Here is a 72,089-nt window from a genome sequence, read left to right on the forward strand (position 1 = left end):
GGTAGTAAATGGCAGTATTTGTTAAATGGATGAGTGAATAAATGGATGATAGGCAAAATAAACAGTCTTGGCTATCTTGCTGAACTATCCTCTCTTCAGTTGATATACATCACAATTAAAACTTTTACTCCTTTAATCAGAGAATGTTTGCTCAATGTAAAAGCACTACTTATATTTTTATCTACCTATAAGTAACTCTTTTTTATCAACTGGGAGCCCATTGATCCAGCAGGTAAAAGAATTAGAACTTGACTGGACCAAGTCAAGTCATCTTTGTCATTGGTTCCTTCAGCTCAGTAGGATTGGGAGTTTTTATCAGATAAAACTAACCATACAATCTATATAGAACACAAATTGTTTGGACAAAAATATGTAAAGGTGCCTAAAGAGGGAAGAATGGGAGCACAGAGAGAGACTCCAATGAGCTCACATGGATAGAGGATTCATTAGGGTTGGAGAGAAAAGCGTAAATCAATTTCAGAAGATCATGAAGATGTGTAAAAATGACATCCATAAGAGAAAAACATGAACAGACATTTTAAAATTCATGAAAAAAAATATTTTGGTAACTTTTATAACTAAATTATTCCACTTTCCTTATGAAATTAATATACAACAAAATAACTAACATTTCTAACAAAGACCCAAGGATTTTTAAAGGTTGGATAATTGGAGGGAAGATTTGGTCCACATGAAACATCCCTTGTATCTTTCATTTTTGCATTTTAAGTTGTAGTTAAGCATCACTTCTGATAATATCATAATCAATTCTTTCCATGTACAATTAAGGAGATGGAATCACTATCAGATGAAGGGAGGATTGCTCTGTGCTTCATTATCATTATTTTCAAATAATATAATTAATTAAGCCACCTCCTGTGCTAATGGGTGGAACTTAGTGCTCCATAGTAGAAATGGAACAGATGTGGTCCTTGACCCTATGGATCACAGGAATGAAACATATGGCATTGTTTCTTATATATCCACAATAAGAAGCAATTAAAGATGTAAGACAATACTTGCAAATCTATAATTATTCAGCAGAAAATGTCTATTCATAACCAGTTGTTTACTCTACAAAAGATGTAATAATATATTTCCCTATACTTATTACTGACAGGTTCCTGTAAGATAGAAATTCCCAGCTTTCCCTCCAAAAGTGTAATGTTATTTCAAATTCTCACCAGCAAAATAAAATATGAAAGCACAGATTCTGGGAGACCTCAAGCACTGGATAGATATTATTGATTCATTTTAAGTTTTGCAGTTTAGGAGTGGTGGCAAATGCTATAGTGCATCAGTATTTTTCAATATTAGGTAGCCATTTAAAATAATGAGTTATAGCTCTTTGTGTTGATATGGGAAATATGTCCATGTTATGTAAAACAAAAAATTGTAACTTTTATGGATCTTGAACGCACATGATCCATCATCTAGAATAGTCCAAGAATCGTGGTCAAACAACCAAAGCAAAAAATAAATTAAAAACCTGAAGTTTCACTGTTTCTCCTCCAAATATTAAAGGGAATTGAATTCATAGCCCACAGCAACAGTCCTCAATAAGCCTGGAGTTTGTCATTTGTCTCAATCCCCTAAGAATTGTCACCTCTCCTGCACTGCTTCTCCTCTCTCATCATTCCAGCTCTTGTTTACATGGAAGGACTAATATTTTCTGGGAGTCCTTCCTCTCCACCTACTCGCACTGTTCCAGTCAAACTCTTCCCAGCCTCCTATCAGCATCACAGACTTTCCCCCAATAGTAGTTAATAAAGTAGAAACTGATCAAAGACAACTTTCTATATTGAAAATATTAACATGTTAATAATTTTTGAGACCATTATAAAATACCATTCTTGATTAAGTAAATAAAAATTATATATATATATATGCTATTATAATTCTATATATAAATACAGAAATTTTGAAGAAGTGAACACTGAGGGGCCAGTTTTGGTTTACTGAATGGTCTTGCATGTCTCCAGCTGCAACTGGGTATATACCTGGGGGTGAAATTGAAGGGCCTTCTAAAATATGCTCAGATTTAACTTTATGAAATAATGCAAACTTGTTTTCCAAAGCAGTAATTTCAACTTATGCTCTTACCTGCACTGAAACAGCAAAAAATTCCGCCTTCTGTGGGGTGTGGGCGTATTGGACACGGTATGATCACATAGGTTGATTTGATGGTATGGTTAATGTTCTAGTCATGAGGTGAGTAGCATGTTTATGGATGCTCTTTTTATTATTATGCTTTATAACTAACATATAAGTTACATACATTATTTTATATGCATCAACATTACGTACTAGCTATTTAAAAAGAACAATAAAAATCATTTTGTCTGTGATCTATGAAGAACTTCAGGACCATGAATGTTTATTTGAGGTTCCAGAATTTTTTTAAGGAAAAAGTTCTAGTTCCATTTGGAGGTGTGGTAACTATTCATTAAGATTAGAACCTTGATTAGTCTCCTCAAGGTTTACAATTAGATGCCTATCCAAACATCTCTTTGGTTTGCCTTAATTAGCAACAGGCGTTGTCATGCCCTTTTATTGCTAGACTTCAGGAATCTTGAAGAAAAATTTTAGGAGCCTGCAGATCCACAGTGAAATATTACACTTAGCATTGCCTTTATATTTGACGTTTTATCTGGTCTGGATTATTTTTATAATTTCCCCCCCACAAGATTACTATATTTTTATGTGGCTTGAAATATTCTATGGAAAAGATGATATTAGATGGTTCATAAATGGTTTTCATGTTAAGTCTTAAGACAGAAGATTACAGCACTGAAACATAACCATTGCCCTGCCAGGAGGAAAAAAGATACACTTTGTAGGATCACTCATTCTGCCATTGTTCCTGTGTCCATACATTTTTGTGTATGTCAGAAAGTAATTAGGATCTTTTTTTTTTTAATCTGTGGAGTTATTCCAAAATATCTTCATCAGACTCTGCTCTGCCTGAGGTAAATATAATGATGCTCTCATTGTCCTGTTCACTATGGGTGGGCTATCTAGGCCAGGATAAGTAAGTGCTGCTAAACAATGCCTCCATGAGGGTGAATTTCTCATCAGTGTTCAGATTCATACAGCTGTGTTTGTAGAGCAAAACATCTAGTCTGATGATCCTCAAGCTGGTAGTGGGGTAGAAAATAAATCAAACATCTGGAAAATCATGAAAGAAACATATGAACTTTAAGTCAAAAAGAGCCACTTGGCTCTTTTGCCTTAGAACTACCTAAAGAGGCAAATTATAAACACCACAGAAATGAGTTATTATCTCCTGCTCAGGCACCATTGTAGAATGGATTAGTGGATTGCTTCCTGAACTATGATACAGAAGTCTCTTAAACACCTTGCAGTCAGCTTTTTGCCTCCAGTATCTTGCTCAAACTGCTCTTTCCTGGAAAACCTTCCTGGAAAATCAAAACCAGTTCTCCACTATCAACTCACTAAACCTATACCAGCATTTATTAGTTTATTATTTCTTCCTCTTCAAATGTTTTTCTTCTCTTGACTTCCAAGTCTTCATACTTTCTTGTCTTCCTCCTATTTCCCTGGCCAACCTTCCTGCATCCTTTCTCATACCTCCACTTTCCCCCAACATCTTAATACTAGGATGCCCTTGTCTCAATCCTCGGATCTCTTGGCTTCTCCATCTCTCTCTGTCATTTGGTTCCATAACTTTTACAACTATCTTTAAAGTCTAGATGATTTACAGTTTATATTCCCAGCTTATATCTTTTTCCTGAGTCATGTAGCCAATTGCTTCCTTGAAATTTCCACATTATTTCTAATCTATGCCTCATATTTGTTCTTTCTAAGATTGAACTGCTATTCTCCTTCTCCCAAATCTATCTCACCATATGCCTTCTCCATTTCAGTTAATGGCAACTCCATCCTCTCAGTTGTGATGGGTCAAAACGTAGGAGTCATCTGGAATCCTCTCTTTCATCCTTCATATCTAAATCATCAAGAAATAATCTTAGTCCCAACTTCAGAAAATATCTAGAATTCTCACCTCAGTGGCCCTAGCCACAATCATAGTTCACCTACATTACTAAATTTTCATCAGAGGGCCCTCTGTGTTTCCTCTTGCCCTTTGCAGTCTATTTTATATTTTAATTTTAATTTTAATTTTATTGGAGTATAGTTGATTTATAATGTTGTTTCAGGTGTACAGCAAAGCAATTCAGTTATATGTATACATATATTCATTCTTTTAATATTCTTTTCTCATTTAGGTTATCACAGAATATTGAGTAGAGTTCCCTGTGCTATACAGTAGGTCCTGGTTGGTTATCTATCTTATGTATAGTAGTGTGTGTATGTTCATTCCCAAACTCCTGACTTATCCCTCTCCCCAACATTTCCTTTTTGGTAACCACAAGTTTATTTTCAATATCTGTAAGTGTGTTTCTGTTTTGTAAGTAAGTTCATTTCTATCTTTTTTTAAATTAGATTCCACATACAAGTGATATCATATGATATCTGTCTTTCTCTGTCTGACTTACTTCACTTGGCATGATAATCTCTAGGTCTATCCATGTGGCTGCAAATGGCATTATTTCATTCATTTTTTATGGCCAAGTAATATTCCACTGTATATATGTACCACATCATCTTTATCCATTCCTCTGTCAGTGGGCATTTAGGTTGCTTCCATGTCTTGGCTATTGTAAATAGTGCTGCAATGAAGACATGCAGATAGCCAAAAAGCACATGAAAAGATGCTCAACATCACTAATTATCAGAGGAATGCAAATCAAAACCACAGTGGGTTATCACCTCACACTGGTCAGAATGGCCATCATCAAAAAAGTCTACAGACAATAAATGCTGGAGAGGGTGTGGAGAAAAGGGAACACTCTTACACTCTTGGTGGGAATATAAATTGGTACAACCACTATGGAGAACAGTGTGGAGGTTCCTTAAAAATCTAAAACTAGAACTACCAGCAATCCTACTCCTAGTCATATATCCAGAGAAAACCATACTTTGAAAAGATACATGCACTGCAATATTCATTGCAGCACTATTTACAATAACCAAGACATAGAATCCATTTTTAATATAGCAGCCAAAGTGAACTTTTAAAATATAGGTCTGTACATGTGTCTGGTCAAAACTCTGTAAGTCTCCCTATCTTACTCAAAGTAAAAGCAGAAGTCCTTACAATGGCAGGTAAGGCCTTATGGGTATTGGTCCTTCTTTACTTTCTTTACTTTCTTTACCAGGGAGCTCTCTCCCTACTCTCCCGATCACTTTCTCCTCTCTGGCCACTGTGGCTTTCTGGATGTTTCTTTCAAGAATACCACAGACAGGCTCCTCCTTTAAGACTTGGCTCACAGTTTATAAGATTTTTCTATGTAGATCTACATGGTTTACTCCCTTAGCACTTTTCTTTGCTCAGTGAAACTTATCCAAAAACTTTAAACAACAACTTCTCCCTCCATCGTCCAGCTCTTGGAAGCACTGGTCCCCTTACCATATTCTACTTTTTCTTTTCTTCGTATAACTTATCACCATCTGTAAATTTCTTTATATTTGTAAAGAAATACAAATATTTCTGTAAATTGTCTCTGTAAATTGTCTCTGCTGCTGTGGCAGGCTGAATAATGGTAGTGTAGTAGGCTAAATAATGGCCCCCAAAGATATCAGGTCTGAATGCCTGGAACCTGTAAATGTTACCAGTTTCTGAGAAAAGGTCTTTGTAGATGTGATTAAAGTAAGAAACTTGAGAAGGGAGATTATCCTGGATTTTCTCTTTGAGCTCTAAGTGCAACATGTGTTCTTCTAAGAGAAAAGCAGATGGAGATTTGACAGACAAAAGAGGAGAAGGCAATATGACCACAGAAACACAGATTGGAATGATGAAGGCACAAGCCAAGGAATGACTATAGGCACCAGAAGCTGGAGAAAACAAGGAAAGATTCCCCCCTAGAGCTTCTGGAGGGAATGAGCCTCGTAGACTTCTTGATTTCAGTCCAGTGATACTGACTTAAGTCTCCTGGCCTTTAGAAGTGTGAGAAAATAAATTTCTGTTCTTTTAAGTCTCCAAGATGGTGGTAATTTGTTACAGAAGCCATAGGAAACTAGTACAATGAAATATTATAGTATATACTCCATGAAAGCATGGATCTTTGTATGTTTGATTCGCTAACATATCTAAAATGCCTAGAACAATGCTTGGAGCATAGTAGGTATCCAGCAAATATTTGTTAAAGAAAGGAGTAATATCCATTTTCCTCTTTATACATTTATCTTGCTTAATTTTTAGGAATATTTTAAAACTCTGTGAATCTGTGTTCTTACTATTCATATAATGTTCTTTGATATTTTCTATTTGCCAGCAAAATTTAACAAATACTCTTCTATTTATGTTCAAGAATATCTCTGATAATTGTCAAACTTGTGATATTTTCCACTACTATATATTTGGTCTTTAAGATTAAAAATCCATGATTTTTTCATTTCTAATATTAGAATACAGTGTTTATCAGAAGGATGTTACTTTCTTGATTTTGTTCTTATAGAGAGAACAGCCAGGAAACTCATGGAGAGATTCAATAAATACTAAATATTAGCTATATTTTTAAAAGATGACATCCAATTTGAGCAAATAAATTTTAAAAGACTATATAAAGCCAAAGACTTTTATACTAATTTTCAACCATTATTTAATTATTGCTTTGCATAGAATTGCATTATTTTTTTCTAGAACTGAATATACTTTTCTTAGTATCAGAGCCAGCATTTGTCTTAGCTTGGAAACCTCTATGAACTTTGTGCATAGAGTCTTCTCAAGAAGCTTCAAAATCACCTTTTATATTTTCTTTAATAAGACACTTCTGTGTACTTATTACAAAGAAAAATTTCCAATTGTTCTTTCAAGTTTTCTGCTTATGCCTCTACTTCCTCCTGTAGACATGTATTTCTGGTGCCTAAGCAGAAGCAAAAAAAATGTTTCAAGCGATGTGGTCTGGAAAAATGCAAGATTACCATTTCTAAATGGTAGTTTTCCTTCTGGACTCAATACTCCTACATTTGAGCCCACTTTTAAGTAAATTTTCCATTTGCACTGAATACACTTTTCCCTAAAGTCTCTTACTATGTGATATAAACACTAAACTAATTGTGTTATAGACTGATGTATAGACTTTATTTTGAGGAGCTTGGTGTTATCAAACCAAGCTTTAAGATTTGTTACATTTTAAGTGAAAGGGAAAAATTATGCTTTCAATAAAACAATCCACTACACTCCCCACATTATCACAGTACTTTAATTTTTGTATATTCTCTATTGACAATTATGTGGATAAAATAAATATGCATATGTCATTTATATAATTATAATGAAATATATGTATAATTAAAAAACTAATCAGCTGCAACACCCTTGATTCTGTTACCCTTTTGAATAGTCCTACTTATATCATTTTAGTTTACACCCTCATAATATTTATTCTGTATTATTTCCCCAGGAATGTCCCTTCCTGTCCCCAGGACATCTTGCCTCTTGACTGGTTCTCTTTCAGTTCCTACATGGTGCCAGAATGATATTTTTGAAGAATAAAAGATTATATCTATCCACTCTAAACTCTTTCAAATCAATAGAAATATGCTCAAATCTTTAACTTAACCACAAAAAGTCCTCAATCCCTTGGGTTTTGCCAGCATTTCTCCTCTTAAACCATCTACCATGCCTACTCACATATGCTTCACATCAACCAGACATACATACCTGTGGATTTTCTGGACTGCTTCATAGTTACTGAAGCCTTCATGTGTTCCTCAGGTTGTCCCTTCATGGCTTGGAATGGACATCATCTACTTTCTCATCTAGTTAACTGACCCTGTAGCTTTCCAGTTTTCCCAGCACCAGTTATTGAAGACACTGTCTTTTCTTCATTGTATATTCTTGCCTCCTTTATCATAGATGAATTGACCAAAAGTTTGTGGGTATATTTCCAGGTTCTGTATTCTCTTCCATTGATCTATGTGTCTATTTTCATGCCAGTACCATACTATTTTGATTACTGTAGCTTTGCAGTATAGTCTAAAGTCAGGGAGCATGGTTCCTCCAGCTCTGTTCTTCTTTCTCAAGATTTGTCTTGGCTATTTGGGGTCTTTTGTGTTTCCATGCAGATTTTAAATCATTTGTTTAACTTCTGTGAAAAAATGTCCTTGGTATTTTGATAGAGATTGCATTGAATCTGTAGATTGCCTTGGGTAATATGATCACTTTAACAATATTTATTCTTCCAGTTCATGAACATGCTATATCTTTTCATCTGTTTATGTTGTCTTCAATTTCTTTCATCAGTGTCATAGTTTTCTGAGTACAGGTCTTTTATTTCCTTAGGTAGGTTTATTTCTAGTTAACTGACTCTTAAGAAAGTCTCAGTTTAAGCCTTACCTCCTCAAGTTACTCCAATATCTGACATCCCACTTGACTTTCAGAGTATGCTAAACATTCATATGCAACATAACATTCAGTCAGATTCACTTGTCTGACTTTTAGTATATGTATGATTTGTATATTTATATATAACTTTACTGTTATCTTCTTATAGGCATAGAACTATGTTTTGGTATATCAACACAGTATACATAGTAGGTGCTCAATAACTGCTGGATAACTAGTTACATGATTAGACGATTAATGTTTGTGTATACATACTAAATATTTTCATGCATTACTTTTCTCTGTATAAACATACACACATATATATTTCTATTTATAAACATATTATTGTATTGTCTCTCTCTCTTTCCCCCCTGTTACACACACACACACACACACACACACATATACACTTCACACACTTTTCTCTGGACAGCCCAATTTTAAAAAGTTGAGAAATTAATGACATATTTCATTTAAAAATAAGGATGTTAGTGTTCTTTTTATCTTGCTTCTTTTTGCTTCCTTACTAATCTGTGGGCTATTCATTGCTTTTCTTTTCATGGTTATTTATGCATTTTTTTCTTTCCATTCTAAAATTTTAAAGATACATTAACAAGAGAATGTTGGGATTACAGATAGATAATGAAATTTATTTACTTTTAGAAACTCCTTTTAGGCATCACATATGTAAGGCCATAGTAATTCTGTTGTTGAAAAATTTAAAAAAACAAAACAAAAAGATCCCTTACTTATTCACTAAGGTTTCTAGATTGTTTTTGAATGGACCCAGACCAAAGCAACCTCAGGCAAGAGAGATCTGGACCAGAGAATTGCACTCACCTGTTAGAAAGAGTGACTTTCAAAAAGTCTCTTGTCATTTTTTGTTTGTTTGTTTGATTATTTTTCTTTTGTAGTCTGGAAAAGTGCTATATTATCCCAAGCAGTAGGGGTTACCATACATCAAGATTTGGCTGTTTGAAAATCTTTTGGGAGAGATAACTATGTAAACATTTAGGGGTAAGAGCCAGGTTTGTGGGCCCAGGTGGTTAAACAATTTAGGGGCCACTTTAGAAAAAATAAAATTTAAAAAAAGGTCTCATTGTATTAGTGTGTTACACTAGCTATGCAACAAATTACACCAAAACTTAGTGGCTTAAATAACAATAAGTAGTTATTATTTCACACACTTTTCTTGTGGGTCAAGGTTTGGGAAGTGGATTAGTTGAGTGGTTCCTGGCCACCTGGACTTCTCCACAGGTTTACTTGAGTGTACTCATGACATGACCATTGGCATCCAAGATAGAGCAAGGTGGAAGACACAATGTGTTTTATGACCTAGCCTCAAAAGTCACATTTCATCATTTTCTCAATATCTTTTTGGCCATACAGGTCATCTCTATTTATGTGGAAGGGGACTCTACAGAAACATGAATGCCAGAAGGTGAGCACCATTGAGGACCATATGAGAGATTAGCTGTCACTTTCATAATTTAAAATTGAAAAAAAATTAAAAACAAAGTTACTTTCTGGTCTTTTGGAAAAACTCATTCAGATGAAGAGCGCTGGAGCTTAGCTGTTATTTTCTTCATGGTATTTTTGCCTTTGCAAACATCACATTCCTTCAACAGACTTTCTTATTCTTTGATGAAAAACATGATGATGATAAGCTCACCATCACACAGTCTTTGTGTCATCTTGTTCTGTAACTCTTCACCAAGACTCCAGTTGTGATCTACGCTCAGGATTCAGCATATGGTGTGGTAGTTTAGTAGAAAATTTATTCATGTTTAGATATCAAGTAGCTAATGACATGAGGTTCTTATATTAGTCTTTGTTTAAATGAAAGGGAAAGGACTCCGTAAGTCTAAGTACAGAACATCATATGTCTTAGACATTGGAGCTGTGTGGCTGTGACCCCATTATTTCTGAATAGGTGGAATGGATTCTTTTGTTTAATTGACTATGCAGATATACCACCTGTCTGTCATAATAATGCTGTGTGATGGGTAACCACAAATATTCAGTGGCAAAGAACAATACGTGCTTATACTTCATTGTCTGGGGTCATCTGAGTGTTGGACAGGGGGCTCTGTTGATCTGGACTGGGTTTGATCACATGTCTAGGGGTTGGAAGTCTATTGGTTTATCTAGATTGGTCTTAACTGGAAATGATTGGATGACTCAGCTCTGCTCTGCATGTCTCTCATCTTTCAAAGACTAGCATAGGAATGATCTCTCTATAATGACAGAAGCACCAGAAAGCAAAAATAAAGACACATGAGCTCTTGAGCTTTGGTTCAGAACTTGTGCATTATCCCTCTACCTCATTTTATTAGCTAAAACAAATAACACAGTTGAGTCCTTAGACTTGGAGGTTGCTAAAAATTATATATATATGGAAAAAGGCATGAATACAGGGATGAGAGACAAATTGGAATCGGTCTACAGTCTACTACAGTCATTTTTTCCCTTCCTCAAGACTCCAAGAGTATCACTCTTGAAGCTATGTCTTCTCTCAAATAGAAAACTTCCCAGATAAAGACAGGCATTTCTTAAGTCAAAGTTATTGAGTATTATGTGGGTAGCTACAAATTATGTCAGAGCATGTTGACTTTAAATTTTTCAAAATTTTAGCTCAATTTTTCTACTCATAGATTAGAAAGTGAGTATATGTAAAAATCTATATGTGCAATCAGGATGCTGAGAAGAAAAACTCAAGGCAATTTGAAACATGCAACTTCATTTTTGTCTCTTGTTGTCTGTTAAGATTTATTTAGTATGGATAAATTTCCTCTGCCCCTAGATGAAAACTGCCAGATAAATTGTCCCACCCAGAAAAAGGTGATAGAGTATTTGCAAAGTGTTTTAAATTATTGATTAAATATTAAATCTGAGGTATTAACCAAAAATGGGTCTAACATATTAAAAATATGTTAAAATGCAAATAAAATGATAAGAGCATAGGAAAGAGTATGCCTGAATTCTGCCATCTTCAAACCTCTTCCTAGTCTATGGGCTTGACTTTTTCTAACAATAAATTCATGGGCTCTTTGGAGATGGCCATTGCTGGGGAATGTTCTCTTGAAATTCCCTGACCCAGGCAAAACCATTAATGTCATGGTGATGACTGTTAAACCTTCCTCAGCCTTCAGAAATTTAAAATTCATCTACAACTTCTTCTTGTGTCTTCCCATGACCCAATTAGACAGATGACACAAGAAAAGATTTTCCCCATGTGTCCATGATCTGGTTTATGTAGAACACAATTCCTTTTCTTAACAAATTCTAAGGGTGCAGGCAGATCCCAAAACATCCATCTCCAACCTGCTGCCCCATGATGCTTTTGCTTTCTCAAAGGTGTATAAGGACAAGCTCTCTCTATCTTCCACCTACAGAAAAAGGTACTCAACCTTTCCCAGTTATCCCCTCACCACTGTGAAGTAAAGGAGAGATAAATCCCTCTCTCTTTGTGATTTAGGGGTGAAAATTCACAGCACATCAACAGAAATTTCTAGAAAATTTCTCTCTAAATGTCTCTTTTTCTCTCCCTTCTGAACCCATTTATATTCTCAAAGTGGGTGATGGACTCCATTAATCCTGGACTTGGGTTTCAGTGTTAATCTAAATTTTGGCTTAGCATCTTAAGGTCTATTTTTAGTTCTATCATCTTTTAGGTCTATTTCATTTTTGTGATTTAGTAGAAAACTGAATTTTTGCATCCTTTATATGTACAAGTCCCCCCCTTAGACCTAGCCTGTTTTGGGGCAAGGTTGTTTGAAAAATGGTTCATCCTTATCCTCTCATTTCAAGTAGAGAGAAATTTGGGGGTAAGAAATGTACTACTGTGGGTTGTCCCAGTGGTAAACTCCCAAGTGATCATGAGTAGATATCTCAAAAAAGTAGGAGGAGGAAATCAGCAGTTGGTGGCTTATTGCACTTCCTAGTCTTTTCCCCAGCATCTTCTTGTTTTCTTATAAACCTTAATTTACCTTCATATTCCTAGTTCTAGGAATATAGTACACTACTTAATCCTACGTATAAAATAAGGTTCATTGAAAGGATTGAGGACATGGGCAAATAGAGGCTCTTAAATTCCTTTCAATCCCCAAGAAGTAAAAGCATACGCCTGGTAATAATATGATGACCTACCATCAAAGTGCTTTATAAAGATCAAAAGTAGGTAATCAAAGTTTCATCAGTGGTAAACAGAGAATATCAGAGAATTTCAAATTTTTGATCTCACATTGTTTTGAACGTAGAACATTAGGCCTTTCAAATGAGAAACCTGGCATTGAAGATCAAAGGGGGCAGAATCATACATATACCTTAAAGGCCCTGTTATGTCATACTTGAGAGATGAGTACAGAACACTGGCCTCTGGGCAGTTCCTTTACATTTTAATTGGTTAAACTGTCCAAAACTTAGGTTGGATCTCTTATATGCCAAAGTGGCCTGGGGATGCTGAAGCCATTCTGCAGGAAATCTGTTTGCCTCCCATAAAATAATCTGGCTTCCTCTGAGCTACATACTTTGTAGTTGAAACCTTTAGTGTTCTGTGGTTCTTGAACAAATATTCCAGGATGCCAGAATGATGGCTCGATTTTATGGATCTTGTAATTTTGGAAGAAAATGGCAGAACACTGTTATAATCTCAAGTGGCAGAAAAACTGCCAACCAAACAAATATATCGTGCTTTTAAAAGAGGAATCTATGGCAAATGTGTTTATTTTTCATCATTGTATTTATTGTCAGTTGATACTTATCTGACAACCCTCGTTTTCTTCTACAGTTGTATTTGTTAGCCTAAGAAATCCATTTGCATCAGACACATTTATTCATGTCAAATGTATCTTTTCTGTTCATTATTACATTCTTTACATCCTTCCTATATGAGTCTCTCAAGTGAATATGAGCACCCAAGACACTGAGCATCTTTTGGAATTTTCATCATCACAGAGTCTCAGGAAAATTGAGAATAAGAGGGACACCTGAATTCAATATTCCATTAGTTTTATCTATGGCTCTGTGATTTATCATAACTTAACTACAACAAAAACTCCCAACTGATCTCAATCTCATGTTTCCCTGCTGACAGCGGTAAGAATGAGCTGCTTCACCGCCCCCATTGCTGTTCCTAGTTTAAGCAGTGTTGCATCTCCCACGTCCCTGTCAGAGCCCCTGGCCACTTATTTCTGCCCCTCATGCGCTCAGCCTTGTAGAGACTCTACTGATTCAGGGCAAGTAAATGTTCCCAAAAGATAACACTGGCTTGGCCTTTATCTTGAGGCCAGGGTTTCTGTAAAACGAGTATGGAATTCTCCCACATACGAGGATCATCATGTGATTCACCTAATAATTTTTTTTTTTTTTTTTTTTTTTGCGGTATGCAGGCCTTTCACTATTGTGGCCTCTCCTGTTGCAGAGCACAGGCTCCAGACATGCAGGCTCAGTGGCCATGGCTCACGGACCCAGCTGCTCCGCGGCATGTGAGATCTTCCCGGACCGGGGCATGAACCCGTGTCCCCTGCATCGGCAGGCAGACTCTCAACCACTACGCCACCATGGAAGCCCCCTAATAATTTTGTAGCAGGTTCCAATACCACTTTAACTTTTCATTCTTGCCATCATACACAGTCATGCTTTTCTATTCCTCTAGTTCTGCATGACAACCAAACTGATCTGTTCACAATCTGAATATTTTTGCCCCTATCTTCTTTTGTTTCTTCCTATCTTCCCATCACCCCAAATTATCTTTTTTCTTTTGCCAGACAAGAAGTCCTGTTTAGACTCTACCTCCTTTGTAAAGTCTTTCATCACTCTTTACATTTATTTGCATGTTTTTTTAAATTTATACAATGAAATATAATCTATTAAATAAAACCTATTGAGAACCACAGTTTTGTGGTTCAAAACTTTGAATACATGTAAGAAAACACAAACCCATGTAGTTATTTTTATAAGACCTAAAACGAGACCCAAAACACATGCAAAGACACTCTTATTAGGGAATATTTTATGACTCTAGGTTATCTTTATATAAATCAATATCAGTGTCCCTTGCTTCCCTCTAGACTGGTTCCTAATTCAGGACATGTTTCCATCTATCAAAACTAGATCATCTCAGATATATCCTCTGTGATTTGGAGAGAAACTGTTACACTCAAGGAAAATCAGCTGTATATATAATGAACCTGATAGAACTAAAAGAAGTAGTTAATTATGAATAGCCTTAACTAAATAATCAGTTCTAGTTTATCACAGTTTGGCTTAATTGTTGATGAACTTTTTCTTGGCTGTCTGCAGCCCAAAGGTGGGGGTTCTCAAGATGGCATTAGTTAGCTATTAAACTGGGTCCTTGCTTCTGCCTACAGTTTCTTGAAATATGATTTGTTGCTACCTTCGTCACTTGGTATTCGCTCATCATTTTAAATTTATACAATAATGTCACTCATAATTTGACTGCTATCTATTTTATATGCTTCTCAGATGCTATGCATAGATTGCAAGATCAACCATGGGAGTGGTTGCAGGAAGGAAATCATGCAAGTTGCTGATCACACTCTGTGGCAGAAGGCCCAGCTCCTTGCAAATGCCATCTGTGAAAGGAGGGTGTGAGGATAGAATTCTTTGAAGATGCTTATCTAGGTTGAGCATTCAGTGAATCATCACCTCATTCTAATGACTGAAAAATATGCTGGAGAGGATAATGTGCTGAGGGAAGACCAACTATTTTACTATTCTTATTTGGTTCAAGGTATTTTAGATAGAGCTGACATACAAAGAGAGTTACAGTATCAGTTTTACTGTGATGATCAAATGAAATAATGCATGCAAAGCACTTAGTCAAGTGCTTGAAAAAAATTGTTGTTATTATTATCATCCTTATCATTTAAGTCATCCTTTAAGGAATATTCTCACAAACCTCATTGAGACTGATCTTTTTGTGGAAGGATAAAGGAAGAAAGAAATACCTCTGAGGGTATAATTTTTAACAGCCTATCTCTGAAATCCAGTCACATATAATATAATCCCTAGATTGAGAGTCACTTTTTGAGAGAAATCTCTTTCTTCCCAAACTCAACCAGGTCTCCAACCAGACATGCCAATGAATTTGATACTCTGCCTTTAGTGCACTCTCAAGGTTGCAATCATACCCTTGCAGATATTTATTTTGTTATTTTCATTTTATTTTTTATTACCTACCTCCTCCACAAAATTTTAATCTTCAAAAAAAATCACTGTGTGAATCTGGGTTGTGGTATCCCCATTTCTCGCAACAGAGAAATGCTCAGTAAATGAATATCAAATGCGTGAATAAATACAGAGAAGCTTGGAGCCACCTGATTGTTGAACAATCACTTACCCAGAATCAGAAGCTCTGAATTTTAGTCCCAGCTTTAACATTAACTATCCATGTCACCTGAAATAAGCCTCTATAAGTCAATATTTTAATGAGAGGGTTTGTGCTAAATCAGTGGTTTTTAAGCCTCTTTGTATATCGTAATCCCCAAGAGAGCTTTTAAAAAGCATTTAATTTTAGACCCCATCCCAACTGACTTATACTCTACGTGTGCACTGGCACTGGTATGCCCATATTTTAAGCTTCCCAGGTATTTCTAATGAACATCCAGGTTTGAAAAATCACTGTACTAGATTAATGAAATTTCTTCCAAGTCTAAGTTATTTTTTTGGTTACATTTTTTTTTAAAAGAAGAGCTGTTCCATTAATTTATTTGAGCATTTAGAATGATTCTTTGTACATAGCAGGACCTCAATAAGTGTTTTTTGTTGCTGAACTAGCGGAGAGTTCTACTAAGGTCATGAATACTAAATGTGAGAGATTAATCATTAATACTGAACACGACTGGGATGATGTGCTCCTCTCTCATTTTATAGTACCTTCAGGAAAAAAAGCCTTCACAAATTAGCTGAAAATAAATTGGGAAACTCTCTAGCAATGACAAGGAACTTGTGGTGCCTGTACTGAAGATAGATATTTCTACATAAAACTAGCAAACACTTTCTGAACTTTTGATACATAAAAGACAGAGTTTTAAGCATGTTTCATGTACTGAGTAATTGAATCCTAATAAATCTTATAATACATGCTGTTATTATACACATAATTGTTTTTTCAGGCCACGCCTTTCAGCATGCAGGATCTTATTTCCCCAACCAGGGACTGAACCTGCACTCCCTGCAGTGGAAGCACAAAGTCTTAACCACTGGATCTCCAGGGAAGTCCAGGAGGGACCTCTTAAAATGGCTAAAGCTGGGGTAGGCCATAATAAAGAAATGAAAGTAATAATATGAAAGCCATAGCTTTGTTGTTGGGAATGCAGAACCTGAAGGAAATGAGGGACAAAAAGGTTAAGAAGCTAGGAAGTAGCGTGTTAGGTTTGAGCTTTTCTCCAGTCTTTCTCCAGAAATGGGGCTTATCCACCATTAATCTAGGGTATTGCAATTTTACAAAGTACTTAATCCTAGCCAGAGCAAAGTGACTGTTCATGCATGAAAATCACTTTTGAAGATAAATATATGACCTTTTGAAAATATGGCATTTTAACTCAAACAGCTTATTCTTTGTTGTCCAACTGAAATTTCTACTTTTGACATCATGCATTGTAACTATGAAAAATTATTAGTTATCTATTGCTGTGTAACAAATTACCCCAAAATGTAACAACCCAAAATGACATAGATTATCTCATTGTGTCTGGGGGGGTCAGGAATACTGGCATGGTTTAGCTAGGTTCTCTGTTTCAGGGCTTATCAGGCTTTAACTAGGGTTTGGCTGAGACTAGAGTCTCGAATGAAGGCTCAACTGGGGAAGAATCCTCTTCCAAGCTCACTCACACGGTTCTGGGAAAAGTTCCTCAAAGGATGTTGACCTGGGTGCATAAGTTCCTATCTGACTTGTAGCCTTGGTTCCTTGCCATGTGTACATCAAGGCAAGTGTGAAAAGAGTCAAGGAGAATGCCAGCAAGGTGAAAGTTCTGGATTTTTATAATTAAATCTTGTAATTGACATCCCGTTACATTGCTGTATTCTATCTATTAGAAGACCTTCTAAACTGGACCACAAGTAATGAAGCCAGGACCACAAACGTAATGTCACTGTCATACTTTGAAACCAAATTGTCTCAAAGACCTATTCTCAAATAAGTGAAGTTGGTTTTTATAACCCCCCCAGTTGTGTGAGATAGAGCATTTGTCTTCTGTTCCATTCATGGGAAAGTAAAACTAAATAAATTTCCTAATAAACTTATCTGATTAACAAGCCTGACACTCTTTTCATTAACACACATTAAGAACTTCAGTCTTTTATATTATATTGGACCCTGAAATTCCCACAGGAATCTATTGTTCTCCCAAATAAAGGAACAATGGCACTGGATGATGAAGTTTTATTGTTCCAGATTATTCACATTTTATTTTTGTAAATATGTGCTTTCAGAATTAGGGTAAGCCCTGAGTCAGGTGTGTACTTTCCTTTCAACCCACAGCTCACAATAGAATCATTGTCATCATTCAGGTTGTTTCCAGATGCAATACTGGATAATGACATAGACCAACTTCACAGCAGAGATGCATCAGTGTTCAGGACACCCTTTTTGGAAGTAATTTCATTTGGTTGAAGTAGTCCAAAAGAGCCATCTATATGCAATATTTTGTAAGAACCTTCAGGTTCTAATAATTTTGTTTCTCATTCATAGATTTGGGAATATATCCAGGAGAGGGGAGTGCTGGTGTGCAGTGAAAATGCACGATAAAAAAGCCACTTTGCAAAGGTTACTTCATCTAAATTTCACAGAAAGCTTATGAGGTAAGAGTAACAAGAGCAAACAAACAATGATGAACGGCATAATGAATGAAATTAAAAATTCTCTAGAAGGAATCAATAGCAGAATAACTGAGGCAAAAGAATGGATAAGTGACCTGGAAGATAAAAGAGTGGAAATAACTACCACAGAGAAGAATAAAGAAAAAGAAGGAAAAGACTTGAGGATAGTCTCAGAGACCACTAGGGCAACATTAAACACACCAATATTGCAATTATAGGGGTCCCAGAAGAAGGGAAAAAGAAACGGTCTGAGAAAATATTTGAAGAGATTATAGGTGAAAACTTCCCTAATATGGGAAAGGAAATTGTCAACTAAGCCCAGGAAACGCAGAGTCCCATACAGGATAAATCCAAGGAGAAACATACCAACAATCATATTAATCAAACGATCAAAAAAAAATACAAAGAAAAAGTATTAAAAGCAGCAAGGGAAAAGGAACAAATAACATATAAGGGAATCCTCACAAGGTTAAGAGCTGATCTTTCAGCAAAAACTCTGAGAGACAGAGGGAGTGGCAGGACATATTTAAAGTGATGAAAGGGAAAAACCTACAAGCAAGATTACTCAACACAGCAAAGATCTCATTCAGATTTGACAGAGAAATCAAAACCTTTACAGACAAGCAAAAGTTAAGTGAATTCAGCACCACTAAACTAGCTTTACAACAAATACTAAAGGAACTTCTCTAGGCAGGAAACACAAGAGAAGGAAAAGACCAACAGTAACAAACACTAAACAATTAAGAAAATGGTAATAGGAACATACATATCGATAATTACCTTAAATGTGAATGGATTAAATGCTCCAAACAAAAGGTATACACTGGTTGAATGGATAAAAAAACAAGACCCGTATATATGCTGTCCACAAGAGACCCACATACATACTGAAAGTGAGGGGGTGGAAAAAGATATTCCATGTGAATGGAAATCAAAAGAAAGCTGGAGTAGCAATTCTCATATCAGACAAAACAGACATTAAAACAAAGACTATTACAAGAGACAAAGAAGGACATGACATAATGATCAAGGGATCAATCCAAGAAGAAGATATAACAATTGTAAATATTTATGCACCCAACATAGGAGCACTTCAATACATAAGGCAAATGTTAGCAGTCATAAAAGGGGAAATTGACAGTAACACAATAATACAAGGGTACTTTAACACCACATTTTCATCAATGGACAGATCAACCAAAATGAAAATAAATAAGGAAACATAAGCTTTAAATGACATTTTAAACAAGATGGGCTTAATTGATATTTATAGGACATTCCATCCAAAAACAACAGAATACATTTTCTTCTCAAGTGCTCATGGAACATTCTACAGGATAGATCATATCTTGGGTCACAAATCAAGCCTTGGCAAATTTAAGAAAATTGAAATTGTATCAGGTATCTTTCCCAAACACAATGCTATGAGACAAGATATCAATTACAGGAAAAAAACTTTAAAAATACAAACAGCTGGAGGCTAAACAATACACTACTAAATAACCAAGAGATCACTGAAGAAATCAAAGAGGAAATCAAAAAATACCTAGAAACAAATGACAATGAAAACACGATGACCCAAAACCTATGGGATGCAGCAAAATTAGTTTTAAGAGGGAAGTTTATAGCAATAAAATCCTACGTCAAGAAACAAGAAACATCTTAAATAAACAACCTAAACTTAAACCTAAAGCAATTAGAGAAAGATGAACAAAAAGCCCCCAAACTTAGTAGAAGGAGAGAAATCATAAATATCAGGTCAAAAATAAATGAAAAAGAAATGAAGGAAACAATAGCAAAGATCAGTAAATCTAAAAGCTGGTTCAGGGACTTCCCTGGTGGTGCAGTGGTTGGGAGCCCGCCTGCCAATGCAGGGGACATGGGTTTGAGCCCTGGTCCGGGAAGATCCCACATGCGTCAGAGCAGCTAAGCCCATGTGCCACAACTACTGAAGGCCATGCACCTGGAGCCCATGCTCTGCAAAAAGAGAAGCCCCAGCAATGGGAGGACTGCACACAGCAGGGAAGAGTAGCCCTCCTCGCCACAACTGGGGAAAGCCAGCACACAGCAGCAAAGACCCAGCACAGCCTAAATAAATAAATAAATAAATTTAAAAAATAAAAAATATAAAAATAAAAGCTGGTTCATTGTGAAGATACACAAAATGGATAAACCATTAGCCAGACTCATCAAGAAAAAAGGGAAAAGACTTAAATCAACAGAATTAGAAATGAAAAACTAATAACAATGGACACTGCAGAAATACAAAGGATCATGAGCGATTACTACAAGCAACTATATGCCAATATAATGGACAACCTGGAAGAAACGGACAAATTGTTAGAAAAGCACAACCTTCCAAGACTGAACCAGGAAGAAATAGAAAATAAAAACAGACCAATCAGAAGCACTGAAATTGAAACTGTGATTAAAATTCTTCCAACAAACAAAGGCCCAGGATGAGATGGCTTCACAGGCAAATTCTATCAAACATTTAGAGAAGAGCTAACACCTATCTTTCTTAAATTGTTCCAAAATATGTAAGAGGCAGGAACATTCTCAAACGTATTCTATGATGCCACCATCATCCTGATACCAAAACCAGACAAAATGTCACAGAAAAAGAAAATTACAGATCAATATCTCTGATGAACATAGATGTAAAAATCCTCAACAAAATACTAACAAACAGAATCCAAAAGCACATTAAATGTATTATACACCATGATCAAGAGGGGCCTATCTCAGGAATATAAGGATTCTTCAATATATGCAAATCAATCAATGTGAAAAATCATAATAACAAAATGAAGGATAAATACCGTATGATAATCTCAATAGATGCAGAAAAAGCTTTCAACAAAATTCAACACTGATTTAGGATAAAAACTCTCCATAAAGTAGGCATAGAGGGAACCTACCTCAACATAATAAAGGCCATGTATGACAAACCCACAGCCAACATCATTCTCAATGGTGAAAAACTGAAAACATTTCCTGTAAGATCAGGAAAAAGACAAGGTTGCCCACTCTCACTGCTATTATTCTACATAGTTTTGGAAGTGGTAGCCACTGCAAACAGAGAAGAAAAAGAAATAAAAGGAATCCAAATCAGAAAAGAAGAAGTAAAATGGTCACTGTTTGCAGATAACATGATATTATACATAGACAATCCTAAAAATGTTACCCGAAAACTATTAGAGCTAATCAATGAATTTGGTAAAGTAGCAGGATACAAAATTAATGCACAGAAATCTCTTGCAGTTCTATACATTAATGATGAAAACTTGAAAGAGAAATTAAGAAAACACTCCCATTTTCCATTACAACAAAAAGAATAAAATATCTAGGAATAAACCTACATAAGGAGACAAAAGACCTGTATGCAGAAAACTAAAAGAGATTGATGAAAGAAATTAAAGACAATACAAACAGATGAAGGGATATACCATGTTCTTGGATTGGAAGAATCAACATTGTGAAAATGACTATACTACCCAAAGCAATCTGCAGATTCAATGCAATCCCTATCAAACAACTACTGGCATTTTTCACAGAACTAGTACAAAAAATTTCACAATCTGAATGGAAACAAAAAAGACCCCTTAGAGCCAAAGCAATCTTGAGAAAGAAAAATGGAACTGGAGGAATCAGGCTCCCTGACTTCAGACTATGCTACAAAGCTACAGTAATCAAGACAGTATGGTACTGGCACAAAAACAGAAATATAGATAAATGGAACAGGACAGAAAGCCCAGAGATAAACCCACACACACATGGTCACCTTATGTTTGATAAAGGGGGCAAAAATATACAGTGGAGAAAGACAGCCTCTTCAATAAGTAGTGCTGGGAAAACTGGATAGCTACATGTAAAAGAATACAATTAGAACTTCCTAACACCATACACAAAAATAAACTCAAAATGGATTAAAGACCTAAATGTATGGCCAGACACTATAAAACTCTTAGAGGAAAACATAAGCAGAACACTCTATGACATAAATCACAACAAGATCCTTTTTGACCCACCTCCTAGAGAAATGGAAATAAAAACAAAAATAAACAAATGAGACCTAATGAAACTTAAAAGCTTTTGCATAGCAAAGGAAACCATAAAGAAGACAAAAAGTCAACCCTCAGAATGGGAGAAAATATTTGCAAATGAAGCAACTGACAAAAGATTAATCTCCAATATATACAATCAGCTCATGCAACTCAATATCAAAAAAACAAATAACCCAATCCAAAAATGGGTAGAAAAGCTAAATATACCTTTCTCCAAAGAAGATATATAGATTGCCAACAAACACATGAAAGGATGCTCAACATCACTAATCATCAGAGAAATGGAAATCAAAATTACAATGAGGTATCATCTCACACTGGTCAGAATGGCCATCATCAAAAAATCTACAAACAATAAACGCTGTAGAGGGTGTGGAGAAAAGGGAACCCTCTTGCACTGTTGGTGGGAATGTAAATTGATACAGCCACTATGGAGAACAGTATGAGGTTCCTTAAAAAACTAAAGATAGAACTACCATACGACCCATCAATCCCACTACTGGACATATACCCTGAGAAAACCATAATTCAAAAAGAGTCATGTACCACAATGTTCATTGCAGCTCTATTTACAATAGCCAGGACATGGAAGCAACCTAAGTGTCCATCAACAGATGAATGGATAAAGAAGATGTGGCACATATATACAATGGAATATTACTCAGCCATAAAAAGAAACCAAATTGATTTATTTGTAGTGAGTTGTATGGACCTAGAGACTGTCATAGAGAGTGAAGTAAGTCAGAAAGAGAAAAACAAATACCATATAGTAACACATATATGTGGAATCTAAAAAAAAAATTGGTTCTGATGAACCTAGTGGCAGGACAGGAATAAAGACGCAGATGTAGAGAATGGACTGTAGAACACGGGGAGTGGGAAAGGTAAGCTGGGATGAAGTGAGAGAGTAGCATTGGCATATATACACTACCAAATGTAAAATAGATAGCTAGTCGGAATCAGCCGCATAACACAAGGAGATCAGCTTCGTGCTTTGTTACCACCTAGAGGGGTGGGATAGGGAGAGTGGGAGGAAGACACAAGAGGGAGGGGATATGGGGATATATGTATACATATAGCTGATTCACTTTGTTATACAGCAGAAACTAACACAATATTGTAAAACAATTATACTCCAATAAAGATGTTAAAAAATAATAAAATGGAAAAAATAAAAATGCTATTTTAGGAAAAAAAAAAATATGAGGGAGTAACCCAGTTCTGTCTGATTTTAGGTCCATGGTGACTTTATCACCACTTGTCACTGTGTGGCTTAAATTCTGACTAGCTCCTGATTATTTGTCCCATCTTTTTGCTGGACTCTGTTTCAATCCCAGCTAACTACAGTGAGATTATGGTCAAAATATGACAGTCTCTTATCTTGTGTTCTATAAATGGTTATTGAGATTTTATATTTCTATTTATATTTGTTCAATCTGGGGATTTTAAACTACTCAAATAACATTAACCAATACCAGCATATTTCCTATTGAAGGATGGTTATGGAAATGCTCTAGTATCACAAAGCCAAATGCCTTAATGATTGTGTTTACAAAAATTTCAGTATGAAGAAGGGTGGATGATGCTTCCTACGGCCACTGCATAAAGGCTTTTCTCATAACTCTTTTCCTGTTTTCAAAAAACTAAGAATTGCATCACATATATGTTTGTGTATCATGATTTTAAGTTACTACCTTAGAAAATCACAATATTGCTTGGGTTACTGACATCCAACATGACAGGAATCTTCAGTATGGCACATTAATTTTGTACCTCTCTGGAAAGTATGATGTACAAGGTGTGATAACTTGGAACAGCTTCACACAGAACCCACACCAGGGAAAGGCTTGTTGCCCTGGCTACTGGGAGTCCTATCAGCAGACAGTCTTAGCTCTCAGCCCCTTCAGGCAATGCCTCATCTGCATGAGGTTTCAGGTCACACCTTTCCAGAGGTGCCCATATTCCATGACTAATCAAAGTAGGTGGTATAAAGGTCATCCATTCAGTCCAGATGAGGATAAATCTGATGGGCTGTTTCAGTGCCAGAGCTCCCCATGGGATGAGCTGAGGCTGTACATCCTACATTGTAGTTTGATTTCTCCTTCTGTCCAATCTTATTTTCTCCTCCCTCCATTCTAGGTGTTGTTCACAAGACCATGCCCTAATAAACATCCTGAAAACCAAACTGTGTCTCAGAGTCTGCTTTCCAGAAAACCCAAATCATAATATCTGTTTCAAACCTTTATCATACACTTGAGGCATCCTCCTTCCTATATGCAACATACCACACAGTTCATTCTTACAGTATAGACTTTTAAATATTTATTTGTTGCTTATCCATACTTTTTAAATTTTCTGCATGAAATACTTTTGTAATAAGAAAAGCACAATAAAAACATTATAAATTTTAAAAAAATAGATAAACATCTAAGTCCTACTATATAGCACAGGGAACTATATTCAATATCTTATAATACCTTATAATGGAAAAGAATCTGAAAAAGAATATTTATATGCAACTGAATCACTTTGCTGTACACCTGAAACTAACACAACATTGTAAATCAACTATAGTTCAACAATTTAAAAATATAAGATTCAGAGTGATCAAACATACTTGATACCACAGTGCCCTATATATTTGTTTGTTTTATTTAAATTCCAAGTTTTTAGAAATAAATCAAATAGTGGTTTTAGGATAAGTTTAAAATCCAATATCAAAAAAGATAACAAGAAAGGAAGAAGGAACCCTGTGCATAACACTTCCCTATAAATAAATGGACTAAACTATGCTTTACAGCCCTTTAACCACTCTTATCAAAACCTTAGTCTACTTCATCTAGGACAGAACTCTTTGGGCAACAGCGATGTTGCCAGAACCAAATTTTAGCATCATAGAATTTGAGCCCTGCAATGGGAAAATAAATAGAGTTAAGCAGCTTACTCTGCAAGTTAAGCGAGAAAACCAAAACAAAGACCCTAAATTAGAGGTTTCTCGGGTGTCAGAACTCTCTCCTGTTGTCTCCAACAGACATTGGGAAACCATGGCCTCTGCTATGTCTGTATCTCCAATCATCCAACCACTGCTGTGTTCAGCCAACCTAGCACTACAAAACCAGTCTGCTCGAGAGAAAATGGGGCTCCATTCCTGTCTAGGGCTCCACCTAATTACAGGGGTGAACAGCCTAGGAAACAAAGAAATCTCAAGTATCCTCTACTTTTAAGGCTCTGAAAATCCAGAAACATCTTGGGATAAACTTTTCCTCTTCAGCATCCTTTTTCCTGCTCTCCCTTCCAGGTATTCCCCACCCATATTCTCCCAATGCGCCTACCCCTACCTCTGGAGATGAAGAGAGTTTATGAATAGGAAGTTCATCCAATCCTATGTTACCTTCCAGAGGTTAGATGACTAAATACAGAGTAAATATGGGTCTGCCTTCTGTATGCCACTCATCATGCCTTCAATCAGCAAAGACTTTGAGTAAAAAGAAATGAAGCAGGGGATGGTGACAACCCCAGATCAGGAAGAGGTCAAACCTCCACAAAGTGGCAGGAGAAGAAACGTGCTCACACACACATGTCTTGTAGCATTTTCTCTTTCCCCATCTCACTACTTTCCACTAGCTCAGGACTTGATACCAGCTCTATAAAGCCAAGCCTATGAGTCTTGTCTGAGCATGACTTCTGAGGGGAAAAATTTCCAAATCTATTAATAGGTATATTCAACTTTCACTCAGCTACCTGATCAAAGAAAGAAAAAAAAAGTAGCTAATATTTGCATAACCTTCTTACATGCTTTATTTCATTTAAGATATTTGCTATCTAAATTCCCTTTTCAGTCAATCAACATATATTTATGGAGTGTCTACTATATGCCATGGACCGTTTCAGTTCCACTCGTATATTCAACATGCCATTCATCTGATTTTTAACTAAAAAGCCCTGTTTATTCCACCTCCCAATTGTAGCTATCATAGTCTGTCAAAATTGCTCTTCTCTCCTGTATTTATAGTCAGTCATTATTAGTCATCATGAGGCCATCTGCACTGTGTCACTGGGTAGTGACACGCAGCCTTTGTTCAATCCCTAAGATGCCGCATCTTGCAGGATGGATATTAATGTTACTAAATCCATCTTCAACATTTCCAAGCAACAGTGTTCATAATAGTTATTATATTTCAGCAGTAACAAGAAGAAGGGATACTGCATATTATTATCAGAAACCTCCCATTACAATAGAATTATGATGTTATAAACAGAAAATAGATTTCTCTGTCTCTCTTTTTAATGGTCTGCTTTATATTCTTGGAAAGACAATTCCTATACAAAAGTGGTTACCCTTGTTAGGCATGTAGTATGATTTCACACAGCTATAAGCATCTCCTATGGGCTACCAGCTAGATGTTAAACCTTTAGTTTAACAATAGTTAAATTCTGATTTAACAATCAGAATCACATGTGGAGTGGCCTGGGAGGGAGTTCAATCATCTCGGTTATTTTTAATTGTTTATGTATTTTTCAGGATGGTTTGTTGCATATTCAGCAGTAAGACACCACTGATTTAAGTCTTTGCCCAGTATATAAAAACCAACTCAAATTCTGCTGGCATCTGAAGAATTTAAGTCAGAGGATCATCAACCTAAGTGAGGTGGTCCAATTGGCTTGTGATTTGTTCCATAACTGATGTTTTATATTCCAGCCTATCAACACAGATACATGGCATTTTCCTATTAAACATGGAAGAATATCCTTCAAGTGCACAAGGGAGTTGGATTTCACAAATTGTCTTAACACCCAAAGCTTCTAATTCATCTCTCATTCTCCTATTTATGATAGAGGCATTAACTAACACAAAAAAATAGTAGTGTCAGGTCAATGACTAATGGTAACTGAAATTAGCGGAGTAGTTAGAGTTGTTGAGAATTAGAGGGAAGCACACCCATACGAATGGGGCAGCTTGTATGCAGTTCCAGGTAATGACAAGGAAGGGAGCCTGGTGTCCCCTTTTGGGGACAGAAATTTTGGAAGTCATAAATCCACATTTTATGTTGATTCTTTTGATTTTTAAATATAGGCAACAATTTGGAGTTTAATAAAAAGCCTATGGAGACCCGCACTTGTACAATAAACAAACCTATATAGGTTGGATTTGATAGAGGACCTGAGAGTTTGTGATGTATTATTTCAACTGGTATCATTGATTACCACATTGATGTAAGGACGGTTAGAGATGTACTGAGGAGAGAAGGGCATCATTGCGGCCAGAATGTTGTGTTACTACAGACAAATTTTGCTGAATTTATTATTTTACTTAACACTGGTCCTGTCTTGAGCCAGTAAAAAAATCATTCTTACTTGTGATAAGGCAACTGTTTTCAATAAAGGAAATAGAGATTTGAGAAAGGCATGGTCTTCACAGCATTGCATGGGCTAGGATTTTTACCCCACTGGCTAGGAATTCATACAAAAAAATTAGAAAATTAAAAGATCATAAGATAAGCTTTTAAAAAGTAGCTGTTTGATGTGGGTGCAGCTACTTCATCATTCTTTGACTTATAAAAAATGCTGGATAAGGGCTTCCCTGGTGGCACAGTTGTTGAGAATCTGCCTCCCGATGCAGGGGACATGGGTTCGTTCCCCGGTCCGGGAAGATCCCACGTGCTGCAGAGTGACTAGGCCTGTGAGCCATGGCCTTTGAGCCTGCGCATCCGGAGCCTGTGTTCCGCAATGGGAGAGGCCACAACAGTGAGAGGCCCGCGTACCGCAAAAAAAAGAATAAAATGCTGGATAGTGCTTTATTTTTTTAAGTGGCAATTAAACATATTTTTACACTGAGGAAGAGTTGATAATTTAAGCATATATAGTATAATTTTATTGTATTTTTATTGTATTTATTTATTTATTTATTTTTGCGGTACATGGGCCTCTCACTGTTGTGGCCTCTCCTGCTCTGGAGCAAGGCTCCGGACGCGCAGGCTTAGCAGCCATGGCTCACAGGCCCAGCCGCTCCACGGCATGTGGGATCTTCCCGGATTGGGGCACGAACCCATGTTCCTGCATCGGCAGGCGGACTCTCAACCACTGCACCACCAGGGAAGCCGTACTGTATTTTTATTTAATAAACCTGCAATTCAGTGCCATAAGCCACAACATTAACTTCTTGAGTTCCTGATAACACATATTTGAACACTGGTGTGTGTTATATCAGTGCATTTCTCTTGAAATTGTCAGATATATAGTAATATACTCAAAGAATATGATAAATCTGTCAGACATGTTCCTATGTATTTTAACTTGGAGTTAAAGAAGATCAGAGACAAATAACAAAAACAACAATAAATTATAACAATGAAATGATCAAAGCTTAGGTTGGAGCACTGGAGAGAGACGTTGCCATGGAAGGTATCTTGGAGGGAGATCTGGGCACTCCACGTAGGTTCCTGATATCTCAAAGAGAACATCAATAGTGCATATTCAGACATCTTGGGCAGGGCATCTAAGGCAAAGACAGAGACAGATTTAACCTAATGAAGCTTAAGTGTGAGGGTCCTCCTGAGGATTCTTTCACCTAACTTTTTCCAAAGCTCTCTTGGCACTCCTCCAAGGAGGCTTGGAGAAAGCTGCTGCTCCAGCTGGGCTGCCATGGACTGGGTGTCACGTCTGTGTCCTTGTGGTAGTGCTGGAGCTGTGGGTGAATCCAGAGAGATGCCTCTACTACCTCTAGTCAACCTGATGGACCTCAGGCCCTCAAGGAGCTTTGACCTCAAGAAGAAGGATTTGAACCAATATACTGCTCTGCTACCTGCTTGGAGGACACTAAAACCTAGGGTCCACAGCCTTTTGAAGCTAATCCTCACAGAAGCCCCCAAACCCCAGGGCCAGAAGACTTGGAGGGGAGGTGAACCAGGACACCTGGCAGAGGTAAGCATAACCCCAGGCTTGAAGCTCTGACCAAGAAGAAGTAACGGAGGATGTTAAAGGTGCAACATTAGTAATAACAAATGGCAATGTTGAAAGAAAATTTTCCATGTCATCAAAAATAATTTAAGTGTTTTGTGATATACAATTCTAGAGAAAAGCTGAATTATATTTCTATTCTTTCCAAATAAAATCATGTTGATAAAACCATCATCCTATGTACAGGTGATCAAGGACTGTGTAGCCAAGAAATGTTGGGGAAAGTTTATAGATGATATATTAATGTCTTGATTTTGTAATATTTGTGTTTTTAGTCAACCTGTAGGTTTTTGTTGGTTAATATTATCTTTATTCTAAAGTAGTATTCATATTTATTTCTACCATTATATTCACAGTGTTGTATTCTTTATGCTAAAAAAGGACCCTGAAGTTATAAACTTCAAGCTTTTCAAAACCTGGGCCCACCTTTAGTAAGAAAGCTGGGACAGAATCATGTACTTAAGTAGGGATCTACCAAGGTCTTGGAAATGCTCAGAAGGCATTCAAACTTTTGTGATGGGGTTCAGAAATATCGTGGGAGGAGAAACACTAGGACGTTTTACAAATATAAATATATCTACAAAAATCATGAATTGAGCTCATTTTGAAACAATTTTGATTTAGTTGAATTAAAAGTAGAATATTCATAGGTTGTCCACTGGGTTAGAAGAAAATCCTGGCAGATTTGTCCCTCTTTCTACCACTGTCACTAGTTTCCTCACTTCATCTCCATAGTGTCTCCCACTTTGTTTTTCTTCACATATGTCCATAGTTGTCTGTTCTTGCTTTAGAATTGATTAACTTTTTAAACAATTTAAATAAATTTATTCAAGATTATCCCCATTCCTAGTGAGCTCTCTCAACCCCTTTGGCATATTTTATATGACTCTTCTAGGTTGGACATAGTAAGCACTGCTAATAGTTAAGCAAATTGGAAATAGTAAGTAAGTAAGATGGAAAATTATGCTTGAGAGTGAGAATCAATGGTTTGCTATAAATGCAATCTTTGTAAGGTTTCTCATCAAGACCTGATTTCTGCCTCTTGACAATTGGTACAAAAGGGAGATGACAGCATTGCAGTCCCCAATCTAGGAAGAAAACCTTCCCCAGCACAACCAGGAGTAGATATACAAGTAGTTATTGCCCAAGAAAATAAGAGGGGCTTCCTTGGCCATGATGAAGTAGACATTAATTCCATACTGTCAGACCATTCATAACACAGATGTAATTCATTGACATAGAGCTATAAAAACAAGTTCACTTATAAACATAAGATGAAGGGAGTTAGTTAACTGCTATTACAAAAAGAATTACTGAGTTACATGTAAGCAAATGAGTGGGCTCAAATATGGAAAAGAAGTTACTGTAAGGTGCCACACCCATTACTGTGAATATATAAATACCACAGTCCAGGAGTAATATTCAAACTCAGAATCTTCTCACTGTAATTCAGCTGAACTCACATCTCCTGTCAATATGTCCTACAACCGCTGCTCTGGAAACTTCTCCTCTCTCTCCTTTGGGGACCACCTGTGCTATTCAGGCTGCTCCTGGGGCTCTTCTTACCCCAGTAACCTGGTATACTGTGACTGGTACTGACCTCTGCTCTCCCACTACCTGCCAGCTGGGCTCCTCTCTCTACAGTGGCTGTCAGGAAACCTGATGTAAACCCACTAGGTATCAGATATTCTATGTGGTGTCTAGACCTATCCAGATATCCTGCTACCACTCAAGAATCTCCACACTCTGCAGGCCCTCTCAGACAACTTATTCTGGGTCTCTAGGCTTTGGGTCCAGCAACAGCTGCTCCCTGGGCTATGGATCTGGAAGCTCCTACTTACCAGGCTGTGGTTCCAGTAGCTTCAGACCCATGGCTTGCAGAGTCCATGGTTTCCCTTCTCCAAACTATGGATCTAGATTCTGCTACCCATCCTACTTCACTTCTGGGAACTTCCAGCCTTGTTAGAGACCAACCTGTGGATCTGGCTCCTACTGATCATCATACATAATTTTTAATCTTGTCCAATGTCTTCAATGACTCTATTCATAACCTTTATTGTTTTCATCATCTACAGAAAGAATTACTCTCTTATTTCTAATTATCAAATTGTCACCTTGTCTCTGGTCTTAAATATTGGCTGACAAACTTTATCTAAAAATTTTTATTATTAAAGTACTAACTCAAAATAAAGTCTAAAGTCTGCATTGCAGATAGAATTGACATTGTGTTTTCTTCCAAAATTGTGTGAAAAGTCATTATAATCTAAAAAATTAATTGATTCTGATATCCAGCTATGTTTATTGTTGTTACTTGTTTATTATTATTGTTTATGTGATTGTAATAGATAAAAGTGTTTATTGACTAGGGTTTGTGATAGATAAAAGAGATAATATGAAAAGATCAATATGCACATGGGAATAGGTTCTGAAATCCTACAAAGTTGGGGATTTGAACAAATTTTAGAGGACCTCAGATATTTTTCTTACTCAGACTATAACTGGTGGAAGAGTACTGTTTGAAAAGAATATATCAGAATCAGGAATTAGATTGATTCCCTTGTAGGATGTGGATCCGCACATAGACACTGTTATAGATATAGTTTTATATAGCTATAATTACCAATGAATATATAGCTATAAATGAATATGTAAATATAGATGAATATATAGATGATACAGATATAGTCATAGTTTGATATCCAAGGAAAATTTATCAGACTTCAAGAAGTTAAGAAATTATTAAAAGCAAAATATGTGTTATGTGGTATAAACAGACTTACAAGGGATTCAGTAAATGGAAAGGTAAATCATAGATTTTATAACTATAATCCATATGCTTAGGAAATAAAGAGATAGAAAATTTTCAGAACATTGAAACATATTAAAAGAATCAAGTAGAAATTCTAAAATTAAAAAATGCAATAAATTAAATGTAGAATTGGTTACAATTGGATTACAAATAAATTAGACATAACTGAAGAAACAATTAGAGATTGTTCAGAAGAGTACGTTCAAACTAAAATGTTAAGAAAACATAAAAATATTGAAGAGCACTCAAGAGCATATGGAACATGGAGAATAAGGAAAGGTCGAAAAATTTCAAATGGAGTCCTAAACCAAGTTGTGTGTGTGTATAAATACATATATATGTATATTTATACACAGACACACACATATATATACATATATATATATAAATATATATATACACGTTGATATTCTATGAAAAACTAACAGCCATTGAGAAGTCAAGACATCACCAAATCTAAGAGAAGAAGTATGGAATAGAAACAGATCCCGATAGAATTTACCAAATAGAGGAAAATCAACTCACAAAGTCAAGAAATGTTACAAAACAGATGTATGACAAACATGAAGAAAGGCCCACACCTAGGCACAAGGGAGTCAAACTAACAAGAAAAATAACAAAAAGATGTAAAACAACCCATGGGTAAAACATCAAGTTACCTTCGGAAAAAGAAACAATAAAATTGACAACTGAACTATAAATATATAGAAAGGGGAACGTAGGAAAACAAATAGCCTCAAATTTGTGAAGAAAGAACAATTTAAAACTAGAATACATGACTAGAGAGTATCTGATTCAAAAAGGAAATAGAAATACAGATACTTTCAGGCAATTGAAAATTCGAGAACTTGTCACTACCCTTCCAGCACAAAAATATATAGTTAAAAGTTATACAGAGTCAAAAGCAAAATGACTCTTGCCTATAGCAAAAAGGTGTAGGAAGGAATAAAGAGTAAATAAAAAATATATATTGAGAACATTTAAACAAATATTGCCTGTAAAAATATGGGGACAAATATTTATCAGTATGCATAAGCATACATAAAATGAAAACACTAACATAATAACACATGAATTGGGTAAGGAAAAATGGCCTTAAGATTTCTAACATTCTTGCATTGTACAGAAAACAGTAAAAATATGAATTTATATTAAGAAATCAACAATCGGCTGTGATCTTTAAGGCAGCACTGCCCAATAGAACTTTCTTTGATGGTGAAAATATGTTTTATCTGCAATTTCCAATATTTGGTACCCATTAGCATTGCTTATCTGTTGTACACTTGAAACGGGATGAATATGACTGAGGAATTGAATTTTAATATAATTTAATTTAAAGTATTCAAATTGAAATTGATATATGTGGCTAGTGCCTACTCTATTGGATGGTGTGGCCTTAGTGTAACATTTAAATAACTAATGAGATAATGTGTATCCTCCTGGTAGTCTGACAGATTGATTGTTAAGAAATATCTTGCTTAATATACAATAAACATCTTAACATATAGAAAATTTGAGATTAACAAAGTAGAACTAGAATTTCTGTTTCTTTTGCCTGATATATCTTTTATGTTTCCTTTTCTGTTTCCTCATATTTAAGAGAATCTCTTTTATGTAGAAAACAGTTTTGATTTTCATTCCAGTCTGATATTCTAAGTCTTTTATATGGACTATTTGTCATATTATATTTAACTTAATTATTGATACAGTCAGATTTCTACCTACATATTTACTATTTTATTGTTATTTATTCCATCTTTTATGTTTCTTTTTGTCTCTTTTCATGCATTTGAGGAGTAATAAAATGGTTTAATGATATAATTTTACTCTTTCTTATTTTTTCCAGGCTTTTAATTTTTAAGCAAAATCTTAGATTTTAATGATCATTCTTAGTTTATTACTGTTCATTTCTTCTAATATATTAAGAACCAAATTATTAGTGCTGTGTACAATGTGCATTTAGACATATTTCATTAATATCTCAGTCTTCTTTTCCCCTCCTGCAATTCCAAATTTCCCTCTGAGATTATTGTATTTTACTTTGAGAAAATCCTTCAATATTCATTTTGTTTAGGTTTACCTGTTATGGAAAGCTCTATAAAAAGAAGATATTTGGATATTGTACAGTGGAAAAATAATCTTAAAGGAATAGAGTAGACAAAAAGTATGCCTTACAGTGAAAAAGAAAATCATATGAAAGAATCTGAAGGTAGAAATGTTCAGAGGTATTCCTTGATGGGAGTTGTTCTACATAAGAAAGACCTCTAGGAAATTTTAAATATAGATGTCAAAACGGACAATATGTATATGAAAAGCCATAAACTATGCTCATATTGAACATTTTAATTTAAACTACAGAGATAGAAAACCCCATAAAGTCACTACTTATCTCCTCTTGCCTCTAAAATATTTGACTCTGAGTCTTTTCACATGTGCACATATTGGCATCCCCTGGGTCTCTGCTTCAAAGTAGACTTCTTTAGTCATTTTTGCCTCTAAACATTTGTTCTGGTTTATCTCTGTGATCCACCATATTTCTTATTCAATTTACCTGACCTATTTTCTCTTTCTAAAGAATTTGAGAAGTAATTTTATAATAAAATATATAAAAATAATTTTAGGCAATGAAATAAAGTTAGGGAAAGAAAATCATTGGTGGCAAATAGGGTGCCTTTATTCCACTGGAAAAAAAAACTTAATTCATCTTAATCCCTTCCCTTAGAGCTAAGCATCCCCTAGCCAACATACAGTCAAATGAACAAAGAATCTTGGCCAGTGAGAAGAGAAGGGGATTTTCTGGTCACGATGAGATGGCATCAAAGGCATGTCGTCATAGAATTGCTGACTTTGGAATAGGTCATTAGCTTAGTGTTTTAACAACACGGTGAGTTAACACATGAATATGAGATAAAATGAATTTTTCATCTGCAATTACAGAAAATATTATTGGATTACACATACAGAGATGAGAGATTGCAAGCGTGACAAAGGTGACTGTGTAGAATGTCACGGCCATGGCTAAGAGTATAAAAACACCCCAGTCCAGGGGGTGACATTAAACCTCAGAATCTTCTCATTGTCACTCATTGGAACTCACAACTCCTCTCAACATGTCCTACTATCCATGCTCAGGAAACTTCTCCTCCTGCTCCCTTGGGGACCACCTGCGCTACTCAAGCTCCTCCTGTGGCTCTTCTTACCTCGGCGACCTGGTCTACAGCACTGACCGCTGCTCTCCCCGCTCCTGCCTTCTGGGCTCCTCTCTCCGGAGTGGCTTCTACGAGCCCAGCAGGTGCTTCACATCCTGTGGGCTATCCAGTCCCTGCCAGACCTCCTGCTACCGTCCAAGGACCTCCATGATCTACAGTCCTTGCTGCACAACTTATGCTGGGTCTCTGGGCTCTCGGTCCAGCAGAGGCTGCTCCTTGGGCTATGGATCCAGAAGCTGCTACACACTGGGCTTTGGATCCCATGGCTTCAGACCCCTGGGTTATGAAGTCTATGCCTTCCCTTGGCTGAGCCATAGATCCGGCTTCTGCCGTCCATCCTGCTTTGCCGCTAGGAGTTGCCAATCACTGTGTTACAGACCAATCTGTGGATCTGCCTTCTATTGATCAGCTTGTGGAACATTCAGATGTGAGCAATGTGTCCAACCTCTATACAGAGCTTCTATCATCTTCATGATCTTCGGAAGGATCACCTGTTCTTCACCTTTTTGCCATTCGTAAAATACTGACCAAAAAACTGTCTGCCACTTATACTGAACTTATGATTAAGTTTATGGAATAAATTAACGGAATTAGAAAACTGAATGAAATATATTACTAAATCAATTAATGAAATTCATGTTAACAAACAATGAATTAATGTTAATGAAGTAATGTGATCCTTGTTCATGCATTTTATTCACAAAATGGATAAAAACCTAAATGAATATAATCTAATAAACTCATTCCATCTGGCTTGCATATGTGCTACTAAGTTTATTGTTAGTTTTAACTACTTAAGCCTGTTTTTTTCTTTTTTCTTTTTGGCTTTTGCTATTTTCGGTGGCTGCTTTTGAGTTAACATTTACTATAATTCTTAAAGCAAACTTTGAAAAACTAATATTGATAGGTTTGAACTAAGTTATTTGAGGGTTTCAACATTTTCTTCTTCAAAACTTCTGTTTTCTGAAATCCTTACATTGCATGCATAAACTTCACGTGAATAATAATCTCAGGAGTGGCATTGAGCACATTTTCTTCAAAGAATATGGGGCCTTGATGCTTGCTGACTGAAGGAGAAAAGCAAGCCATTTGGAAAATACAACTGAATGGGGAAAAATTATAGGTTATATGAGAAGTTTTGTACATTAGTTTAGAGAGCGTTCTTTGATTCAGTCAACGTTGGGTGGCAGAAAACCTTATCCCTTCATCTCACTGAGTACCTTTGTATGGAATTGATTTCTTCACAGGTGTAAAGAGGAAGCCAGTTATAATTGGTGAGAATTAATTAGGTTCATGAGATGTAGAGTTTCACCTTATTGGATCCAAGATCCAAATTATACATGGCTGGAGAAAACAAGGCTTTCAAACCATCCAAAGTCACTATTTCATTCATATTGCAACACACATTTACACACTCCTCGTTTTTATGTTTTATGTAGCCAATCTGACATTTTATAGGTCACATATTTCATGAAACAGCCTAGTACTAAGTTAGGCAACAAGTTGATAAGTCTAAAACAAATAACAAAAAGACAGTATCTTTATACTGAGATAAAGAACAAGTTTCAAAGTATTTTCCTATTCATCATTTTTCAGATCGCTATAAGAACCATGAGAAACACACATTTTATGAACTAGTTATTTTACACAGAAGGAAATGAAGACTCAAAGCCCATTAAGGGCTTGCTCTAGGTCCCAGTCTTACAATAAAACCAAATAAAACCATCTATCTATATGATAGATGAGGACTAATATAAGAAGTGAAGATGCAAGCAACATGGGAGAGAATAAGGAGAATTCTGAGAAGGTGAAATAAAATGATCAAAGCAGAGAGGTACAAAGGTACTTGTGTTCAGGAAATTATTGAAAATCAAGTTACAATTTGTATGGATTAGTAATGAAAAATCAGCTAGAGAGGTATAATAGGTCTCTTTCACATCATTGTTTTGGATATCTTGAGTTTTGGATCACATTAATCTTAGGATTCATCTTCTCTTATTCACACTGTTCAAATAGTTTTCTGCCTGCTCATTTTCATTCTATTTTCTACTTATTTAAGCATTTAAAAATACTTTATAAAATAAAACTTTTGTCAACTATTATGTAAAATAGTATGTCATTATATTTCCTTTTTATATAAATATATTCATATTAAATATATAGCATAATATAAAAAATATAAAATATGTAACAAACAGTTAAATCTCTTAAATCCCCTACTACAAATAAAGTAGCAGAGCATCTGGTAGGCTTTACGGGGTTCTGGAACGAACATACTCCCTAAGTAGAAGTACCTCTCTGGCCTATATACAAAACTTCCTTTAGACCAGGAGCAGGAAAGGTTTCTGTAAGTCTAGTCTAAGATGCAAGCAACCCTACTGGTTGGGTCAAACAATCTGGCAGACCATAGGGTGTTGGTGGCATTGGTGGTATTGAAGAAAATAAAAATAAAATAAAATAAAACTCTAATGTGGAGTTTATGGCACACCTCGGTGGGAAAATCACAATGCAGGCAAATAAAGTTGTAGAACAAGGTCTTATAATCTGTAGTTGAAAATTAACATATCTTTCATTACTCAGACCCTTGGAAACTACTTGGACCTGCTAGAGATACAAAATTTGACACTGGGATAAATGATCATTCATCTGTAGCTCTCCATCGTGAGATGCGTTCTGTTGAAACTTCCAAGTCATGAAGCCAGGTGGATTCAGTAGCAATCCACTGAAAGACAGAAATAGCTCATACAGGAATGGACACTGGCAGAACAAGAAAGCAGGCTCCATGAGCAGAAACCCAGACCCCCATGTCACCGACCAGCATTGCACCACCACCTCTTTCTCAGATCACATGTGTGGTCACATTTGGTGCCTCAAATGACCAGCTGAAGGAGGAAGGGAAAAGCCCAAGCAAGGCTTGCAGATGGATTGGCTCATTGCATGGATGCCTTTAAACACCATGATGAGAAAAAATAGTTTCTCTATGTGTAGAATCATATGTGTAGCCCCTGGTTATCCACTTTGTAGAAAAGAGAAAAGTGGTCCCCGCTGATGATCCATCTAGATTCCTGGACAGTTGCAATTGACCAGACCAGCTAGTTAAAAACCTGGAAGGGAGAATATATAATATTCAGACAATAAAATCTGGTATAGAGACATATGGATGGATATATGTATGTAGGTCCAAAGTGTCAAGATCTCTGTATTTCTTCTTAATGCCCACCAGAATGCATCTATCATGGAAGAGCAGCTAAAAACTCAAGTTGACAAAATGACTGTCAGTCGAGCTAGCTTGCCTTTGCCAGAAGTCCTCACAATGCTGGCAAGATGAGCATGTGAATAAGTGACCAGAGAGGCTATGAATGGGTCCAACAGCATAAGCTCCCACTTACAAATCTCATATAATGAATGCCACTACAAATGTCCAATCTCTCAGCAACGGAGGCTAATACTAAACTCCCAGTATGGCACTATTCTTCAAGGAGACCAACCGGTCAGTTGGTTGCAAGTTAACATGGCCCCCTTGTGCCATGAACAGCTCAGTGGTTCATCCTCAAACACATAGCTACCTATTCAGAGTAAGCCTCTGCTTTTTGTGCTTATCTCAGCAGCAATATTATTCAGGAGCTAATGAAAAACTTGATCCACCAGCATGGAATTCCTCACAAGGCAGCATCTAATCAGGAAATCCACTTCATAGTAGAGACACCGAGAAGTGGGATCCACAAGTTATGTCAAAAACCACAGGACCCTGAAGCTCTCTGCCTGATAGAGCATTAAATAGCCCCACTGACAGCAAAGCTGAAGTTTGCTTGGAGCATGGAAACAATGTCCTCAAAGATTGGGTCCCAAATATCCACTTACTCTCATCCCCAGTGACCCATTTAAGAACTTTATGCTTCCTATTTCTGCAACTGGAATTTCCAAGGATAGAACACCTGTTCCCAAAGGCAGACTTTCTAATGGACATATCAAAGGTATCATTGAACTGCAATTATGACTGCTGGCTGAGCACTTTGAGTTCCTTGTTTGGGGTACCAGCAAGCCAAAAATAAATAAATAAATAAAAAGAGTTACCATCTAATCCAAGGGTAGATGATCCTGTTTAGTAGAAAATAGTAGGGTTACTGTTACACAGTGAGGGTAAGAAGGTGTATGTGTGGAGCTCAGTCGATCTACTTAGATGGCCCTTGAAAATCCCTGCCCAGTTGAGGATGTGATTTGTCATATGCAGTAACTATAGCAAGAAAAGGGTATGGTTATCAGTGTTCATACCTCTTAGGAAAGGGCATAGGTAATACCACCAAGAAATCCACTGAGACAAATAGAAGTGGTAGCTGAGGGTGAAGCAAATTTCCAATAGATTGTGAAGGAGGGAAATAATGAGTACCCACCCCAGCTCCAAGTTCAAATGCAGTGACAGAGTCTACATTTCATCCCACCCAGTCACTCTTGAACATTTCCCCTCAGGAAGAGAGGACAACCAGAGCTACAGAGAATCTCTCTCCTGATAAGTTGACCCTCAAGGTGAAAATGGTGGACTGTGACAGGTACAGATCTGCACTGGAACTCACATCACATCCCTTCAAAAAAGGAATAACTGGGCTTCCCTGGTGGTGCAGTGGTTAAGAGTCCGCCTGCTGATGCAGGAGATACGGGTTCGTGCCCCGGTCCGGGAAGATCCCACATGCCACGGAGCGGCTGGGCCCGTGAGCCATGGCCACTGAGCTTGCGCATCCAGAGCCTGTGCTCCGCCATGGGAGAGGCCACAACAGTGAGAGGCCTGCGTACCACACACACACACACACACACACACACACACACACACACACACAAATAGCAACAGTAAAATTGACAACTGAACTCTAAACATATAGAAAGGGGAAGGTAGGAAAACAATTAAATAGCCTCAAATTTGTGATGAAAGAACAATTTAAAACTAGAATACACGACTAGTGAGTATCTGTTTCAAATAGGAAATAGAAATACAGATATTTTCAGACAATTGAAAACTTCGAGATCTTGTCACTAGCCTTCCAGCACAGAAATATATAGTCAAAAGTTATACATAGTCAAAAGCAAAATGATCCTCGCCTATAGCAAAAAGATGTAGGAAGGAATAAGGAGTAAATAAAAAATATATATTGGGTACATTTAAGCAAATACTGCCTGTAAAAACATGGGGACAAATATTTATCAGTATGCATAAGCATACATAAAATGAAAATACTAACATAATAATACATGAATTGGGGTAAGGATAAGTGGCCTTAAGATTTCTAACATTCTTGCATTGTACAGAAAACAGTAAAAATGTGAATTTATATTAACAAATCAACAATCGGCTGTGATCTTTAAGGCAGCACTGCCCAATAGAACTTTCTTTGATGGTGAAAATATTTTTTACCTGCAATTTCCAATATTTGGTATCCATTAGCCACGTGTAATCTGTTGTGCACTTGAAATGTAATGAATATGACTGAGGAACTGAATTTTAATTTAATTGAATTGAATGTATGCAAATTGAATTTGATATATGTGGCTAGTGCCTACTCTATTAGATGGTGTGGCCTTAGTGTAACATTTAAAAAACTAATGAAATAATGTGTATCCTCCTGGTAGTCCGACAGATTGATTGTTAAGAAATATCTTGCTTAATATACAATAAACTTCTTAACACATAGCAAACTTTGAGATTAATAAAGTAGAAGTAGCATTTTTGTTCCTTTTGCCAGATATATCTTTTCTGTTTCCTTTTCTCTTTCCTCATATTTAAGAGAATCTCTTTTATGTAGAAAACAGTTTTGATTTTCATTCCAGTCTGATATTCTAAGTCTTTTATATGGACTATTTGTCATATTATATTTAACTAAATTATTGATACAGTCAGATTTCTACCTACATATTTACTATTTTATTGTTATTCATTCCATCTTTTATGTTTCTTTTTGTCTCTTTTCATGCATTTGAGGAGTAATAAAATGGTTTAATGCTATAATTTTACTCTTTTTTTATTTTTTCCAGGCTTTTAATTTTTAAGCAAAATCTTAGATTTTAATGATCATTCTTAATTTATTACTGTTTACTTCTTCTTATATATTAAGAACCACTTTATTAGTGCTGTGTAGAATGTGTATTTAGACATAATTCACTCATATTTCAGTCTTCTTTTCACCTGCTGCAATTCCAACTTTCCCTCTGAGATTATTGTCTTTTTAATTTGAGAAAATCCTTCAATATTCATTTTAGTTCAGGTTTACCTGTTATGGAAAGCTCTATAAAAAGAGGATATTTGGATATTTTACAGTGGAAAAATAATCTTAAAGGGATAGAGTAGATAAAAATTATGTTTTCCAGTGAAAAAGAAAATCATATGAAAGAATCTGAAGGTAGAAATGTTCAGAAGGTAGTGCTTGATGGGAGTTGTTCTAGAGAAGAAAGACCTCTACAAAATTTTAAATATAGATGAAAAAAGGGACAGCATATATATGAAAAGCCATAAACTATTCTCATACTGAACTTTTTAATTTAAACTACAGAGATAGAAAACCCCATAAAGTCACTACTTATCTCCTCTTGCCTCTAAAATATTTGACTCTGAGTCTTTTCACATGTGTACATATTGGCATCCCCTGAGCCTCTGCTTCAAAGTAGACTTCTTTAGTCATTTTTGCCTCTAAACATTTGTTCTGGTTTATCTCTGTGATCCACCATATTTCTTATTCAATTTACCTGATCTATTTTCTCTTTCTAAAGAATTTGAGAAGTAATTTTATAATAAAATATATAAAAATAATTTTAGGCAATGAAATAAAGTTAGGGAAAGAAAATCATTGGTGGCAAATAGGGTGCCTTTCTTCCACAGGAAAAAAAAATTAATTCATCTTAATCCCTTCCCTTAGAGCTAAGCATCCCCCAGCCAACATACAGTCAAATGAAAAAAGAATCTTGGCCAGTGAGAAGAGAAGGGGATTTTCTGGTCACGATGAGATGGCATCAAAGGCACGTCATCATAGAATTTCTGACTTTGGAACAGCTCATTAGCTTAGTGTTTTAACAACACGGTGAGTTCACACATGAATATGAGATGAAATGAATTTTTCATCTGCAATTACAGAAAATATTATTGAATTACACATGCAGAGATGAGACTTTACAAGCGTGACAAAGGTGACTGTGTAGAATGTCACACCCATGGCTAAGAGTATAAAAACACCCCAGTCCAGGGGGTGACATTAAACCTCAGAATCTTCTCATTGTCACTCATTGGAACTCACAACTCCTCTCAACATGTCCTACTATCCATGCTCAGGAAACTTCTCCTCCTGCTCCCTTGGGGACCACCTGCGCTACTCAAGCTCCTCCTGTGGCTCTTCTTACCTCGGCGACCTGGTCTACAGCACTGATCGCTGCTCTCCCCGCTCCTGCCGTCTGGGCTCCTCTCTCCGGAGTGGCTTCTATGAGCCCATCAGGTGCTTCACATCCTCTGGGCTATCCAGTCCCTGCCAGACCTCCTGCTACCGTCCAAGGACCTCCATGATCTACAGTCCTTGCTGCACAACTTATGCTGGGTCTCTGGGCTCTCGGTCCAGCAGAGGCTGCTCCTTGGGCTATGGATCCAGAAGCTGCTACACACTGGGCTTTGGATCCCATGGCTTCAGACCCCTGGGTTATGAAGTCTATGCCTTCCCTTGGCTGAGCCATAGATCCGGCTTCTGCCGCCCATCCTGCTTTGCCGCTAGGAGTTGCCAATCACTGTGTTACAGACCAATCTGTGGATCTGCCTTCTATTGATCAGCTTGTGGAACATTCAGATGTGAGCAATGTGTCCAACCTCTATACAGAGCTTCTATCATCTTCATGATCTTCGGGAGGATCAACTGTTCTTCACCTTTTTGCCATTCGTAAAATACTGACCAAAAAACTGTCTGCCACGTATACTGAACTTATGATTAAGTTTATGGAATAAATTAACAGAATTAGAAAAATGAATGAAATATATTACTAAATCAATTAATGAAATTCATGTTAACAAACAATGAATTAATGTTAATGAATTAATGTGATCCTTGTTCATGCATTTTATTCACAAAATGGATAAAAACCTAAATGAATATAATCTAATAAACTCATTCAATTTGGCTTGCAAATGTGCTACTAAGTTTATTGTTAGTTTTAACTAGTTAAGCGTGTTTTTTCTTTCTTTCTTTTTTTTTGGCTTTTGCTTTTTTTGGAGGCTGCTTTTGAGTTAACGTTTACTATACCTCTGAAAGCAAACTTTGGAAAACTAACATTGATAGGTTTGAACTAAGTTATTTGAGGGTTTCAACATTTTCTTCTTCAAAACTTCTGTTTTCTGAAATCCTTACATTGCATGCATAAACTTCACGTGAATAATAATCTCAGGAGTGGCATAGAGCACATATTCTTCAAAGAATATGAGGCCTTGATGTTTGCTGACTGAAGGAGAAAAGCAAGCCATTTGGAAAATACAACTGAATGGGGAAAAATTATAGGTTATATGAGAAGTTTTGTACATTAGTTTAGAGAGCGTTCTTTGATTCAGTCAACGTTGGGTGGCAGAAAACCTTATCCCTTCATCTCACTGAGTACCTTTGTATGGAATTGATTTCTTCACAGGTGTAAAGAGGAAGCCAATTATATTTGGAGAGAATTAATTAGGTTCATGAGATGTAGAGTTTCACCTTATTGGATCCAAGATCCAAATTATACATGGCTGGAGAAAACAAGGCTTTCAAACCATCCAAAGTCACTATTTCATTCATATTGCAACACACATTTACACACTCCTCGTTTTTATGTTTTATGTAGCCAATCTGACATTTTATAGGTCACATATTTCAGAAAACAGCCTAGTGCTAAGTTAGGCAACATGTTGATAAGTCTAAAACAAATAACAAAAAGACAGTATCTTTATACTGAGATAAAGAACAAGTTTCAAAGAACTTTCCTATTCATCATTTTTCAGATCGCTATAAGAACCATGAGAAACACACATTTTATGAACTAGTTATTTTACACAGAAGGAAATGAAGACTCAAAGCCCATTAAGGGCTCGCTCTAGGTCCCAGTCTTACAATAAAACCAAATAAAACCATCTATCCAAATGATAGATGAGGACTAATATAAGAAGTGAAGACGCAAGCAACATGGGAGAGAATAAGGAGAATTCTGAGAAGGTGAAATAAAATGATCAAAGCAGAGAGGTACAAAGGTACTTGTGTTCAGGAAATTATTGAAAATCAAGTTACAATTTGTATGGATTAGTAATGGAAAATCAGCTAGAGAGGTATAATAGGTCTCTTTCACATCATTGTTTTGGATATCTTGAGTTTTGGATCACATTAATCTTAGGATTCATCTTCTCTTATTCACACTGTTCAAATAGTTTTCTGCCTGCTCATTTTCATTCTATTTTCTACTTATTTAAGCATTTAAAGATCTTGATAAAATAAAACTTTTGTCAAATATTATGTAAAAAAGAATGTCATTATACTTCCTTATTTTATATAAATATATTCATATTAAATATATAGCATAATATAAAAATATAAAATATGTAACAAACAGTTAAATCTCTTAAATCCCCTACTACAAATAAAGTAGCAGAGCATCTGGTAGGCTTTACGGGGTTCTGGAACGAACATACTCCCTAAGTAGAAGTACCTCTCTGGCCTATATACAAAACTTCCTTTAGACCAGGAGCAGGAAAAGATTCTGTAGGTCTAGTCTCAGATGCAAGCAACCCTACTGGTTGGGTCAAACAATCTGGCAGACCATAGTGTGTTGGTGGCATCGGTGGTATTGAAGAAAATAAAAATAAAATAAAATAAAACTGCAATGTGGAGTTTACGGCACACCTCGGTGGGAAAATCACAATGCAGGCAAATAAAGTTGTAGAACAAGGTCTTATAATCTGTAGTTGAAAATTAACATATCTTTGGATAATCAGATCCTTGGAAACTACTTGGACCTGCTAGAGATACAAAATTTGACACTGGGACAAGTGATCATGCATCTGTAGCTGTCCATCGTGAGATGCGTTCTGTTGAAACTTCCAAGTCATGAAGCCAGGTGGACTCAGTAGCAATCCATTGTAAGACAGAAATAGCTCATACAGGAATGAACGCTAGCAGAACAAGAAAGCAGGTTCCATGAGCAGAAACCCAGACCCCCATGTCACCGACCAGCATTGCACCACCACCTCTGTCTCAGATCACATGTGTGGTCACATTTGGTGCCTCAAATGACCAGCTGAAGGAGGAAGGGAAAAGCCCAAGCAAGACTTGCAGATGGATTGGCTCATTGCATGGATGCCTTTAAACACCATGATGAGAAAAAAAAAAAAGTTTCTCTATGTGTAGAATCATATGTGTAGCCCCTGGTTATCCACTTTGTAGAAAAGAGAAAAGTGGTCCCCGTTGATGATCCATCTAGATTCCTGGACAGTTGCAATTGACCAGACCAGCTAGTTAAAAACCTGGAAGGGAGAATATATAATATTCAGACAATAAAATCTGGTATAGAGACATATGGATAGATATATGTATGTAGGTCCAAAGTGTCAAGATCTCTGTATTTCTTCTTAATGCCCACCAGAATGCATCTATCATGGAAGAGCAGCTAAAAACTCAAGTTGACAAAATGACTGTCAGTCGAGCTAGCTTGCCGTTGCCAGAAGTCCTCACAATGCTGGCAAGATGAGCATGTGAATAAGTGACCAGAGAGGCTATGAATGGGTCCAACAGCATAAGCTCCCACTTACAAATCTCATATAATGAATGCCACTACAAATGTCCAATCTCTCAGCAACGGAGGCTAATACTAAACTCCCAGTATGGCACTATTCTTCAAGGAGACCAACCGGTCAGTTGGTTGCAAGTTAACATGGCCCCCTTGTGCCATGAACAGCTCAGTGGTTCATCCTCAAACACATAGCTACCTATTCAGAGTAAGCCTCTGCTTTTTGTGCTTATCTCAGCAGCAATATTATTCAGGAGCTAATGAAAAACTTGATCCACCAGCATGGAATTCCTCACAAGGCAGCATCTAATCAGGAAATCCACTTCATAGTAGAGACACCGAGAAGTGGGATCCACAAGTTATGTCAAAAACCACAGGACCCTGAAGCTCTCTGCCTGATAGAGCATTAAATAGCCCCACTGACAGCAAAGCTGAAGTTTGCTTGGAGCATGGAAACAATGTCCTCAAAGATTGGGTCCCAAATATCCACTTACTCTCATCCCCAGTGACCCATTTAAGAACTTTATGCTTCCTATTTCTGCAACTGGAATTTCCAAGGATAGAACACCTGTTCCCAAAGGCAGACTTTCTAATGGACATATCAAAGGTATCATTGAACTGCAATTATGACTGCTGGCTGAGCACTTTGAGTTCCTTGTTTGGGGTACCAGCAAGCCAAAAATAAATAAATAAATAAAAAGAGTTACCATCTAATCCAAGGGTAGATGATCCTGTTTAGTAGAAAATAGTAGGGTTACTGTTACACAGTGAGGGTAAGAAGGTGTATGTGTGGAGCTCAGTCGATCTACTTAGATGGCCCTTGAAAATCCCTGCCCAGTTGAGGATGTGATTTGTCATATGCAGTAACTATAGCAAGAAAAGGGTATGGTTATCAGTGTTCATACCTCTTAGGAAAGGGCATAGGTAATACCACCAAGAAATCCACTGAGACAAATAGAAGTGGTAGCTGAGGGTGAAGCAAATTTCCAATAGATTGTGAAGGAGGGAAATAATGAGTACCCACCCCAGCTCCAAGTTCAAATGCAGTGACAGAGTCTACATTTCATCCCACCCAGTCACTCTTGAACATTTCCCCTCAGGAAGAGAGGACAACCAGAGCTACAGAGAATCTCTCTCCTGATAAGTTGACCCTCAAGGTGAAAATGGTGGACTGTGACAGGTACAGATCTGCACTGGAACTCACATCACATCCCTTCAAAAAAGGAATAACTGGGCTTCCCTGGTGGTGCAGTGGTTAAGAGTCCGCCTGCTGATGCAGGAGATACGGGTTCGTGCCCCGGTCCGGGAAGATTCCACATGCCACGTAGCGGCTGGGTCCGTGAGCCATGGCCACTGAGCTTGCGCATCCAGAGCCTGTGCTCCGCCATGGGAGAGGCCACAACAGTGAGAGGCCTGCGTACCACACACACACACACACACACACACACACACACACACACAAATAGCAACAGTAAAATTGACAACTGAACTCTAAACATATAGAAAGGGGAAGGTAGGAAAACAATTAAATAGCCTCAAATTTGTGATGAAAGAACAATTTAAAACTAGAATACACGACTAGTGAGTATCTGTTTCAAATAGGAAATAGAAATACAGATATTTTCAGACAATTGAAAACTTCGAGATCATGTCACTAGCCTTCCAGCACAGAAATATATAGTCAAAAGTTATACATAGTCAAAAGCAAAATGATCCTCGCCTATAGCAAAAAGATGTAGGAAGGAATAAAGAGTAAATAAAAAATATATATTGGGTACATTTAAGCAAATACTGCCTGTAAAATCATGGGGACAAATATTTATCAGTATGCATAAGCATACATAAAATGAAAATACTAACATAATAGTACATGAATTGGGGTAAGGATAAGTGGCCTTAAGATTTCTAACATTCTTGCATTGTACAGAAAACAGTAAAAATGTGAATTTATATTAACAAATCAACAATCGGCTGTGATCTTTAAGGCAGCACTGCCCAATAGAACTTTCTTTGATGGTGAAAATATTTTTTACCTGCAATTTCCAATATTTGGTATCCATTAGCCACGTGTAATCTGTTGTGCACTTGAAATGTGATGAATATGACTGAGGAACTGAATTTTAATTTAATTGAATTGAATGTATGCAAATTGAATTTGATATATGTGGCTAGTGCCTACTCTATTAGATGGTGTGGCCTTAGTGTAACATTTAAAAAACTAATGAAATAATGTGTATCCTCCTGGTAGTCCGACAGATTGATTGTTAAGAAATATCTTGCTTAATATACAATAAACTTCTTAACACATAGCAAACTTTGAGATTAATAAAGTAGAAGTAGCATTTTTGTTCCTTTTGCCAGATATATCTTTTCTGTTTCCTTTTCTCTTTCCTTATATTTAAGAGAATCTCTTTTATGTAGAAAACAGTTTTGATTTTCATTCCAGTCTGATATTCTAAGTCTTTTATATGGACTATTTGTCGTATTATATTTAACTTAATTATTGATACAGTCAGATTTCTACCTACATATTTACTATTTTATTGTTATTTATTCCATCTTTTATGTTTCTTTTTGTCTCTTTTCATGCATTTGAGGAGTAATAAAATGGTTTAATGCTATAATTTTACTCTTTTTTTATTTTTTCCAGGCTTTTAATTTTTAAGCAAAATCTTAGATTTTAATGATCATTCTTAATTTATTACTGTTTACTTCTTCTTATATATTAAGAACCACTTTATTAGTGCTGTGTAGAATGTGTATTTAGACATAATTCACTCATATTTCAGTCTTCTTTTCACCTGCTGCAATTCCAACTTTCCCTCTGAGATTATTGTCTTTTTAATTTGAGAAAATCCTTCAATATTCATTTTAGTTCAGGTTTACCTGTTATGGAAAGCTCTATAAAAAGAGGATATTTGGATATTTTACAGTGGAAAAATAATCTTAAAGGGATAGAGTAGATAAAAATTATGTTTTCCAGTGAAAAAGAAAATCATATGAAAGAATCTGAAGGTAGAAATGTTCAGAAGGTAGTGCTTGATGGGAGTTGTTCTAGAGAAGAAAGACCTCTACAAAATTTTAAATATAGATGAAAAAAGGGACAGCATATATATGAAAAGCCATAAACTATTCTCATACTGAACTTTTTAATTTAAACTACAGAGATAGAAAACCCCATAAAGTCACTACTTATCTCCTCTTGCCTCTAAAATATTTGACTCTGAGTCTTTTCACATGTGCACATATTGGCATCCCCTGAGCCTCTGCTTCAAAGTAGACTTCTTTAGTCATTTTTGCCTCTAAACATTTGTTCTGGTTTATCTCTGTGATCCACCATATTTCTTATTCAATTTACCTGATCTATTTTCTCTTTCTAAAGAATTTGAGAAGTAATTTTATAATAAAATATATAAAAATAATTTTAGGCAATGAAATAAAGTTAGGGAAAGAAAATCATTGGTGGCAAATAGGGTGCCTTTCTTCCACAGGAAAAAAAAATTAATTCATCTTAATCCCTTCCCTTAGAGCTAAGCATCCCCCAGCCAACATACAGTCAAATGAAAAAAGAATCTTGGCCAGTGAGAAGAGAAGGGGATTTTCTGGTCACGATGAGATGGCATCAAAGGCACGTCATCATAGAATTTCTGACTTTGGAACAGCTCATTAGCTTAGTGTTTTAACAACACGGTGAGTTCACACATGAATATGAGATGAAATGAATTTTTCATCTGCAATTACAGAAAATATTATTGAATTACACATGCAGAGATGAGACTTTACAAGCGTGACAAAGGTGACTGTGTAGAATGTCACACCCATGGCTAAGAGTATAAAAACACCCCAGTCCAGGGGGTGACATTAAACCTCAGAATCTTCTCATTGTCACTCATTGGAACTCACAACTCCTCTCAACATGTCCTACTATCCATGCTCAGGAAACTTCTCCTCCTGCTCCCTTGGGGACCACCTGCGCTACTCAAGCTCCTCCTGTGGCTCTTCTTACCTCGGCGACCTGGTCTACAGCACTGATCGCTGCTCTCCCCGCTCCTGCCGTCTGGGCTCCTCTCTCCGGAGTGGCTTCTATGAGCCCATCAGGTGCTTCACATCCTCTGGGCTATCCAGTCCCTGCCAGACCTCCTGCTACCGTCCAAGGACCTCCATGATCTACAGTCCTTGCTGCACAACTTATGCTGGGTCTCTGGGCTCTCGGTCCAGCAGAGGCTGCTCCTTGGGCTATGGATCCAGAAGCTGCTACACACTGGGCTTTGGATCCCATGGCTTCAGACCCCTGGGTTATGAAGTCTATGCCTTCCCTTGGCTGAGCCATAGATCCGGCTTCTGCCGCCCATCCTGCTTTGCCGCTAGGAGTTGCCAATCACTGTGTTACAGACCAATCTGTGGATCTGCCTTCTATTGATCAGCTTGTGGAACATTCAGATGTGAGCAATGTGTCCAACCTCTATACAGAGCTTCTATCATCTTCATGATCTTCGGGAGGATCAACTGTTCTTCACCTTTTTGCCATTCGTAAAATACTGACCAAAAAACTGTCTGCCACGTATACTGAACTTATGATTAAGTTTATGGAATAAATTAACGGAATTAGAAAAATGAATGAAATATATTACTAAATCAATTAATGAAATTCATGTTAACAAACAATGAATTAATGTTAATGAATTAATGTGATCCTTGTTCATGCATTTTATTCACAAAATGGATAAAAACCTAAATGAATATAATCTAATAAACTCATTCAATTTGGCTTGCAAATGTGCTACTAAGTTTATTGTTAGTTTTAACTAGTTAAGCGTGTTTTTTCTTTCTTTCTTTTTTTTTGGCTTTTGCTTTTTTTGGAGGCTGCTTTTGAGTTAACGTTTACTATACCTCTGAAAGCAAACTTTGGAAAACTAACATTGATAGGTTTGAACTAAGTTATTTGAGGGTTTCAACATTTTCTTCTTCAAAACTTCTGTTTTCTGAAATCCTTACATTGCATGCATAAACTTCACGTGAATAATAATCTCAGGAGTGGCATAGAGCACATATTCTTCAAAGAATATGAGGCCTTGATGTTTGCTGACTGAAGGAGAAAAGCAAGCCATTTGGAAAATACAACTGAATGGGGAAAAATTATAGGTTATATGAGAAGTTTTGTACATTAGTTTAGAGAGCGTTCTTTGATTCAGTCAACGTTGGGTGGCAGAAAACCTTATCCCTTCATCTCACTGAGTACCTTTGTATGGAATTGATTTCTTCACAGGTGTAAAGAGGAAGCCAATTATATTTGGAGAGAATTAATTAGGTTCATGAGATGTAGAGTTTCACCTTATTGGATCCAAGATCCAAATTATACATGGCTGGAGAAAACAAGGCTTTCAAACCATCCAAAGTCACTATTTCATTCATATTGCAACACACATTTACACACTCCTCGTTTTTATGTTTTATGTAGCCAATCTGACATTTTATAGGTCACATATTTCAGAAAACAGCCTAGTGCTAAGTTAGGCAACATGTTGATAAGTCTAAAACAAATAACAAAAAGACAGTATCTTTATACTGAGATAAAGAACAAGTTTCAAAGAACTTTCCTATTCATCATTTTTCAGATCGCTATAAGAACCATGAGAAACACACATTTTATGAACTAGTTATTTTACACAGAAGGAAATGAAGACTCAAAGCCCATTAAGGGCTCGCTCTAGGTCCCAGTCTTACAATAAAACCAAATAAAACCATCTATCCAAATGATAGATGAGGACTAATATAAGAAGTGAAGACGCAAGCAACATGGGAGAGAATAAGGAGAATTCTGAGAAGGTGAAATAAAATGATCAAAGCAGAGAGGTACAAAGGTACTTGTGTTCAGGAAATTATTGAAAATCAAGTTACAATTTGTATGGATTAGTAATGGAAAATCAGCTAGAGAGGTATAATAGGTCTCTTTCACATCATTGTTTTGGATATCTTGAGTTTTGGATCACATTAATCTTAGGATTCATCTTCTCTTATTCACACTGTTCAAATAGTTTTCTGCCTGCTCATTTTCATTCTATTTTCTACTTATTTAAGCATTTAAAGATCTTGATAAAATAAAACTTTTGTCAAATATTATGTAAAAAAGAATGTCATTATACTTCCTTATTTTATATAAATATATTCATATTAAATATATAGCATAATATAAAAATATAAAATATGTAACAAACAGTTAAATCTCTTAAATCCCCTACTACAAATAAAGTAGCAGAGCATCTGGTAGGCTTTACGGGGTTCTGGAACGAACATACTCCCTAAGTAGAAGTACCTCTCTGGCCTATATACAAAACTTCCTTTAGACCAGGAGCAGGAAAAGATTCTGTAGGTCTAGTCTCAGATGCAAGCAACCCTACTGGTTGGGTCAAACAATCTGGCAGACCATAGTGTGTTGGTGGCATCGGTGGTATTGAAGAAAATAAAAATAAAATAAAATAAAACTGCAATGTGGAGTTTACGGCACACCTCGGTGGGAAAATCACAATGCAGGCAAATAAAGTTGTAGAACAAGGTCTTATAATCTGTAGTTGAAAATTAACATATCTTTGGATAATCAGATCCTTGGAAACTACTTGGACCTGCTAGAGATACAAAATTTGACACTGGGACAAGTGATCATGCATCTGTAGCTGTCCATCGTGAGATGCGTTCTGTTGAAACTTCCAAGTCATGAAGCCAGGTGGACTCAGTAGCAATCCATTGTAAGACAGAAATAGCTCATACAGGAATGAACGCTAGCAGAACAAGAAAGCAGGTTCCATGAGCAGAAACCCAGACCCCCATGTCACCGACCAGCATTGCACCACCACCTCTGTCTCAGATCACATGTGTGGTCACATTTGGTGCCTCAAATGACCAGCTGAAGGAGGAAGGGAAAAGCCCAAGCAAGACTTGCAGATGGATTGGCTCATTGCATGGATGCCTTTAAACACCATGATGAGAAAAAAAAAAAAGTTTCTCTATGTGTAGAATCATATGTGTAGCCCCTGGTTATCCACTTTGTAGAAAAGAGAAAAGTGGTCCCCGTTGATGATCCATCTAGATTCCTGGACAGTTGCAATTGACCAGACCAGCTAGTTAAAAACCTGGAAGGGAGAATATATAATATTCAGACAATAAAATCTGGTATAGAGACATATGGATGGATATATGTATGTAGGTCCAAAGTGTCAAGATCTCTGTATTTCTTCTTAATGCCCACCAGAATGCATCTATCATGGAAGAGCAGCTAAAAACTCAAGTTGACAAAATGACTGTCAGTCGAGCTAGCTTGCCTTTGCCAGAAGTCCTCACAATGCTGGCAAGATGAGCATGTGAATAAGTGACCAGAGAGGCTATGAATGGGTCCAACAGCATAAGCTCCCACTTACAAATCTCATATAATGAATGCCACTACAAATGTCCAATCTCTCAGCAACGGAGGCTAATACTAAACTCCCAGTATGGCACTATTCTTCAAGGAGACCAACCGGTCAGTTGGTTGCAAGTTAACATGGCCCCCTTGTGCCATGAACAGCTCAGTGGTTCATCCTCAAACACATAGCTACCTATTCAGAGTAAGCCTCTGCTTTTTGTGCTTATCTCAGCAGCAATATTATTCAGGAGCTAATGAAAAACTTGATCCACCAGCATGGAATTCCTCACAAGGCAGCATCTAATCAGGAAATCCACTTCATAGTAGAGACACCGAGAAGTGGGATCCACAAGTTATGTCAAAAACCACAGGACCCTGAAGCTCTCTGCCTGATAGAGCATTAAATAGCCCCACTGACAGCAAAGCTGAAGTTTGCTTGGAGCATGGAAACAATGTCCTCAAAGATTGGGTCCCAAATATCCACTTACTCTCATCCCCAGTGACCCATTTAAGAACTTTATGCTTCCTATTTCTGCAACTGGAATTTCCAAGGATAGAACACCTGTTCCCAAAGGCAGACTTTCTAATGGACATATCAAAGGTATCATTGAACTGCAATTATGACTGCTGGCTGAGCACTTTGAGTTCCTTGTTTGGGGTACCAGCAAGCCAAAAATAAATAAATAAATAAAAGAGTTACCATCTAATCCAAGGGTAGATGATCCTGTTTAGTAGAAAATAGTAGGGTTACTGTTACACAGTGAGGGTAAGAAGGTGTATGTGTGGAGCTCAGTCGATCTACTTAGATGGCCCTTGAAAATCCCTGCCCAGTTGAGGATGTGATTTGTCATATGCAGTAACTATAGCAAGAAAAGGGTATGGTTATCAGTGTTCATACCTCTTAGGAAAGGGCATAGGTAATACCACCAAGAAATCCACTGAGACAAATAGAAGTGGTAGCTGAGGGTGAAGCAAATTTCCAATAGATTGTGAAGGAGGGAAATAATGAGTACCCACCCCAGCTCCAAGTTCAAATGCAGTGACAGAGTCTACATTTCATCCCACCCAGTCACTCTTGAACATTTCCCCTCAGGAAGAGAGGACAACCAGAGCTACAGAGAATCTCTCTCCTGATAAGTTGACCCTCAAGGTGAAAATGGTGGACTGTGACAGGTACAGATCTGCACTGGAACTCACATCACATCCCTTCAAAAAAGGAATAACTGGGCTTCCCTGGTGGTGCAGTGGTTAAGAGTCCGCCTGCTGATGCAGGAGATACGGGTTCGTGCCCCGGTCCGGGAAGATTCCACATGCCACGTAGCGGCTGGGCCCGTGAGCCATGGCCACTGAGCTTGCGCATCCAGAGCCTGTGCTCCGCCATGGGAGAGGCCACAACAGTGAGAGGCCTGCGTACCACACACACACACACACACACACACACACACACACACACACAAATAGCAACAGTAAAATTGACAACTGAACTCTAAACATATAGAAAGGGGAAGGTAGGAAAACAATTAAATAGCCTCAAATTTGTGATGAAAGAACAATTTAAAACTAGAATACACGACTAGTGAGTATCTGTTTCAAATAGGAAATAGAAATACAGATATTTTCAGACAATTGAAAACTTCGAGATCTTGTCACTAGCCTTCCAGCACAGAAATATATAGTCAAAAGTTATACATAGTCAAAAGCAAAATGATCCTCGCCTATAGCAAAAAGATGTAGGAAGGAATAAAGAGTAAATAAAAAATATATATTGGGTACATTTAAGCAAATACTGCCTGTAAAAACATGGGGACAAATATTTATCAGTATGCATAAGCATACATAAAATGAAAATACTAACATAATAATACATGAATTGGGGTAAGGATAAGTGGCCTTAAGATTTCTAACATTCTTGCATTGTACAGAAAACAGTAAAAATGTGAATTTATATTAACAAATCAACAATCGGCTGTGATCTTTAAGGCAGCACTGCCCAATAGAACTTTCTTTGATGGTGAAAATATTTTTTACCTGCAATTTCCAATATTTGGTATCCATTAGCCACGTGTAATCTGTTGTGCACTTGAAATGTGATGAATATGACTGAGGAACTGAATTTTAATTTAATTGAATTGAATGTATGCAAATTGAATTTGATATATGTGGCTAGTGCCTACTCTATTAGATGGTGTGGCCTTAGTGTAACATTTAAAAAACTAATGAAATAATGTGTATCCTCCTGGTAGTCCGACAGATTGATTGTTAAGAAATATCTTGCTTAATATACAATAAACTTCTTAACACATAGCAAACTTTGAGATTAATAAAGTAGAAGTAGCATTTTTGTTCCTTTTGCCAGATATATCTTTTCTGTTTCCTTTTCTCTTTCCTCATATTTAAGAGAATCTCTTTTATGTAGAAAACAGTTTTGATTTTCATTCCAGTCTGATATTCTAAGTCTTTTATATGGACTATTTGTCGTATTATATTTAACTTAATTATTGATACAGTCAGATTTCTACCTACATATTTACTATTTTATTGTTATTTATTCCATCTTTTATGTTTCTTTTTGTCTCTTTTCATGCATTTGAGGAGTAATAAAATGGTTTAATGCTATAATTTTACTCTTTTTTTATTTTTTCCAGGCTTTTAATTTTTAAGCAAAATCTTAGATTTTAATGATCATTCTTAATTTATTACTGTTTACTTCTTCTTATATATTAAGAACCACTTTATTAGTGCTGTGTAGAATGTGTATTTAGACATAATTCACTCATATTTCAGTCTTCTTTTCACCTGCTGCAATTCCAACTTTCCCTCTGAGATTATTGTCTTTTTAATTTGAGAAAATCCTTCAATATTCATTTTAGTTCAGGTTTACCTGTTATGGAAAGCTCTATAAAAAGAGGATATTTGGATATTTTACAGTGGAAAAATAATCTTAAAGGGATAGAGTAGATAAAAATTATGTTTTCCAGTGAAAAAGAAAATCATATGAAAGAATCTGAAGGTAGAAATGTTCAGAAGGTAGTGCTTGATGGGAGTTGTTCTAGAGAAGAAAGACCTCTACAAAATTTTAAATATAGATGAAAAAAGGGACAGCATATATATGAAAAGCCATAAACTATTCTCATACTGAACTTTTTAATTTAAACTACAGAGATAGAAAACCCCATAAAGTCACTACTTATCTCCTCTTGCCTCTAAAATATTTGACTCTGAGTCTTTTCACATGTGCACATATTGGCATCCCCTGAGCCTCTGCTTCAAAGTAGACTTCTTTAGTCATTTTTGCCTCTAAACATTTGTTCTGGTTTATCTCTGTGATCCACCATATTTCTTATTCAATTTACCTGATCTATTTTCTCTTTCTAAAGAATTTGAGAAGTAATTTTATAATAAAATATATAAAAATAATTTTAGGCAATGAAATAAAGTTAGGGAAAGAAAATCATTGGTGGCAAATAGGGTGCCTTTCTTCCACAGGAAAAAAAAATTAATTCATCTTAATCCCTTCCCTTAGAGCTAAGCATCCCCCAGCCAACATACAGTCAAATGAAAAAAGAATCTTGGCCAGTGAGAAGAGAAGGGGATTTTCTGGTCACGATGAGATGGCATCAAAGGCACGTCATCATAGAATTTCTGACTTTGGAACAGCTCATTAGCTTAGTGTTTTAACAACACGGTGAGTTCACACATGAATATGAGATGAAATGAATTTTTCATCTGCAATTACAGAAAATATTATTGAATTACACATGCAGAGATGAGACTTTACAAGCGTGACAAAGGTGACTGTGTAGAATGTCACACCCATGGCTAAGAGTATAAAAACACCCCAGTCCAGGGGGTGACATTAAACCTCAGAATCTTCTCATTGTCACTCATTGGAACTCACAACTCCTCTCAACATGTCCTACTATCCATGCTCAGGAAACTTCTCCTCCTGCTCCCTTGGGGACCACCTGCGCTACTCAAGCTCCTCCTGTGGCTCTTCTTACCTCGGCGACCTGGTCTACAGCACTGATCGCTGCTCTCCCCGCTCCTGCCGTCTGGGCTCCTCTCTCCGGAGTGGCTTCTATGAGCCCATCAGGTGCTTCACATCCTCTGGGCTATCCAGTCCCTGCCAGACCTCCTGCTACCGTCCAAGGACCTCCATGATCTACAGTCCTTGCTGCACAACTTATGCTGGGTCTCTGGGCTCTCGGTCCAGCAGAGGCTGCTCCTTGGGCTATGGATCCAGAAGCTGCTACACACTGGGCTTTGGATCCCATGGCTTCAGACCCCTGGGTTATGAAGTCTATGCCTTCCCTTGGCTGAGCCATAGATCCGGCTTCTGCCGCCCATCCTGCTTTGCCGCTAGGAGTTGCCAATCACTGTGTTACAGACCAATCTGTGGATCTGCCTTCTATTGATCAGCTTGTGGAACATTCAGATGTGAGCAATGTGTCCAACCTCTATACAGAGCTTCTATCATCTTCATGATCTTCGGGAGGATCAACTGTTCTTCACCTTTTTGCCATTCGTAAAATACTGACCAAAAAACTGTCTGCCACGTATACTGAACTTATGATTAAGTTTATGGAATAAATTAACGGAATTAGAAAAATGAATGAAATATATTACTAAATCAATTAATGAAATTCATGTTAACAAACAATGAATTAATGTTAATGAATTAATGTGATCCTTGTTCATGCATTTTATTCACAAAATGGATAAAAACCTAAATGAATATAATCTAATAAACTCATTCAATTTGGCTTGCAAATGTGCTACTAAGTTTATTGTTAGTTTTAACTAGTTAAGCGTGTTTTTTCTTTCTTTCTTTTTTTTTGGCTTTTGCTTTTTTTGGAGGCTGCTTTTGAGTTAACGTTTACTATACCTCTGAAAGCAAACTTTGGAAAACTAACATTGATAGGTTTGAACTAAGTTATTTGAGGGTTTCAACATTTTCTTCTTCAAAACTTCTGTTTTCTGAAATCCTTACATTGCATGCATAAACTTCACGTGAATAATAATCTCAGGAGTGGCATAGAGCACATATTCTTCAAAGAATATGAGGCCTTGATGTTTGCTGACTGAAGGAGAAAAGCAAGCCATTTGGAAAATACAACTGAATGGGGAAAAATTATAGGTTATATGAGAAGTTTTGTACATTAGTTTAGAGAGCGTTCTTTGATTCAGTCAACGTTGGGTGGCAGAAAACCTTATCCCTTCATCTCACTGAGTACCTTTGTATGGAATTGATTTCTTCACAGGTGTAAAGAGGAAGCCAATTATATTTGGAGAGAATTAATTAGGTTCATGAGATGTAGAGTTTCACCTTATTGGATCCAAGATCCAAATTATACATGGCTGGAGAAAACAAGGCTTTCAAACCATCCAAAGTCACTATTTCATTCATATTGCAACACACATTTACACACTCCTCGTTTTTATGTTTTATGTAGCCAATCTGACATTTTATAGGTCACATATTTCAGAAAACAGCCTAGTGCTAAGTTAGGCAACATGTTGATAAGTCTAAAACAAATAACAAAAAGACAGTATCTTTATACTGAGATAAAGAACAAGTTTCAAAGAACTTTCCTATTCATCATTTTTCAGATCGCTATAAGAACCATGAGAAACACACATTTTATGAACTAGTTATTTTACACAGAAGGAAATGAAGACTCAAAGCCCATTAAGGGCTCACTCTAGGTCCCAGTCTTACAATAAAACCAAATAAAACCATCTATCCAAATGATAGATGAGGACTAATATAAGAAGTGAAGACGCAAGCAACATGGGAGAGAATAAGGAGAATTCTGAGAAGGTGACATAAAATGATCAAAGCAGAGAGGTACAAAGGTACTTGTGTTCAGGAAATTATTGAAAATCAAGTTACAATTTGTATGGATTAGTAATGGAAAATCAGCTAGAGAGGTATAATAGGTCTCTTTCACATCATTGTTTTGGATATCTTGAGTTTTGGATCACATTAATCTTAGGATTCATCTTCTCTTATTCACACTGTTCAAATAGTTTTCTGCCTGCTCATTTTCATTCTATTTTCTACTTATTTAAGCATTTAAAGATCTTGATAAAATAAAACTTTTGTCAAATATTATGTAAAAAAGAATGTCATTATACTTCCTTATTTTATATAAATATATTCATATTAAATATATAGCATAATATAAAAATATAAAATATGTAACAAACAGTTAAATCTCTTAAATCCCCTACTACAAATAAAGTAGCAGAGCATCTGGTAGGCTTTACGGGGTTCTGGAACGAACATACTCCCTAAGTAGAAGTACCTCTCTGGCCTATATACAAAACTTCCTTTAGACCAGGAGCAGGAAAAGATTCTGTAGGTCTAGTCTCAGATGCAAGCAACCCTACTGGTTGGGTCAAACAATCTGGCAGACCATAGTGTGTTGGTGGCATCGGTGGTATTGAAGAAAATAAAAATAAAATAAAATAAAACTGCAATGTGGAGTTTACGGCACACCTCGGTGGGAAAATCACAATGCAGGCAAATAAAGTTGTAGAACAAGGTCTTATAATCTGTAGTTGAAAATTAACATATCTTTGGATAATCAGATCCTTGGAAACTACTTGGACCTGCTAGAGATACAAAATTTGACACTGGGACAAGTGATCATGCATCTGTAGCTGTCCATCGTGAGATGCGTTCTGTTGAAACTTCCAAGTCATGAAGCCAGGTGGACTCAGTAGCAATCCATTGTAAGACAGAAATAGCTCATACAGGAATGAACGCTAGCAGAACAAGAAAGCAGGTTCCATGAGCAGAAACCCAGACCCCCATGTCACCGACCAGCATTGCACCACCACCTCTGTCTCAGATCACATGTGTGGTCACATTTGGTGCCTCAAATGACCAGCTGAAGGAGGAAGGGAAAAGCCCAAGCAAGACTTGCAGATGGATTGGCTCATTGCATGGATGCCTTTAAACACCATGATGAGAAAAAAAAAAAAAGTTTCTCTATGTGTAGAATCATATGTGTAGCCCCTGGTTATCCACTTTGTAGAAAAGAGAAAAGTGGTCCCCGTTGATGATCCATCTAGATTCCTGGACAGTTGCAATTGACCAGACCAGCTAGTTAAAAACCTGGAAGGGAGAATATATAATATTCAGACAATAAAATCTGGTATAGAGACATATGGATGGATATATGTATGTAGGTCCAAAGTGTCAAGATCTCTGTATTTCTTCTTAATGCCCACCAGAATGCATCTATCATGGAAGAGCAGCTAAAAACTCAAGTTGACAAAATGACTGTCAGTCGAGCTAGCTTGCCTTTGCCAGAAGTCCTCACAATGCTGGCAAGATGAGCATGTGAATAAGTGACCAGAGAGGCTATGAATGGGTCCAACAGCATAAGCTCCCACTTACAAATCTCATATAATGAATGCCACTACAAATGTCCAATCTCTCAGCAACGGAGGCTAATACTAAACTCCCAGTATGGCACTATTCTTCAAGGAGACCAACCGGTCAGTTGGTTGCAAGTTAACATGGCCCCCTTGTGCCATGAACAGCTCAGTGGTTCATCCTCAAACACATAGCTACCTATTCAGAGTAAGCCTCTGCTTTTTGTGCTTATCTCAGCAGCAATATTATTCAGGAGCTAATGAAAAACTTGATCCACCAGCATGGAATTCCTCACAAGGCAGCATCTAATCAGGAAATCCACTTCATAGTAGAGACACCGAGAAGTGGGATCCACAAGTTATGTCAAAAACCACAGGACCCTGAAGCTCTCTGCCTGATAGAGCATTAAATAGCCCCACTGACAGCAAAGCTGAAGTTTGCTTGGAGCATGGAAACAATGTCCTCAAAGATTGGGTCCCAAATATCCACTTACTCTCATCCCCAGTGACCCATTTAAGAACTTTATGCTTCCTATTTCTGCAACTGGAATTTCCAAGGATAGAACACCTGTTCCCAAAGGCAGACTTTCTAATGGACATATCAAAGGTATCATTGAACTGCAATTATGACTGCTGGCTGAGCACTTTGAGTTCCTTGTTTGGGGTACCAGCAAGCCAAAAATAAATAAATAAATAAAAGAGTTACCATCTAATCCAAGGGTAGATGATCCTGTTTAGTAGAAAATAGTAGGGTTACTGTTACACAGTGAGGGTAAGAAGGTGTATGTGTGGAGCTCAGTCGATCTACTTAGATGGCCCTTGAAAATCCCTGCCCAGTTGAGGATGTGATTTGTCATATGCAGTAACTATAGCAAGAAAAGGGTATGGTTATCAGTGTTCATACCTCTTAGGAAAGGGCATAGGTAATACCACCAAGAAATCCACTGAGACAAATAGAAGTGGTAGCTGAGGGTGAAGCAAATTTCCAATAGATTGTGAAGGAGGGAAATAATGAGTACCCACCCCAGCTCCAAGTTCAAATGCAGTGACAGAGTCTACATTTAATCCCACCCAGTCACTCTTGAACATTTCCCCTCAGGAAGAGAGGACAACCAGAGCTACAGAGAATCTCTCTCCTGATAAGTTGACCCTCAAGGTGAAAATGGTGGACTGTGACAGGTACAGATCTGCACTGGAACTCACATCACATCCCTTCAAAAAAGGAATAACTGGGCTTCCCTGGTGGTGCAGTGGTTAAGAGTCCGCCTGCTGATGCAGGAGATACGGGTTCGTGCCCCGGTCCGGGAAGATTCCACATGCCACGTAGCGGCTGGGCCCGTGAGCCATGGCCACTGAGCTTGCGCATCCAGAGCCTGTGCTCCGCCATGGGAGAGGCCACAACAGTGAGAGGCCTGCGTACCACACACACACACACACACACACACACACACACACACACACAAATAGCAACAGTAAAATTGACAACTGAACTCTAAACATATAGAAAGGGGAAGGTAGGAAAACAATTAAATAGCCTCAAATTTGTGATGAAAGAACAATTTAAAACTAGAATACACGACTAGTGAGTATCTGTTTCAAATAGGAAATAGAAATACAGATATTTTCAGACAATTGAAAACTTTGAGATCTTGTCACTAGCCTTCCAGCACAGAAATATATAGTCAAAAGTTATACATAGTCAAAAGCAAAATGATCCTCGCCTATAGCAAAAAGATGTAGGAAGGAATAAAGAGTAAATAAAAAATATATATTGGGTACATTTAAGCAAATACTGCCTGTAAAAACATGGGGACAAATATTTATCAGTATGCATAAGCATACATAAAATGAAAATACTAACATAATAATACATGAATTGGGGTAAGGATAAGTGGCCTTAAGATTTCTAACATTCTTGCATTGTACAGAAAACAGTAAAAATGTGAATTTATATTAACAAATCAACAATCGGCTGTGATCTTTAAGGCAGCACTGCCCAATAGAACTTTCTTTGATGGTGAAAATATTTTTTACCTGCAATTTCCAATATTTGGTATCCATTAGCCACGTGTAATCTGTTGTGCACTTGAAATGTGATGAATATGACTGAGGAACTGAATTTTAATTTAATTGAATTGAATGTATGCAAATTGAATTTGATATATGTGGCTAGTGCCTACTCTATTAGATGGTGTGGCCTTAGTGTAACATTTAAAAAACTAATGAAATAATGTGTATCCTCCTGGTAGTCCGACAGATTGATTGTTAAGAAATATCTTGCTTAATATACAATAAACTTCTTAACACATAGCAAACTTTGAGATTAATAAAGTAGAAGTAGCATTTTTGTTCCTTTTGCCAGATATATCTTTTCTGTTTCCTTTTCTCTTTCCTCATATTTAAGAGAATCTCTTTTATGTAGAAAACAGTTTTGATTTTCATTCCAGTCTGATATTCTAAGTCTTTTATATGGACTATTTGTCGTATTATATTTAACTTAATTATTGATACAGTCAGATTTCTACCTACATATTTACTATTTTATTGTTATTTATTCCATCTTTTATGTTTCTTTTTGTCTCTTTTCATGCATTTGAGGAGTAATAAAATGGTTTAATGCTATAATTTTACTCTTTTTTTATTTTTTCCAGGCTTTTAATTTTTAAGCAAAATCTTAGATTTTAATGATCATTCTTAATTTATTACTGTTTACTTCTTCTTATATATTAAGAACCACTTTATTAGTGCTGTGTAGAATGTGTATTTAGACATAATTCACTCATATTTCAGTCTTCTTTTCACCTGCTGCAATTCCAACTTTCCCTCTGAGATTATTGTCTTTTTAATTTGAGAAAATCCTTCAATATTCATTTTAGTTCAGGTTTACCTGTTATGGAAAGCTCTATAAAAAGAGGATATTTGGATATTTTACAGTGGAAAAATAATCTTAAAGGGATAGAGTAGATAAAAATTATGTTTTCCAGTGAAAAAGAAAATCATATGAAAGAATCTGAAGGTAGAAATGTTCAGAAGGTAGTGCTTGATGGGAGTTGTTCTAGAGAAGAAAGACCTCTACAAAATTTTAAATATAGATGAAAAAAGGGACAGCATATATATGAAAAGCCATAAACTATTCTCATACTGAACTTTTTAATTTAAACTACAGAGATAGAAAACCCCATAAAGTCACTACTTATCTCCTCTTGCCTCTAAAATATTTGACTCTGAGTCTTTTCACATGTGCACATATTGGCATCCCCTGAGCCTCTGCTTCAAAGTAGACTTCTTTAGTCATTTTTGCCTCTAAACATTTGTTCTGGTTTATCTCTGTGATCCACCATATTTCTTATTCAATTTACCTGATCTATTTTCTCTTTCTAAAGAATTTGAGAAGTAATTTTATAATAAAATATATAAAAATAATTTTAGGCAATGAAATAAAGTTAGGGAAAGAAAATCATTGGTGGCAAATAGGGTGCCTTTCTTCCACAGGAAAAAAAAATTAATTCATCTTAATCCCTTCCCTTAGAGCTAAGCATCCCCCAGCCAACATACAGTCAAATGAAAAAAGAATCTTGGCCAGTGAGAAGAGAAGGGGATTTTCTGGTCACGATGAGATGGCATCAAAGGCACGTCATCATAGAATTTCTGACTTTGGAACAGCTCATTAGCTTAGTGTTTTAACAACACGGTGAGTTCACACATGAATATGAGATGAAATGAATTTTTCATCTGCAATTACAGAAAATATTATTGAATTACACATGCAGAGATGAGACTTTACAAGCGTGACAAAGGTGACTGTGTAGAATGTCACACCCATGGCTAAGAGTATAAAAACACCCCAGTCCAGGGGGTGACATTAAACCTCAGAATCTTCTCATTGTCACTCATTGGAACTCACAACTCCTCTCAACATGTCCTACTATCCATGCTCAGGAAACTTCTCCTCCTGCTCCCTTGGGGACCACCTGCGCTACTCAAGCTCCTCCTGTGGCTCTTCTTACCTCGGCGACCTGGTCTACAGCACTGATCGCTGCTCTCCCCGCTCCTGCCGTCTGGGCTCCTCTCTCCGGAGTGGCTTCTATGAGCCCATCAGGTGCTTCACATCCTCTGGGCTATCCAGTCCCTGCCAGACCTCCTGCTACCGTCCAAGGACCTCCATGATCTACAGTCCTTGCTGCACAACTTATGCTGGGTCTCTGGGCTCTCGGTCCAGCAGAGGCTGCTCCTTGGGCTATGGATCCAGAAGCTGCTACACACTGGGCTTTGGATCCCATGGCTTCAGACCCCTGGGTTATGAAGTCTATGCCTTCCCTTGGCTGAGCCATAGATCCGGCTTCTGCCGCCCATCCTGCTTTGCCGCTAGGAGTTGCCAATCACTGTGTTACAGACCAATCTGTGGATCTGCCTTCTATTGATCAGCTTGTGGAACATTCAGATGTGAGCAATGTGTCCAACCTCTATACAGAGCTTCTATCATCTTCATGATCTTCGGGAGGATCAACTGTTCTTCACCTTTTTGCCATTCGTAAAATACTGACCAAAAAACTGTCTGCCACGTATACTGAACTTATGATTAAGTTTATGGAATAAATTAACGGAATTAGAAAAATGAATGAAATATATTACTAAATCAATTAATGAAATTCATGTTAACAAACAATGAATTAATGTTAATGAATTAATGTGATCCTTGTTCATGCATTTTATTCACAAAATGGATAAAAACCTAAATGAATATAATCTAATAAACTCATTCAATTTGGCTTGCAAATGTGCTACTAAGTTTATTGTTAGTTTTAACTAGTTAAGCGTGTTTTTTCTTTCTTTCTTTTTTTTTGGCTTTTGCTTTTTTTGGAGGCTGCTTTTGAGTTAACGTTTACTATACCTCTGAAAGCAAACTTTGGAAAACTAACATTGATAGGTTTGAACTAAGTTATTTGAGGGTTTCAACATTTTCTTCTTCAAAACTTCTGTTTTCTGAAATCCTTACATTGCATGCATAAACTTCACGTGAATAATAATCTCAGGAGTGGCATAGAGCACATATTCTTCAAAGAATATGAGGCCTTGATGTTTGCTGACTGAAGGAGAAAAGCAAGCCATTTGGAAAATACAACTGAATGGGGAAAAATTATAGGTTATATGAGAAGTTTTGTACATTAGTTTAGAGAGCGTTCTTTGATTCAGTCAACGTTGGGTGGCAGAAAACCTTATCCCTTCATCTCACTGAGTACCTTTGTATGGAATTGATTTCTTCACAGGTGTAAAGAGGAAGCCAATTATATTTGGAGAGAATTAATTAGGTTCATGAGATGTAGAGTTTCACCTTATTGGATCCAAGATCCAAATTATACATGGCTGGAGAAAACAAGGCTTTCAAACCATCCAAAGTCACTATTTCATTCATATTGCAACACACATTTACACACTCCTCGTTTTTATGTTTTATGTAGCCAATCTGACATTTTATAGGTCACATATTTCAGAAAACAGCCTAGTGCTAAGTTAGGCAACATGTTGATAAGTCTAAAACAAATAACAAAAAGACAGTATCTTTATACTGAGATAAAGAACAAGTTTCAAAGAACTTTCCTATTCATCATTTTTCAGATCGCTATAAGAACCATGAGAAACACACATTTTATGAACTAGTTATTTTACACAGAAGGAAATGAAGACTCAAAGCCCATTAAGGGCTCGCTCTAGGTCCCAGTCTTACAATAAAACCAAATAAAACCATCTATCCAAATGATAGATGAGGACTAATATAAGAAGTGAAGACGCAAGCAACATGGGAGAGAATAAGGAGAATTCTGAGAAGGTGACATAAAATGATCAAAGCAGAGAGGTACAAAGGTACTTGTGTTCAGGAAATTATTGAAAATCAAGTTACAATTTGTATGGATTAGTAATGGAAAATCAGCTAGAGAGGTATAATAGGTCTCTTTCACATCATTGTTTTGGATATCTTGAGTTTTGGATCACATTAATCTTAGGATTCATCTTCTCTTATTCACACTGTTCAAATAGTTTTCTGCCTGCTCATTTTCATTCTATTTTCTACTTATTTAAGCATTTAAAGATCTTGATAAAATAAAACTTTTGTCAAATATTATGTAAAAAAGAATGTCATTATACTTCCTTATTTTATATAAATATATTCATATTAAATATATAGCATAATATAAAAATATAAAATATGTAACAAACAGTTAAATCTCTTAAATCCCCTACTACAAATAAAGTAGCAGAGCATCTGGTAGGCTTTACGGGGTTCTGGAACGAACATACTCCCTAAGTAGAAGTACCTCTCTGGCCTATATACAAAACTTCCTTTAGACCAGGAGCAGGAAAAGATTCTGTAGGTCTAGTCTCAGATGCAAGCAACCCTACTGGTTGGGTCAAACAATCTGGCAGACCATAGTGTGTTGGTGGCATCGGTGGTATTGAAGAAAATAAAAATAAAATAAAATAAAACTGCAATGTGGAGTTTACGGCACACCTCGGTGGGAAAATCACAATGCAGGCAAATAAAGTTGTAGAACAAGGTCTTATAATCTGTAGTTGAAAATTAACATATCTTTGGATAATCAGATCCTTGGAAACTACTTGGACCTGCTAGAGATACAAAATTTGACACTGGGACAAGTGATCATGCATCTGTAGCTGTCCATCGTGAGATGCGTTCTGTTGAAACTTCCAAGTCATGAAGCCAGGTGGACTCAGTAGCAATCCATTGTAAGACAGAAATAGCTCATACAGGAATGAACGCTAGCAGAACAAGAAAGCAGGTTCCATGAGCAGAAACCCAGACCCCCATGTCACCGACCAGCATTGCACCACCACCTCTGTCTCAGATCACATGTGTGGTCACATTTGGTGCCTCAAATGACCAGCTGAAGGAGGAAGGGAAAAGCCCAAGCAAGACTTGCAGATGGATTGGCTCATTGCATGGATGCCTTTAAACACCATGATGAGAAAAAAAAAAAAAGTTTCTCTATGTGTAGAATCATATGTGTAGCCCCTGGTTATCCACTTTGTAGAAAAGAGAAAAGTGGTCCCCGTTGATGATCCATCTAGATTCCTGGACAGTTGCAATTGACCAGACCAGCTAGTTAAAAACCTGGAAGGGAGAATATATAATATTCAGACAATAAAATCTGGTATAGAGACATATGGATGGATATATGTATGTAGGTCCAAAGTGTCAAGATCTCTGTATTTCTTCTTAATGCCCACCAGAATGCATCTATCATGGAAGAGCAGCTAAAAACTCAAGTTGACAAAATGACTGTCAGTCGAGCTAGCTTGCCTTTGCCAGAAGTCCTCACAATGCTGGCAAGATGAGCATGTGAATAAGTGACCAGAGAGGCTATGAATGGGTCCAACAGCATAAGCTCCCACTTACAAATCTCATATAATGAATGCCACTACAAATGTCCAATCTCTCAGCAACGGAGGCTAATACTAAACTCCCAGTATGGCACTATTCTTCAAGGAGACCAACCGGTCAGTTGGTTGCAAGTTAACATGGCCCCCTTGTGCCATGAACAGCTCAGTGGTTCATCCTCAAACACATAGCTACCTATTCAGAGTAAGCCTCTGCTTTTTGTGCTTATCTCAGCAGCAATATTATTCAGGAGCTAATGAAAAACTTGATCCACCAGCATGGAATTCCTCACAAGGCAGCATCTAATCAGGAAATCCACTTCATAGTAGAGACACCGAGAAGTGGGATCCACAAGTTATGTCAAAAACCACAGGACCCTGAAGCTCTCTGCCTGATAGAGCATTAAATAGCCCCACTGACAGCAAAGCTGAAGTTTGCTTGGAGCATGGAAACAATGTCCTCAAAGATTGGGTCCCAAATATCCACTTACTCTCATCCCCAGTGACCCATTTAAGAACTTTATGCTTCCTATTTCTGCAACTGGAATTTCCAAGGATAGAACACCTGTTCCCAAAGGCAGACTTTCTAATGGACATATCAAAGGTATCATTGAACTGCAATTATGACTGCTGGCTGAGCACTTTGAGTTCCTTGTTTGGGGTACCAGCAAGCCAAAAATAAATAAATAAATAAAAGAGTTACCATCTAATCCAAGGGTAGATGATCCTGTTTAGTAGAAAATAGTAGGGTTACTGTTACACAGTGAGGGTAAGAAGGTGTATGTGTGGAGCTCAGTCGATCTACTTAGATGGCCCTTGAAAATCCCTGCCCAGTTGAGGATGTGATTTGTCATATGCAGTAACTATAGCAAGAAAAGGGTATGGTTATCAGTGTTCATACCTCTTAGGAAAGGGCATAGGTAATACCACCAAGAAATCCACTGAGACAAATAGAAGTGGTAGCTGAGGGTGAAGCAAATTTCCAATAGATTGTGAAGGAGGGAAATAATGAGTACCCACCCCAGCTCCAAGTTCAAATGCAGTGACAGAGTCTACATTTAATCCCACCCAGTCACTCTTGAACATTTCCCCTCAGGAAGAGAGGACAACCAGAGCTACAGAGAATCTCTCTCCTGATAAGTTGACCCTCAAGGTGAAAATGGTGGACTGTGACAGGTACAGATCTGCACTGGAACTCACATCACATCCCTTCAAAAAAGGAATAACTGGGCTTCCCTGGTGGTGCAGTGGTTAAGAGTCCGCCTGCTGATGCAGGAGATACGGGTTCGTGCCCCGGTCCGGGAAGATTCCACATGCCACGTAGCGGCTGGGCCCGTGAGCCATGGCCACTGAGCTTGCGCATCCAGAGCCTGTGCTCCGCCATGGGAGAGGCCACAACAGTGAGAGGCCTGCGTACCACACACACACACACACACACACACACACACACACACACACAAATAGCAACAGTAAAATTGACAACTGAACTCTAAACATATAGAAAGGGGAAGGTAGGAAAACAATTAAATAGCCTCAAATTTGTGATGAAAGAACAATTTAAAACTAGAATACACGACTAGTGAGTATCTGTTTCAAATAGGAAATAGAAATACAGATATTTTCAGACAATTGAAAACTTTGAGATCTTGTCACTAGCCTTCCAGCACAGAAATATATAGTCAAAAGTTATACATAGTCAAAAGCAAAATGATCCTCGCCTATAGCAAAAAGATGTAGGAAGGAATAAAGAGTAAATAAAAAATATATATTGGGTACATTTAAGCAAATACTGCCTGTAAAAACATGGGGACAAATATTTATCAGTATGCATAAGCATACATAAAATGAAAATACTAACATAATAATACATGAATTGGGGTAAGGATAAGTGGCCTTAAGATTTCTAACATTCTTGCATTGTACAGAAAACAGTAAAAATGTGAATTTATATTAACAAATCAACAATCGGCTGTGATCTTTAAGGCAGCACTGCCCAATAGAACTTTCTTTGATGGTGAAAATATTTTTTACCTGCAATTTCCAATATTTGGTATCCATTAGCCACGTGTAATCTGTTGTGCACTTGAAATGTGATGAATATGACTGAGGAACTGAATTTTAATTTAATTGAATTGAATGTATGCAAATTGAATTTGATATATGTGGCTAGTGCCTACTCTATTAGATGGTGTGGCCTTAGTGTAACATTTAAAAAACTAATGAAATAATGTGTATACTCCTGGTAGTCCGACAGATTGATTGTTAAGAAATATCTTGCTTAATATACAATAAACTTCTTAACACATAGCAAACTTTGAGATTAATAAAGTAGAAGTAGCATTTTTGTTCCTTTTGCCAGATATATCTTTTCTGTTTCCTTTTCTCTTTCCTCATATTTAAGAGAATCTCTTTTATGTAGAAAACAGTTTTGATTTTCATTCCAGTCTGATATTCTAAGTCTTTTATATGGACTATTTGTCATATTATATTTAACTAAATTATTGATACAGTCAGATTTCTACCTACATATTTACTATTTTATTGTTATTCATTCCATCTTTTATGTTTCTTTTTGTCTCTTTTCATGCATTTGAGGAGTAATAAAATGGTTTAATGCTATAATTTTACTCTTTTTTTATTTTTTCCAGGCTTTTAATTTTTAAGCAAAATCTTAGATTTTAATGATCATTCTTAATTTATTACTGTTTACTTCTTCTTATATATTAAGAACCACTTTATTAGTGCTGTGTAGAATGTGTATTTAGACATAATTCACTCATATTTCAGTCTTCTTTTCACCTGCTGCAATTCCAACTTTCCCTCTGAGATTATTGTCTTTTTAATTTGAGAAAATCCTTCAATATTCATTTTAGTTCAGGTTTACCTGTTATGGAAAGCTCTATAAAAAGAGGATATTTGGATATTTTACAGTGGAAAAATAATCTTAAAGGGATAGAGTAGATAAAAATTATGTTTTCCAGTGAAAAAGAAAATCATATGAAAGAATCTGAAGGTAGAAATGTTCAGAAGGTAGTGCTTGATGGGAGTTGTTCTAGAGAAGAAAGACCTCTACAAAATTTTAAATATAGATGAAAAAAGGGACAGCATATATATGAAAAGCCATAAACTATTCTCATACTGAACTTTTTAATTTAAACTACAGAGATAGAAAACCCCATAAAGTCACTACTTATCTCCTCTTGCCTCTAAAATATTTGACTCTGAGTCTTTTCACATGTGTACATATTGGCATCCCCTGAGCCTCTGCTTCAAAGTAGACTTCTTTAGTCATTTTTGCCTCTAAACATTTGTTCTGGTTTATCTCTGTGATCCACCATATTTCTTATTCAATTTACCTGATCTATTTTCTCTTTCTAAAGAATTTGAGAAGTAATTTTATAATAAAATATATAAAAATAATTTTAGGCAATGAAATAAAGTTAGGGAAAGAAAATCATTGGTGGCAAATAGGGTGCCTTTCTTCCACAGGAAAAAAAAATTAATTCATCTTAATCCCTTCCCTTAGAGCTAAGCATCCCCCAGCCAACATACAGTCAAATGAAAAAAGAATCTTGGCCAGTGAGAAGAGAAGGGGATTTTCTGGTCACGATGAGATGGCATCAAAGGCACGTCATCATAGAATTTCTGACTTTGGAACAGCTCATTAGCTTAGTGTTTTAACAACACGGTGAGTTCACACATGAATATGAGATGAAATGAATTTTTCATCTGCAATTACAGAAAATATTATTGAATTACACATGCAGAGATGAGACTTTACAAGCGTGACAAAGGTGACTGTGTAGAATGTCACACCCATGGCTAAGAGTATAAAAACACCCCAGTCCAGGGG

General features: G+C 36.7%; 5 protein-coding genes and 1 pseudogene across 5 annotated transcripts; all 6 read left to right on the top strand.

The window, feature by feature from the left end:
- The first annotated feature begins 30,705 nt into the window (after positions 1–30,705).
- LOC132491184 (keratin-associated protein 13-1-like) lies at positions 30,706–31,276 on the top strand (annotated as a pseudogene).
- A 3,881-nt stretch (positions 31,277–35,157) lies between these two features.
- On the top strand, positions 35,158–35,703 carry LOC132491179 (keratin-associated protein 13-1-like). Its single transcript, XM_060100032.1, has one exon. It carries the CDS (start codon positions 35,200–35,202, stop codon positions 35,701–35,703), a length of 504 nt encoding a protein of 167 aa, XP_059956015.1. The 5' UTR covers positions 35,158–35,199.
- A 6,840-nt stretch (positions 35,704–42,543) lies between these two features.
- Positions 42,544–43,089, top strand: LOC132491092 (keratin-associated protein 13-1-like). The gene has a single exon (XM_060099924.1). It carries the CDS (start codon positions 42,586–42,588, stop codon positions 43,087–43,089), a length of 504 nt encoding a protein of 167 aa, XP_059955907.1. The 5' UTR covers positions 42,544–42,585.
- Positions 43,090–49,933: 6,844 nt separating this feature from the next.
- Positions 49,934–50,479, top strand: LOC132491175 (keratin-associated protein 13-1-like). The gene has a single exon (XM_060100027.1). The coding sequence runs from the start codon at positions 49,976–49,978 to the stop codon at positions 50,477–50,479; it is 504 nt and encodes a 167-aa protein (XP_059956010.1). The 5' UTR covers positions 49,934–49,975.
- Positions 50,480–57,324: 6,845 nt separating this feature from the next.
- On the top strand, positions 57,325–57,870 carry LOC132491178 (keratin-associated protein 13-1-like). Its single transcript, XM_060100030.1, has one exon. It carries the CDS (start codon positions 57,367–57,369, stop codon positions 57,868–57,870), a length of 504 nt encoding a protein of 167 aa, XP_059956013.1. The 5' UTR covers positions 57,325–57,366.
- Positions 57,871–64,716: 6,846 nt separating this feature from the next.
- LOC132491176 (keratin-associated protein 13-1-like) lies at positions 64,717–65,262 on the top strand. Its single transcript, XM_060100028.1, has one exon. The coding sequence runs from the start codon at positions 64,759–64,761 to the stop codon at positions 65,260–65,262; it is 504 nt and encodes a 167-aa protein (XP_059956011.1). The 5' UTR covers positions 64,717–64,758.
- Positions 65,263–72,089: the final 6,827 nt, after the last annotated feature.

This window comes from Mesoplodon densirostris, chromosome 5, assembly GCF_025265405.1.
Source record: "Mesoplodon densirostris isolate mMesDen1 chromosome 5, mMesDen1 primary haplotype, whole genome shotgun sequence".
NCBI classification, from domain to species: domain Eukaryota; kingdom Metazoa; phylum Chordata; class Mammalia; order Artiodactyla; family Ziphiidae; genus Mesoplodon; species Mesoplodon densirostris.

Bases quoted from the DNA above. Each gene is read 5' to 3' on its own strand.
- LOC132491179 (XM_060100032.1), top strand. From the start codon at position 35,200: ATGTCCTACTATCCATGCTCAGGAAACTTCTCCTCCTGCTCCCTTGGG.
- LOC132491092 (XM_060099924.1), top strand. From the start codon at position 42,586: ATGTCCTACTATCCATGCTCAGGAAACTTCTCCTCCTGCTCCCTTGGG.
- LOC132491175 (XM_060100027.1), top strand. From the start codon at position 49,976: ATGTCCTACTATCCATGCTCAGGAAACTTCTCCTCCTGCTCCCTTGGG.
- LOC132491178 (XM_060100030.1), top strand. From the start codon at position 57,367: ATGTCCTACTATCCATGCTCAGGAAACTTCTCCTCCTGCTCCCTTGGG.
- LOC132491176 (XM_060100028.1), top strand. From the start codon at position 64,759: ATGTCCTACTATCCATGCTCAGGAAACTTCTCCTCCTGCTCCCTTGGG.